General features: G+C 37.6%; 2 protein-coding genes, 1 long non-coding RNA gene and 2 other non-coding genes across 8 annotated transcripts; 4 read left to right on the top strand and 1 right to left on the bottom strand.

Annotated features, from left to right (window-relative positions):
• The first annotated feature begins 4,412 nt into the window (after positions 1–4,412).
• Positions 4,413–22,408, top strand: LOC104106958 (zinc finger CCCH domain-containing protein 44). Of its 4 annotated transcripts, none has more exons than XM_009615626.3 (11): positions 4,413–5,063; positions 5,308–5,387; positions 7,731–7,918; positions 8,298–9,315; positions 9,407–9,534; positions 17,456–17,515; positions 17,601–17,651; positions 18,451–18,521; positions 19,436–19,590; positions 19,697–19,768; positions 19,850–22,408. In XM_009615626.3, exons 1-11 carry the CDS (start codon positions 4,747–4,749, stop codon positions 21,682–21,684), a joined length of 3,975 nt encoding a protein of 1,324 aa, XP_009613921.1. In that variant the 5' UTR covers positions 4,413–4,746; the 3' UTR covers positions 21,685–22,408. The 4 variants fall into 4 exon arrangements, with proteins under 4 accessions (XP_009613921.1, XP_009613920.1, XP_009613923.1 ...); XM_009615625.3 differs by having other exon boundaries at positions 8,280–9,315; XM_009615628.2 differs by lacking the exons at positions 4,413–5,063; positions 7,731–7,918.
• LOC138906702 (uncharacterized) lies at positions 9,541–16,190 on the top strand. The gene is made up of 2 exons (XR_011414271.1): positions 9,541–10,659; positions 11,477–16,190. It is a non-coding gene; the product is annotated as an uncharacterized lncRNA (long non-coding RNA).
• A 1,554-nt stretch (positions 22,409–23,962) lies between the features above and the next one.
• Positions 23,963–25,063, top strand: LOC104106957 (transcription termination factor MTERF5, chloroplastic-like). The gene has a single exon (XM_009615624.4). It carries the CDS (start codon positions 23,963–23,965, stop codon positions 25,061–25,063), a length of 1,101 nt encoding a protein of 366 aa, XP_009613919.1.
• A 1,052-nt stretch (positions 25,064–26,115) lies between these two features.
• Positions 26,116–26,188, top strand: TRNAK-CUU (transfer RNA lysine (anticodon CUU)). Its single transcript has one exon. It is a non-coding gene; the product is annotated as a tRNA-Lys (tRNA).
• A 52-nt stretch (positions 26,189–26,240) lies between these two features.
• On the bottom strand, positions 26,241–26,311 carry TRNAG-GCC (transfer RNA glycine (anticodon GCC)). Its single transcript has one exon. It is a non-coding gene; the product is annotated as a tRNA-Gly (tRNA).
• Positions 26,312–60,948: the final 34,637 nt, after the last annotated feature.

Raw genomic sequence — 60,948 nt, 5'->3', positions numbered from 1 at the left:
CAAAACTTTCAATGGTGGTTTTTTTTTTTTCAAATTTGTGAACACAAGTGTTATTCTTCCACTTTTAAACTCCAATATGATTTTCCACTCGATTTCAATATGATATTCTTCCCTTTATTAGTAACTCTACCGTACTAAAAACTCACCATTTCTTGTGAGTATTAGATGGTGTATTTTATGTGCTTGGCTAGTGGATCGTACCCGTAAGCTTAATCCAATGAAACTCATGATGGGAGAGCCTATTATTGTTTCAATATTTGCAAATAGGTCTTTCTCTAAGCTTATTATAAAAGGCATTTTGTTTTCTCTCATACACAACCATATGTTTTGGGAGTGACATATAATTGTGAGGTAGATGTCTCATTTACGCGGCTATTTTGAGCAAAGAATAATAAAGAGGAAGACCTAGTCTTGTGCTACGATCGGGTATGACTCAACTATTTACATCAATTTTCTTACTAATTTATATTTATTTTGTGTCTTATCCATGTTTAATTTGGGATTTGTTATGTTAAAATGCTAAGAACGTTTCTTCGAACACGACGACATATAACGCTAAAGTCACTTTTCTTGTGTAGAGAAACAAGTCACTAAAGAGCAAAATGAAAGTTGTGAACATACAACATTTAATTTGCGAAATTAATAAGTGCAACAATGCAAGTGTCCTTAATAGCTTATTTGGATGGTTTTTATATATCGCTTCATAATGTATCTTATCGTATCGTATCATATTGTATTATATTGTACTGTATCGTTTGATGTATATAATATTTGAATATGTTGTATTATTTGCCGTCATTTTATGATGTCATGGACTAACAATATAAAGAATAAACTTGCAATATTACAATGAAAAAGTGAAGTACGATGTATAATTATTATATAAAAAAGTATCATGATAAAGAATAAAATAAAATTATTTAATAATATAGAAATGCAAGATGGGAGAAAAAAAAGGTAAACGATGCAATCACACCAAATCGCTCATTACATAAAGTGACACTTTTTGTCGTTACGTAACGATGGATTTAACGATACGATATAGTAAAATTTAAGTGACAATCAAAACAAACATTATTTTTAAAGCAACAATACGATACAATATAAGTAACAAATAACAAGTCTCCAAAGAAGGTGTAAGTATGAGAGATGGACTATCATTGATGAAAGCACGAGTTGCTGGCAACAACATATACAACAAGAATAAATTCTTTTTCAATTACTGGCTTACACTGACACTCTTGTTTGGTCCAGCGTTCGATTTATTTATATCTTTCTTTTCGTACAAAAAAAGAGAGAAAAGGAACACAATGCTAGGATCATTCACCCACCAGCTCTTCCTTTATGTCTAAAAGTAGAAGATTCTTTTTCAAGTGGATTATTGTTCAAAATATAATATATTAGAAATAAAAAAGATTATTATTACAAGCTCGCGTAAATAAACAACAAAATTTGACAGATAAAAAAGATTATTATTACAAGCTCGCGTAAATAAACAACAAAATTTGACAGATAATTTTGTCGATCTTTAAAAACTTATTTTTAGTTTTATGACTCTGTTTTTTTTTTTTAACACATAAATTTTACTTTTAAGCAAAGAGACCAAAAAAAATGAAGACCCATTTCCTCCTGTGACCAAGAGGAGAAGAGTGATGTATTTATTTTCAACAGCGAGTATATGGGTACACTTACTAAAACATTGTTCCTCGACTTCCTTCTAATTCTATATGACTCTATTCGATCAAATATAGAGTTAATGTTTTAATTCGACGTGTATGTACTAGAGTGGTAATAGTACATACTACAAAATATAAAGACAATGAAAATCGATTTATTAGAACAAATATTTAATGAAAGGTTAAATTATGAATACTAAAGTGAAGTTGAATCTTTAAAACTAAAATAAAGTTTATAAGATGACATCTAATATTTTGGAAACATTCCAAAATGTAAAGTGTTATATTGTTTGAGACCAAGTGAATATATAAATGGGAACAATTAAAAAAATTAGTATAAAATATATAAGTTTATTATATTATTTAGAAAGAATTACAAGAAAATACATGTGACTTCACACCATAACAAAAAATAGCCTATGTTTTTAAATTTTACTCGGCCTAGCCCATATTGTACATATTTTAAAAGTACTAGCAAATTCAAAATCTATGTTCTTACAACCATTGCTTCTAAAAGTTATGAAGTTAAATATGTGTGCTCACAACCATTGATTTCATTCTCTCTCTTCTTCTCACATATTGTGCATATGCTTCAAGGGCCCATGTATTTTCTGCTTCCTTTGTTGTGTCACCTAGTTGCAATGTAAGAAAATTGAAGAGTAGAAGTCCACCATTGAAGGCCATTCAAAGCTTTGCTTTCGAAAATATGATTTTTTGAGTTTGTTAGTTGTTTGGATTTGAGTGTTGTTCCAATTGATTGAAAATATCAAAAGGAGTTCAAAATTTAAATTTGAAGTGATTTAAACTGACTTCATCTTCTTCTTTGCATCTTTTCTGAAATTTAACTCAAATATTGCTCAAATTATGTATAATCTTGTATAATAGTGTATATGAGTGTATAAATACATTTTATACACTATTATACACTTTTATACACTTATATACAAATGTCTTTAGACGAACTTCTTCCACGATTTTCAGTTGCATTTCTTGTTCAAAACCAGTCCAAATCTCCATTAAATGACTTCAAATTTTATATACAACCTCCTTATACTATTTCTAACAAGTCTAAATAGCACCCACTCCAAATTTCTCACAAAATCAAATTCGAAATTTAAACCCACATATTTAAACTTGTTAAAAATCTAATTTTCACCACCCAAATGGATTTGGTTTGTTGAACTAATATTTGAGTCACAATTACTGATTTGAAAATTAACTTAAAAGCTTGAGCAATCTTTTTTAAAAATTAAATAGTAATTTCGAGAACCTATTGGAGTTGGATGTTGAATCTTAACCTATTATTTTTGGGCTAGTTGGTTGTAAATTGAAATGTGGGCTATAAAATTTAAAAAGTAGGGAGCCCAGTTGTTCTTATGTGAAATTTTTTCTCATATTTATGATAATTGACATAAATTGGTAGTAAGTCACTCCTACCGAAGTTAATGTTCTAAGGGGACGTTTGGTTGCTAGTTAGAGTTATGCAGGTATTAGTAATGTAGGAATTAGTTATGCAAGGATTAGTTAGTGGCGGAACCAAAATTTTCGTTAAGGGGTGTCACAATATATAAAAGTAAACATACCAGGAGATTAAGGGGAGTCAATACATAGTAAATATACATATATATTTTTTTTACCTACCTACACAGTGTATTTTTTCCGCGAAGGGGTGTCAAAGGTATTTGACACCCCTTCCTACAAGGTGGCTCCGCCGCTGGGATTAGTTATGTAATAATTAGTTATACATGGTTTAATATTTTATTTTTTATCCAGCATAAAATAGTACATAAATTGACTGATAACTTTTTATTTTTATTTTTTTTATTTGTGAATTGTAAAATGATAATCAAGCAACGTACCTGTTGTGCTGACTTTTATAGCGAAACAACTAAAAGTCTAAAACATAGTATAAGCTATACTAAATTTAATATATAACTAACTCTCTTTCTGACCACGAACCAAACGACCCCTAAGTCCATCTGGGTGGGGGAATGTCTTCCTTTTCAATGCGAGTAGAAAATTTCCCTTGCAATTACTTGCAAATAGATAATCGTCAACTAGTAGAAGCATCTATCTTCTCTTACGTAAACTTTGTCTTTTTCCAAACCGCAAATTGACTGGCACACTTAATTAAATTGATGAAAATTGCATGCTATAGGAGGAGGAGTTAGGCCGTCCTCGAGTAGAGAGTCAAAGCCATGATTTGAAGCTAATGAGTTCGGAATTTTATTTATTTTGAGTTAATGGATTATAGATTAATAATTTGTACATATTCAATAAATTTTTTAAAATAAATATAAAATTTGGACTGAAACTACTGGATTCGACCGAACCCGCGTCCGAAACTGTAGCTCCGCCTGTGTTCAGAGTGTTGTCTTTTTTGGGCGACTCACTTGGTGACCAACCTAACTATTTTGACTCTTATTTCCACTTCTTAAAAGCCAAGAGTTGCAAGACCAAGAGAAATTGAGAACCCACTCATCCCAAAAAGAACCACGGATCCACAAAAGTAAAAAGGTACCTTAAATAAAGATAATACTCATTCGAGTATCTGTACTGAACTAAGCAATTTAATTATCGAAATTATAATGACATATTTTGATAATAATACCTTAAAAACACCATATATCAAGCAAGCAGACATACCTTGAATGCCTTGAATATAGACTAAAAAAGAAATGGAGGGAGTAACAATATTTATACCCACTATTTTCACATTAAATCAGGCTTTGCTCGAGGAGCCTGCGCCTCTTCGCATGTGTATTCACAAGTCATGTTTTGCCAAAAGATTCAGCCCCACCAAATTCTCTTTTTCCTATTTCTCTCTCTCTCGCGCGCACACATTTTACACACACTTGACTCGGCCAATAGGGGGGGCAACCACCGTCCCCTATCCCCTCCTCTATCTTTCTCCCTTTCCGTCTCAGGAATTTCCACCTACTCTAACAACGAACGTCGCATGGTCAATGATCACCGTCCTCACTTCTCCGATCATTGCTCCGCCGTCTAAACAATCCGCCCAATTCACCAACCTAGCTTTATATAACACTCTCTCTGAGCTCAATTCTCCATGGACGGTGATAATTCAGTGGAGCTCTGCACTTCAATTCAGGATATGGACGACTCGCAGCTAGTCCGAGCTCCCGTAGCGGTGTCTACGGATGCTGACGTTGCTCTTGGGAATTCTCCGGCTACTACGTTGGCTTTGCAGGTGAAGACTTCTGTGACGATGATCGGCTCCGCGGAGAAGCGGAAGCGAGGACGGCCGCCACGTGGAGCTGCGGCGAAAGCTCAGCCAACAAAGAGACAGCTAGAGGAGGATGAGGAGGGGGAAGATGTTTGCTTCATTTGTTTCGATGGTGGTTCTCTTGTCCTATGCGATCGCAAGTGAGTAAACCACGCGCTTTTCGGTATTCACATAAATTAAGTTTCTAAATTTTGCCTTCTTTCTATTTTGAATCGTTTTGTTGAAGTTTACTTCAGTTTCAGCTAAAACATTTGATGTAGTAGTACTTCATAAATGGTAAATGTAAAGGTATTTTTTCTAATTTATTCCAAATTGCTTTCGTAATGGTTTGAGATTGAGAAGTCGCTAATTGATTGTATTGATGATTGTTTCCTTAACTTTTAGGGGGTGTCCGAAGGCATACCATCCATCTTGTATAAAACGAGACGAGGCATTTTTCCGATCCGACGCTAAATGGACCTGCGGTATGTCCCTCTGCTTCTACGATTGTTGTTCCCATCTCTATTTTTTTTAATCTTGTTTTAATGTTATGAGATTTTTCCTGATCTTTTATTGCACAACAATTGTGAATTTTGTTGTGATTCCGCAATTGCTGGTTTAGTTCATTCACAAGAGTGGCTTAAATATCAGGCAAGGTCATATAGATTTATGTTTGTTGGTAGATCTAATCTCGGAGAGGGTGCATTATAGGCTATAATTTCATATCACTACTGCATCTGGCATTTGTTTCAGTTATATGGATAATTACCATATAAAGTTTCACCTTGTGGATAAAGGTGACCATGCTATTGGCCTATCGCAGTGTTACCAGAAACACATAGATAAAGGCGCAGTTAAATTTCATGGCAGGTGATTGTACACAATAATAAAAATTATAAAAGACACTCAATTGTACCGCTATCTCATAGAATCTCTAAGGAGTGTGATGCTGAATACTTCATACTACCTCTGCTTCTTAACTCATCATAAGTTGGCTACACCGAACTGCATTACATCAATCATTTAGGCAAAAGATCATATATTCCATTGTAAATAACATTAAAATTAGTACTTATTTGTTACTTCTCTTTAAATGAACGCAATCTTTAAATGATGGTGTATAAGTTTTTAGACGATATATAACGATAAACACAATCTTTATCCTTAAAATCTTAAAGTTAATTGATAGCCATTTTTTTAATTTTGCTATAGATGTAACAATTATTTTTCCATGGCGTTCTGAAAAGTCTTGGATGTCTATTTCATAGTGTCTTTCACTGGATAAGATATTGGAGTTATCAATTGATTACTGGACAAAAGTTGGTTAGCTGAATAGTAGTAGGTATTAAATATGGAAAGTTATAGTGTAGTATCCTGATACAATGAGAATTATTACTATTACTACTACTACTACTACTACTACTACTACTACTACTACTACTACTACTGTTGTTGTTGTTGTCTGTACATAATCGAAGAGAATCTCGAAAAGATCTCTTCCTCTGTGGTATTCTCGAAAAATTTCTCTTCTTGTTTGATGAGAATTGCAAATCGGAAGAAAAAAAAAACTAAAGTCCTACAAAAACAAGGATGGGATATTTGTTAACACTAAACGTTACACAATCAAACTAAATGGTACCTGAAAAAAAAACTAAACATCCATGACCTAGAGAAACAAAGATGGGATCATTTGATTACACTGAATGTTGAACAATAAAAATAAACGGTACCGTAAGGAAATGATAAATGAACTATGTCTAAGCTGGGAACTACATTGAACAGAGTCATCTTTTGGGTTGCTCAAAAGAAGCCTTGGTTTCCAGAAAAAAAAAAAGAATCCTTGATGTTACTTACCAGATTAGGCCGACTCTTAGTTTTCATCATCGTAATGTTAGAATAAGCTGCAAAGAATCTATAGGTCTAATCTCTAAAGTGGATAAAGGTTGGTTTTAAAATATTTTTAGTATGTCATCAGTAATATGATCGAGGACAAGTGTATTTGGTACTTGTACTGGTGTGAGAATGCAGGCAATCTTAAAAGAGAAAAGAGCTAAAAAAAATGGCATGGTCTATGGGGCTTGAAGCGAAAAACAAGTCACTGGTAATATGGTAAAATAAAAAGTCACCTGCATGCTTCTTTGTAATGAGATGCAATTTTTTTGAAAAACTAACAAATTTCAAACATATATTAATTGAGTACTATAATAATTGAATGTTTGTTAACTATTTCAACATACCAATAAACAATAGAATCAACCGCTTCTCGTTGTTGTCATTTTTAAAGCATAATCACCCATTAAGTGATAAGCCTTTGCTTCTTGTCGCTTTAAGTGACAAAAGAATGGATTTTAATAACCAAGAATGCAGGTATCCAATAGAATAGTTGAGATGCATGCAAGCTGTCCTGATACCCCACATATATAAATGTATATATTCGGAGAATCTGTTTTCATAGTAGAGGTGCAACCACAAACAAATAAAAACATCAAACTTTATTAAAATTAAACACCAAATATACATGGGAATGTTAATGACTGCCACGTGTGGTGCTGAACATTTTTGCATCCCATTTCCATTTAGTACATTTTTTTTTAACTTCAGAAGATTTGGTCTGTTATGTTTGATTTTGGCGACAATGTTCATGAATGATAAGTTAATAATAAAAAAATAAGAAAAAGATTCTTACTTATAGGCTGTAAGTCCTGTAGTCAGTTTCTTAAAGATAACCAAATAAGATACGGTAATAGGTGCATATGCTGTTTATATTGGTTATCACATCACCACCCCCTGAGGCTTGCATGACATCCTCAAATTATCTTCGTTTTCAGGTTGGCATATTTGTAGTGTATGCCAAAAGGCTTCCCAATATATGTGCTATACTTGTACATATTCAGTGTGCAAAGGATGTACAAGAAATGCTGATTACCTCCGTATTCGAGGAAACAAAGGCTTTTGCTCAACATGCATGAGAATGATCATGCTGATTGAGAATATAGACCAAGGGAACAAGGAGATGGTATGCTGTGCCCCATAATCTCATTACAGATTGTTGATTTGGCGTTTGATGAGTTCATCAAGTCTTTTCGATTTTGAGTAAGATACATTCTTCTGAGAATGATTAATGCCTTGTGGTTAAATAAAAAATGGCACATTCTCCAGGAACTGATCTGATCATCAGTTCCAATTGGCAATTACTAAATTTGTCCAAACATTTTTCCAATCATGCCTTGCTAGATTTGTAAATAATAAAAACAAGAACGAAATTGTTTGTTTAAAATTTTGTTCATGGATAGTATTAGGGTATACCTTTTATTTTCTTTTATTTCTGCGGTATGTTTGGTTTTGATACTTCTTTGCGATTTGTATTTGGCTTTAAGTGCCTGAAATCCTTTCAGGTTCAAGTAGATTTTGATGACAACAGCAGCTGGGAGTTTCTTTTCAAGGTATACTGGATGTACGTAAAAGAAAAGCTATCATTAACATTAGGTGAACTAATTCAAGCTAAAAATCCATGCAAAGAATCAGATGCAATTGCTAAGAGACAGCGACTACCTTTTGGTTATCGTGTTGCCCTCGATGGAAAAGGTACTATGGGCAACTCTTTTGACAATTTGGAGCTGAAGAAACCCAAACAATCGCTAGAGCCACCTTGCAAGGATCCTCCAAGCACTGAAAACCGAACAATTGCTGAGCCTGAAAGTTTAAGTGTTGCTGGCGGTACTCCACAGTTGGAGCTAACACAGCCCATAGAACTAGAGTTACAGAGTAAAGATTCTTCGGAGACAGAAGAAGCAGGCACCAGCATGGGGATATCTTTGACTGGACGCATGGAATGGGCATCCAAAGAGCTTTTGGAGCTTGTTGCACACATAAAAAATGGTGATACTTCTGCTTTATCTCATTCTGATGTGCAGGCATTATTACTAGAGTACATTAAGAGAAATAATCTTCGAGATCCTCGCCAGAAAAGTCAAATAATTTGTGATTCGAGGCTCAAAAGTCTTTTTGGAAAACCTCGTGTTGGCCACATAGAAATGCTAAAGCTTCTTGAGTTTCACTTTCTGATAAAGGAGGGTTCGCAGAAGAGTGCTTTTATACCGGCTGGAATTGTTGGAACTGTTACTAGCCATGTGGAAGCTGATGACAATATTGATAGCTCATTCTTGAAAAATAAAACTAAGAAACGTAAATCTCGTAGAAACTCTGAAGAAAAATTGGTGCAGATTAATCTAGATGAATATGGTGCAATTGATGCTCACAATATCAATCTCATATATTTGCGGCGTAATTTGATGGAGAGTCTCATTGAAGATATGGAAATGTTCCACGGCAGAGTTATTGGCTCAGTTGTCCGTATAAGAATATCTAGTAACAATCAGAAGCAAGAAATGTACAGGCTTGTCCCTGTTATAGGTACGGATCTTTCTTAAAAGCTTTTCTTAACTAATGATGATGTAAATAAGATTTTGCCCTAATTTCCAGAGCCATGATATCTTCAATGCAGGTACAAGCAAGGCACTTATTCCATACAAGATTGGGGATAAGACAGCTGATGTACTTCTTGTAGTATTAAACTTAAACAAGAAAGAGGCTCTAGCTATTGAGTCTATTTCAAATCAAAATTTCTCTGAGGTAACTAGATACAAGCAATTGTTCCTTGTTCACTACTTTGAATTGCATCCTTTTTTGGTCACAATTGTTAAGAGCTCTGCTTACAGGTAGATATTGCAGGAGGTAAGTGGAATATTCATATTTTCTGTTCTTTGTTGTAGCACAATATTTTTTTCTCTGTCTTTTTTTTTTTGTTGCATTTTTTCCTAATTAGGCTATGACATCACATTTACCTCAAATAAGGTAGCAACAACACCTCTGTATTATATGTAGTTTTGTATAGTAAGTAAATCTAGAGATGATGATAGAGAGACTTCTTGTTCGGGAAAGAAATTCATTTGGTAGATGGGAGAAAGAGTACTATCCCCTATTCAATTGTCCTCTCTTAATACTAACCGCTAACACCCAATTTTGTCCCTCCTTTCTCTAAATAATAATTCTCTTTGGCCCTAACAATTAAAACAAAGAGAGATTAGTGTCCCAATTTTGGCCCTTCTTTCTCTAAATAATAATTCTCTTTGGCCCTAACAATTAAAACAAAGAGAGATTAGTGTCCCATCTATTGTGAGGATTCATCATAAATTGACCTACAATCTCTTGGAATTCACGCAGACCTAGCAAAAACAGGGCACAATGGAAGAAAAAGTTCTGTGATACCTATTAGTTAGGACTCTGTGCAGTGTACGGAACAATTCTTTTAGATATTGGGGAATGTTAGAGAAATGAAGAAACTAGCTTTCTTTACCTCATGTGCAGTATAGGTACAAACTTCTTTTTCTTAATAATAGTGATGTTCGAGTCAGCTTACGTGCACCTCGACTGTTCTACTGGATTTTTCTATCCTCCCAACAGTGCAATATACAATCTTAATTGAAAAATCTTTGGAAGAGGAGATGGATCATTGTAGTTCGGTGCTGCTTGTGGAAGGAGTCTAGAGAGGACACAGATCACCTTTTATTGAATTGCAGACTTGTATGTTATAATCAAAAACTGTGGGTTTCTGTTCAATATCTCATGGGTGTTACTGATAAAGGTGGAAGAATTTTTGAGATTGGCAAGGGAAGAAGGCAACTTGAAAGAACAACCATGTTTATTTTTTTGCTTATTTGGAGTGAGGAATTGGAGAGTTTTCCATAATAGGAAGCAGTGTTGTGAAGAGCGTGAAGCGAGGAAAAGCGATAACCCCCTTTTCGCTTAAAGCGAGAAGCGAAACGCTCGCTTTTTTGAAGTGAAGCGGAATTTAAAAAAAAAATATTAAAATAAATACTGCATAGACAACATTCAATACTTCAATGTAAAAACTAAAGAGTAGCATCAATTAAAGCACAAAATGAGCATCCTATTCTTCTACAAGATTGTCAAATTCTTGTATTCCACTATCATTATTATATTGCTCGTCATATTCTTCAACTTCTTCTTCTTCATCAACTAATAAGAACTAAGAATAAAGGATAAAAAAATAAGAGGAAGGGCAGTATACCATTCCAATAAAAAATGGGCAGCATTTCAAACGAAAAAACAGTGCAAGAAAATGAAGAAGAAGAATGAGAAAGAAGAACTGAAGGGAAAAAAAAAATTCGCCAGCATTTCGCTGCTATTTGGATGCTGAAACAGTGAAAGAAAAAGAAAAAGAAGAAGGAGGAGGAAGAAGAAGAAATCACATACCTGGACTTAAAAGGTGTAGAAAACTTGAACCCTAGTCGCCTCTTTCTTTCTCTGTTGCTGCTGGTCGATATGTTTTTAAAAAAGGAACATCCTTTTTAATTAAATAGGTGGGCAGCCCTTTAAAACAGAGAAGCGCACGCTTCTTACGCATCGCTTCGCCTCCTCGTTTCTCGCTTTTTAGTAGGAAGCGAGCGCTTTTGAATACCTGCTACGCTTCAGATAGCAGAAGCGCTCGATGGGTCGCCTCACTTCGCTTCTCGCTTTAAGCGCCCGCTTTTCACCATACTGATAGGAAGAGTGATTTTAGGAGTCTTAGAAAATCATTCTTCTTGCATTTATTGTTGTTGCTTTATTAAGCCGAGGGTCATCCAGAAACAACTCCTCTACTTTCACAAGGTAAGGGTAAGGTTTGCGTACATATTACCCTCCCCAAATCCCACTTGTGGGAAAACACTAGGTATGTTGTTGTTTCCATGGTAGCAGGAGTGATGTTATTTGGAGTGGTGTTGTTGTGTTCAAGGATTGGCAAGGGAAGATGGTAATTGGAGGAACAACCATGTCTATTTAGGCAACTTGGAGGAACAATCATGTCTTTGTTTGGTTTATTTGGAGTGAGGAATAGGTGGTGTTGTTGGTATTGGTGTTGTTGTTGTTGGTGTTGTGTTCAGAGGATTGGCAATGGAAGAAGGCAAGTTGGAGGAACAACCATGTCTATTTTTTGGCTTATTTGGAGTGCGGAATATGAGATTGTTCCATAATAGCAAGGGTGATGTTTGGAGTTTTAGAAAATCATTCTTGTTAGCAAGAGTGTCGTTTCTGTAATAGCAAGGAAAGAAAGCAACTTGGAGGACAACTGTCAGGGGGCGATTTTTGTCAGCCCAAAGTCACACCTGCGTGGCAGTCAAGTTATGCACTTGACTCAGCCTTCCCAACACTTAGCCAAATTTTCAGCAAGTTTGTACTTAGTTCAATTTTAGGCAGCAAAGTAAAGAGAACACAATCAAATACGGAAAAATCCAACCTTTGTATTAATTCGAAAACTTACAAAGAAAACCCTCACTTGACTATGATCACAAGTCGATCACAACCCCACTTTGACAAAGAACACAAGTCGTTCTTTAGCCAACACTAAGACCTGCGCAATGTCTAGCCTTAGTCCCTTTTGAAATACTTAGAAACCCTCATGTTTCACTCTTGTTTCCCTTTTGAATTTCACACGAAATTCCACACACCAATCTGACTAAGTCCAAACTCCAAAGGCACCTATTTATAGCACATAGGCAGCCTTTGGCACTTGACAACACATTGACACTTGTTGTCTACAGCTTTTGCCACTTGGCGAGCTAATGCTAAATCTATTCCTATCTTGTAGTTGACATCCCCAACTACATAGGCCATAATCTACACGAAATCTTAGTGGATACAAGCATAAAGCAAACATGGGTACAAGTAGTTACAAAAAGGTAACCACTAACTACTTTGGCATGTGCACTGCGTGTGCTCTTTAACTTGGTCAGTTGCTGCACGCCCAAGGCTAGCATTGCGCCCAGCCTTGGCTCTTTTGACATTGCTCCGCACCAATGTCTTGTCCGCAACCTGCCGCCCATGACTTTGCCGCACACGCCCGACGCCACTGCTGCGTGCACATGCCTTGGCCAAGTTTCTGCCTTGCCTATGTCAACCTTGTTTCCCCCATGCCATTGTTTGTATTTTGCTTCACATAGACTTGCCTTAGCTATCTAAAGCCTTTGCCATCATCCCGCACTGCTTTTCCTTAGCTTAGCCCGCACTTGGCATTGCCACAACCCAAAGTGCCCGTGCCACTAACTTTGGCGCGCATGCCATGCCATGCCGCCCCAACTTGCCCACACTGCCTTGTCAAGCCTTTGTCAAGCATGTCTTGCCTGCCCCAAGACCTTGGCCAATTCTTGCCCACAACAACCCTCATGACAATGTCTTGCCCGGCCCATTTCCCGCATGATCGTTTTGCCCGCACATAGGCCAATGGCAAGGCCATCACGCCCAATCCTTGCCACAACCGCGCCATGCTCGATGTCAAAGAGTCAGGTCCTAACAAACCACCTGCACCCTTTGAAATCGACGTCCTCGTCGAGCCAACTCAGTTTATCAGCCCCAAGGGGTTGTTGACATACAACGCCCCTGTTGCTCCATTCACATCTGCCACAATGGCATTTGCCTCCGCCACTTGCTCCTGTTTTTCCGCAGCCAACATAGCATTTACCCTGGCCTGTACCGGACAGTCCTTCTTCAAGTGCGGTCCACCACAAGTAAAACCACCTTTGAATTCGCCACTTTTCTGTTTGCCATTGAAAGTCTACGCCTGCCTTCCATTCTTGGCATACCCTTCATATTCGGCAGCTTGGCCCTTCCCGCTTTTCTTCCATTCCCTTGCCTTTTCCTTCCTTGCATCGGACTTTGAATGCGAAGATTCAGCCGGGTCATCACCTAAATTGAAATTAGTCAACACATCTGCCGCTGCAATAGCAGTAGAGAGGCTTTGAACATTCTGCCTTCTCAACTCTAATTGCGCCCAACCCTTCAATCCGCTTATGAAGTAATACAGCTTGTCTTCTTCTGCCATTTTACTTACATTCAGCATCAAGGATGAGAATTCCTTGACATACTCCCTCACCGTGCCACTTTGTTTCAAGCGATGCAGTCCATCTCTTGCAATCCATGACGAGTTGCTCGGAAGGAATTGAGATTTTAATTCCTTCTTCAGCATCTCCCAAGTTTCAATCTTGGGCAGTCCAACACTTTCCACTTCCACAGCTCGTGTACGCTACCATACCTTTGCATCATCAGTCAAATACATAGGAGTGATGGTCACCTTTTCCTCATTCAGCACACGAGCAACCTGGAAATACTGCTCCATATACAGAAATTTTCCAACTCTTTGGCACTTCTTGCACCACCATAAGCCTTTGGTGCCGGAATCTTCTCTTTGGTGCCATCATCACTTCTTGGGACAATATTTTGCAAAGCTCTTCGAAGTAGAAACACTTTCTCACGCAGTTTTTCCTTTTCCTTGTGTACCAAGGCCATTTCTGCCAGCGTAGTCTCATGTCTCGCCGCATAATCTGCCTCCAACAGTGCCATTCTTGCAAGAACAGAAGAATCAACGCCTATTTCAAGGGCCTGCCCAACGAGTGCTTCCAACGGTTCCACCCTTTGGCGAAGTTTAGCATTTGTGCCACCAGCCATGTTCCAAAACAATATCCCAAAATCTGCTACTGGCCGTCTTGCCACCGCCACGAACCTGTTCTGCTCTGATACCAGTTGTCACGGGGCGATTTTTGTCAGCCCAAAGTCACACCCGTGCGGCAGTCAAGTTGTGCACTTGACTCAGCCTTCCCAACACTTAGCCAAATTTTCAGCAAGTTTGTACTTAGTTCAATTTTAGGCAGCAAAGTAAAGAGAACACAATCAAATGCGGGAAAATCCCAACCTTTGTATTAATTCGAAAACTTACAAAGGAAACCCTCACTTGACTATGATCACAAGTCGATCACATCCCCACTTTGACAAAGAACACAAGTTGTTCTTTAGCCAACACTAAGACCTGCCTAATGCCTAGCCTTAGTCCTTTTTGAAACACTTAGAAACCCTCTCGTTTCACTCTTGTTTCCCTTTTGAATTTCACACGAAATTCCACACACCAATCTGACTAAGTCCAAACTGCAAAGGCACCTATTTATAACACATAGGCAGCCTTTGGCACTTGGCATCACATTGACACTTGTTGTCTACAGCTTTTGCCACTTGGCGGGCTAATGCTAAATCTGTTCATATCTTGTAGTTGACATCCTCAACTACATAGGCCATGATCTACACGAAATGATAATGGATACAAGCATAAAGCAGACATGGGTACAAGTAGTTACAAAAAGGTAACCGCCAACTACTTTGGCATGTGCACTGCATGTGCTCTTTGACTTGGTTAGTTGTTGCATGCCCAAGGTTGGCATTGCGCCCAGCCTTGGCTCTTTTGACATTGCTCCGCACCAATGCCTTGTCCGCAATCTGCCGCCTATGACTTTGCCGCACACCCTCGACGACACTGCCGCCTGCACACACCTTGGCCGAGTTTCTGCCTTGCCCATGTCAACCCTTGTTTCACCGGTGCCATTGCTTGTATTTTTCTTCACATAGCCTTGCCTTAGCTAGCTAAAACCTTTGCCATCATCCCGCACTGCTTTGCCTTAGCTTAACCCGCACTTGACATTTTCACAACCCAAAGTGCCCGTGCTACTAACTTTGGCGCGCATGCCATGCCATGTCGCCCCAACTTGCCCACACTGCCTTGTCAAGCCTGCCACAAGACCTTGACCAATACTTGCCCACAACAGTCTTCATGACAGTGTCTTGCCCATTGCCCGCACATAGGCCAATGGCAAGGCCATCACGCCCAATCCTTGCCACAGCCGCGCCACACCCGATGTCAAAGAGTCATGCCCCTAACAACAACCATCTGTAGGAGTCTTAGAACATCATTCTTGCTGTAATGAAATTTAGCTTAATTTATCCCAGAAAAGGTAGCAGCCTAAGCTTTATTCACATCCCCTAAGGGAATTATACATCACCGAAATTGAGGCTAAAGTAACATTTTATTTTGTGTGTGCTGTCTTGGAGTTGGCTTGCATATCAATTTATAATATTTTATCAATTTGGTGGCATTGTAATATCTCCATGTTAGGGGGCGATTGCAGTATCCACGAATAGGAATTGGGTTGTTATTGAGGGGATTGGGAGTAGAGTTGGATGATTTTATTCTGTGGGTTATTCTGGATACGGGGCCCTGATTGCAGTTCGGATTAATATTTTTTTATTTACTTTATCATAATAGCAGTAATTCAACTTTAGAAGTGGATGATTTTTGGTTGCTGCAGGGAGGGAATGAGGGTTGGGATCAGCGGTGGTTGTTTTGGTGGACGGTGGTGGGAAGATAAACTTGGGTCTAAGTGTGCACTGTTAGCTATTCCCCCCCCCCCCCCCCAAAAAAAAAACCCCAACCTGCCCCCAAACAAAAGAAAAAATAGGAACTATTTTATCTCAGTAAGATGGGAAAATTTAGTTTGGACAACACTCCCCAACCTGCCATTTTTATGTGAACCAAATGACCCCTTATATCATTTCATACTCTGTTAACCATTGCAACCTGAAAGTTGGACTTTACCAAATTGTCCTTTTTGGTACTGACGATCACTCTTATGATGTTAGTGGTCTAGTGGTTTATGAAATCTACTTCTCAATGTATCATGTGCGCCTTTGTTTTTTGTCCTTCCCTATCTTGTGCTGTTTACAAACTGTGAAAGGCCTGAATCCTTTTTCTTGGGTACTCCCTTGTTTTGTTGCTTTGAAGGGTCTACAATTTCTATACATTCTAAAGCAGCTTCAAAGCGAGGAAAATTAGGCTTTTTTTGTCCACTGGTATTTGGTTGTATGGCATGCTGAATTGACCATGTCATGTATAGAATCAAAATTTAGCATAAATCAGGTGCATTTTGGGAAAAACGGATTGCAACATTGTTGCATTATTAATAAATAGCTTCATTTGCCTGTCTAGAAATGGTACATCAACGTCTTTTTGTTCTTACTTTATGTTAAGAAAAATAGAACGTGAACCTAATTCAACTCCAAAAACTAGTTGATGAGGTGAGATTGTCCAAGATCATATAAAGAACAAACTACAGTCCATACCCTCAACCTATCTGAGACTCTAGCACCCTTCTATACGCTCAGGGTTGGAGGGTTGGACATCTGTAGCATGAATAACATAATATGGGGACCATAGCCCAATATCAGGGCTGAGTTTGGCTATGATATGTTAAAGGAATGCGGACCTTGGATCTAAATCTACTTCAAAAGATAGCTCATGAGGTAAACATTGTTTAAAAAGACTACCACCAAATCATGGGGCCTAGTGGTATCAGGGGAGTTTACCACACTATAGGTTCGGGTTCAATTCCTTTTATCCTCCTTTCCTTTCTCCAGTCCCCTAGTTAATGATAATTTTTCTTTTAAAAAAAGAGACTACAATTCATACCCTCAACAATGTGATTCTAATAATTTCGGCTGCTCTGTTACCTTAGTATGTTGTCCTTGTAAAGGGTATGTAGCAATTTCAGTATGTTGTCCTTGTAAAGGGTATGTAGCAATTTCAGTATGTTGTCCTTGTAAAGGGTATGTAGCAATTTCAGCAGGTGACTGTTGTTGATTCGTGTGATATTTTGATCATTCATAGTTATTTCTTCAGGATGAATGCAGAAGATTACGTCAGATTATAAAATGTGGGCTTGTAAAGCGGCTGACGATAGTAAGTGTCGAAACTGATGATACTTTTAAGTTTTGCTTTAAGATACTACGACATCTGACTTATTGATGCTTATTCTTTTACATAGGGTGAGATACAGAAGAAAGCAATGGAACTCCGCGCTGTAAAACTCAATGATGTATGCCAGTTGCTTTCTATGTGATCGCACCTTATTTATTATTCATTGCTATTTGCTCTTCTTTCCTTTAAATTATCTTAATCTTACCTACTTTGTTCAATATATTGCTCAGCATTTCTGGGTGATATCCTGTCTCATGGTTGATTTACTTAATATTTGGAGCAAAAGTATTACAAAATTCCTTAAATTTGCCCCTGGGCCATATGCAGTGAGATTAATTGCGAAGATGGAGAAGCAATTTAGTATATGATGCAACACTTTGCTTTGTTAGATATTCATATAAATTTCCCTTCGTCAAGTAAATTTAATTGGAATGGAGACGGTCAAGTAAGGTGGGATTGAAGGAGCTTAAATTAAGTCTTTAAAATGTTTTAGAAGGGTTTCCTTTCTTCTCTGTTTCTTTTGTGCTTTATAATTGGGCTAAAGCACAAAGAAGCTGCTGCTGAAAGAAGGAAATGGTAGCTAATCTACACATTTCGTTGCTCCACATTCCAAAGTAAGTAGCTGTTCTAACTCAAAAACAAAAGTAGGCAAATTGTTGTGGCTGCTCTCATGGAACTTAAAATTTTTGTATTAAAAAAAAAAGGGCAGCCCGGTGCACAAAGCTTCCGCTATGCACGGGGTCCGGGGAAGGGCCGCACCACAAGGGTCTATTGTACGCAGTCTTACCCTGCATTTCTATAAATGTTATAAATGTTGTGTTGTGATATTTCTAAAAGAAAAAAAGCTGTGTTTTGATATTTCAAAAAAAAAATGCTGTGTTGTGATATGCTGTTGCTTCTTTATTTGAAAAATACAGTCTCTGGAAGAAGAGGTACTGCGGCTCATCCATCTTCGTGATCGAGCAAGTGAGAATGGGCGTAAAAAAGAATATCCTTTTCTATGTTGAAACTGTTTTACCTTAATACTTTTGTTATCTTTAAATCAGATTGATGACGCCTCCAATTGAAATAGCTGATGCACCATACTCAAAAACTTTTGTGCTTTTTTTCTTACCTTTTTCTCTTGCTACCGTCTCTTTTCTGACAGTTCCATATGTTTCTGTCTGATTACCTTAGCAAATGAAAAAAAAAATTGGTTTATAGCATGAGGGGAAAAAAGCAGTCAGAGGACAGAGGTTGGTTCTGAACAGGGAAAAGGACTAATTTTATTACAACGAGAAGCTTGGTCCTAAACAGGAACATAACTAATTTGAATTACATTTTAATTAGGTTGAACACTTTTTAAAAGTAAAACTTAACCTGAGTACAGATGGACGTCCTTTATTTCTTTTCATCATTATAAGAAGATGGATGAATTTACTTGGTATAAGCTGGAGTGCTTTACAAATATGTTTTAACAATAATTATTTTGATAAGGTTCTGACTACATTGTGCTTGTCTGGATCTTCACATGCATTAGTGGATTGACCATTTCAAAAACTAACACATTTTAAAAGAATGGGTTCACTCAGAATTGCTTTTTCTTTTTGCAAGTCACCTCTTATAAATAACACAAATGAAATGTGTTACATACAAATTACTTAAGCTATAGAAATATAATCTAAATCTTTTAATCATGAGATTACTGCTGGAAGCATATAGTGCTGTTGTTACATCACAATTTTCAGTTCAACATCTAAATGAATTGGGAGATTTATAAGATTTCAATATGAAAGTTTGATCTCGACATTCTTCTTCAAAAAAGAGAAACTTTGATTTCAATATCTATGGATGTCATTTTTTGTACTTGTTAATTGGAGAAGACATTGACCATGGGTATGAGGACTTCCTTGACACTTTTACGCTCAGAGAATGTGTAGAGAAATTAGAGCTTCTGAAGACGCCTGAGGAGCGCCGGAGGAGGCTACTCGCAATTCCAGAAGTGCGTGCTGATCCAAATATGGATCCTAATTACGAATCTGAAGAAGATGCTGGTGCATCCGACTTCAAGAAACAAGGTGTACAGCATTGTGTTTTCAGTCGCTCTTTTCCAACTTATTGCTAATTCTTTTTTATTGTGCACATTCCGAAAGATTGCTTACTGCTGATGGTTATGTAATGCAGTTGAATATGAGGGGCCAAGATACACTAGATTTAATAGAAGCCAAGACAAGCTTGTTTCTTCACGGAGGAAAGGTGAGATAGTAATTGTACTAGCAGGTCTTTCAAAAGTTGATTTTTCATGAGCTAAATAAAATATTTGTTTTGTTTATCCAGCTAAAGAGGGATCTATGCCATGTAAAATGAGTGAGAAAAGAGAGGCCCATGGAAATAATATCTTGAAGAAGCTAGGAAATCAAGATACTGCATGTCTGGCTGTGGATAGGTCTGCATCTGAAACTTCAATTGCGAGCCTCTCTACAGTGAACTCAACATCCACTAACATTAGTGAAACAGACAATCTTTGGCATTACCGTGACCCTAGTGGTAGAAAACAAGGACCATTTTCAGTGATGCAGTTGAGGAAGTGGAATAAGTCGGGGCTTTTCCCACCTGATATGAGGATATGGACAGATGATGAGCATGATGACTCAGTATTTTTAACTAATGCACTAAAGGGGCTGTTCCATAAAGCCCCTCGGCCGCATGATGAGATATCACACCAGTCTCAGGAGCTTGGTGCTGCTTCTGTAAGCAGTAGTGCTGGTGCGTGTAAAAGTGCAACTGGAACAGGGAGAGAATGTGGAGAGAGGGAGGTACCTTGGCACCTCCGTATTATAAATAACCATTCTAATGGTAACACCGGCACTACAAGGATGGATGGATTATCCTCATCTGTTCCAAAATCTTTGGATTTGAATAACTCTTATTCTTACAAACCCCGACCATCCAGTCCAGTCCCTTCATCCAGTCATGGGAACGTGCATGGAGATCCTCCACATGGGAAAAGATGCCATGAAATTTTTCAGTCCAGTACCGGTCATATGGTCCAGGACTCAAGTGGAAGCACAATATCCCAAATATCTGATGGCCGCAACCATAGTATGCTATTCAACAGTCAGAGGAATTTAGGACAGTCGTCTGGACAGAACTGGGGATCCTTAACCAGTAATAGAAGTTCGGTTAACATAGATTCTGGATATAGTTTTGCTTCAGTTACTGAGTCAAGTGATTCATTGGAACAGAAAGGTATCAAGAATTATCCAGATCTGCCCAGTCCTACCCCACAAACAAGCTATGCCGATGTTGAAGCTCAGGCTGCTGAAAATCTGCTTTCTTTTAGTTCGGTTGTTCCAGTTTGTGCTTCAAATGTCCAGGATTTACCAAGTCCTACTCCAAAATTGAAAGACGAAGCTCCAGTTGGGCAGGCAGCAGCGGACAAAGAATCTTTTCCTTCTAGTTTTACTGTTCAGCATTCAGGCCCTAGCTGGAGCAGTGCTTCTAGTTTAGTGATCAGTGGGGCCCAGCTTCCTGAAATAGCTAATGGATGGGGTGGATGTTCACCAGCTGTGAGACCATCTGTGGACTCTGATCTTGTATCTGATTCTTCGCTGAAACCAGCTCAAGCAGTGTGTGATCGTGTCGACGCACCTATTTCTGATGCCAACCAACTCGATCGTAATTCCTCATCTCATCCAATCTCAAACTGTTCCGATTGGCGAGCATCCTTTGACGAGCCAATTGAGTTCAGCACTTTAGATGAGGAATCAGTGTCAGATCTATTAGCTGAAGTCGATGCAATGGAATCTCAAAATCAAAGTGGTATGGCTTCACCAACCTCAGCCATGAGGTGCAGTGAGGAGATGATACCTGTGTGCACTAGTGACTGGTTCAGCTCTATTGAGGAGCTGACTCGCACGCCTGATCCCGCAAAAAGTGATGCCTTGAGCTTCACTGAAGATATTCAATTACCTTGTCAATCCTCTCTGACAGATGAACTAGCGGGGGCATCACAGGCTGTTGTATTTGATCCTTTAAAGAGGTCTAACGGGAGTTCATCTTCTAGCAGCGAGGGAGAAACAAAGTCGGCTGATGTTTCCTTTTCCCAGGGAGAAGCTGGGTCCAACGTACCTAACCCTCTACCACGAGCCAAGAAACTGCAGCTTCAGTGATGAGTCAGAGTACTGTACTGGAAGCTATGACCTCTGATTGTTGGGCAGCATCTGGAAACAGGATTTCGGGTGTACCGATTCAGGGATTTGCGAATGGTAGTCAGGATAGCTGCATGGGAACTGCACGGGGAAATTCACGCATGAATCGTGCCACTTTTACTGGGAATCCAGCATTTGGAACACAGTATATATACACGGGAGAGGTCTAGTTGTCCAAGAGATTGGGTTGTTCCAGTAGGGGACTTTGGATTTGGTAGGGATAGGTCATTCAGCAGACAGCCATTTGGTGCTGAGGGTTACTCTAGGCCTCCTACCAAAGGACAGAGTTTGTAAATTTTATGAGAGTGGGTGTTGCTGGAAGGGAGATTCATGCGACTATCTCCACCCGTGAAGGTGAGAAGTTAAAGGCGAGTTCACGGCAATTGCTTTAATTTTTCTTTTGTACAACCAAAATCTTTTACAGTAAGATGTAGTTAAACTCTCATAATTCAACCGAAAGAATGCCAGTAAAAATGGCAGGGTACAAAATTATTTTTCCCACAGAACCATAATGTTAACCTGGTAGAAACTAGTGCAGTAAAGCAGGCAAAAACAATTGTATTTGTGTATTATCCTTGTATTTGATCCTGAAAATATTGCTAATGTACAAGCTGCAGCAGTGAATTGATGAAAGTCACGAATTCTGTACGTATACATTTGGAGAAAAGAGGTTCTGCTCTTCTGAGATTGGTTATTATTATCCTCAATCTTGTTGCCATTTCTACCAGTGAAACATAACATTTTAGCTTCTGCTCTAAGGAAGTCTGAATAGATGTACTGGTTGGTTCAATTTTTGATAAGTTAAAGATGAGTCGAGTTAATGAATGTATTGTAACCAATTGCTTGGTCAAAGTAGATTCAACAATAACTATAACCAAACCCCTGTAGCTCAAGACTTGTGTTTTTTTTTTTTTTCATTTTTAGGAATTTGTCCCATTATGGGGCGTTACACACGATGTTGTGTTTATTTAGTTGTGTTGATCTTCATTTATTTATAAAATAAAAAAGTAGAAATAACATTAACTGATTTATTAAAATATATGAATCAAATTAAACTAAACATTGAACAACTCTATCAATCTTCTTATTTTTTTCAACTTTTATTGATTATAAATCATCAAAATAAATGTACCCGTTTTCTAAATACTTGACTAATGTCTTGTGCAGTTCTAGTTAAGTCTCTAGACTTGATTTTGGACGCCTGCTATCAACTAGCTAGTTCCTTCTAGTTATGATTGTTCATTAACCTGTCTACAATTGACTGATAATAGTGCTTCTCTGATTCTTAATTAGGGTTGGGCGGTGTGATTGGTGGGTTTAAAGTCTATGCGGGTGGGCCAAGAAAACAAAAACTTCAATTTCAGTTATAATAGCACGGGCTAGCCAGTTTTTGGACTGATAATTGAAAAATAGCCAGCGTTTACAAAGTCATTGAAAAATAGCCACTATTTTACTGCAACACGAAAAGTTCCAGCATAATATACTGGAGATTGGAGCACCTGTGTATGAACTTTTAGCATAATATGCTGGAACTCCAGCACACAAAAAGTTCTCACATATAATATACTGGAGATTGGAGCACCTGTATATGAATTTCCAACATATTATGTTGGAACTCTAGCACACGGAAAGTTCCAGCATAATATACTGGAGATTGGAACATATGTGTATGAACTTCCAGCATATTATATTGGAACTCGAGCACATTATGAAATTCCAGCATGTTATGCTGGAAGTTCACATGTACAAAATTCGAACTCCAGCATATTATGAGCATATTATGCTGGAATATTTTCTGAATTTTGAACAATGTTTTTGTTTAGATTTATCTTTACATAAAAAGTGGCTAAATTTCGATTACTTTTGAAATTGTGGTTATTTTTCAATTATCACTTATAAATCTGACTATTTTTGAATTTCACCCTCAAATCCAAGATAGTATTCTGGATTTCAATTGTCCTGTTATAGTGTTTTCGCATTCAAGTTCAAGGTAACTACGTTTTAATGAACTTTCAGACATTGGTTATTTTTCAAAAGATGGTCTGAATAGTGGCTAGCACGTGCAATTTTTAGCAGTGGGAGTGTGGTGCAAGTTGAGACAATTTTTTTGAAAAAAAATCAGAACGGGCTGGGCGGTTGCAGATTAAGACCCATTTCTTTCGAACTAAATATCTAAACAGTTAAACCCCTCAACTATTTTCTACTCTTGCAAAATCCTTTGCAGCAATAGCTAAACGATATGCTCGTCAGATTCAGAGGCAAAGCAGGAGCTGTATCTCAATATTTCTACTCAACAAGTGCAACCCCAGCTCCTGCCCCGACACATTTCTTGGTGAAATACCTGGTTAATTCTCTAGGATTCTCCAAAGAAGAAGCAACCTCTACATCTTCCAAGGTAACTTCATGGAAAACCTTAAAAAATCCCGATTTAGTCCTCAATTTCTTGAAACAATCCGGTTTGGACGATACCCAGATGAAAAAATTAGTTTCTAGAGCACCCAAATTGCTATTCTATGATTTTCCCAAAACCCTAAAACCCAAATTCGAGTGCCTTATTGACCTCGGGCTATCCGGGTCGGACCTGGTGAATGTCATCACTAAAGATACAACAATTGTTGAAAGAGGTTTAGTTACTCATTTGAGACCTACTATTGACTGTCTTAGGAGAACTTTGGGCACTAATGAAAATGTAGTTAAGGCTATAAAGAGAACTCCGTGGTTGCTTTCTTTTGGTGCTTATCATATTATGGAGTCTAATGTATTGTTGTTGAGAAACTGTGGTGTTTCTGATGTGAAAATAAAAACACTTGTGCTTAGGAATCCTAGGTACATTACACAAAAGACTGAGTGGGTTAAGGATTTATTGCTTAGGGTGGAGAAGGATTTTGGGCTTCCGCTTAACTCCCCTATTTTTCCTTATGGATTTCATACGTTAGCCTCGCAAAAGAAGTCTAGGTTGGAAAAGAAGATTGAAATTTTCAAGAGTTTTGGATGGTCTGATGATGATATACTCGTGATGTTCAGGAAATTACCTTATTGTGTAGCACTCTCAGAGGTTAAGATTAAGAAAGCATTGAATATGTACATGAAGGAGCTCGGTTTTGAACCTGCTTACTTGTCTTCTCATCCTTCAATTTTGGTCTATAGTTTGGAAAAAAGGGTGGTACCTCGGGTGCAAGTCTTGAAAATTTTGGATGAAATGAAGGTTGAGAGGAGAAAGTTGGATCTCTATTATGTTCTGAGCTTAACAGAGTCGAAGTTCATTGAGTATTTTGTGCTGCCCTACAAGGATCAGATACCTGAATTGTATGAATCACACAACAAAACTGTGGCTCCTTAAAATTTTCAGTTGTAGTGCAATACAATTTTTGCTTTTCTTTTTTCAGTTTGTATTCTGAAAAATATAGTCAGTGTTTCCAAAAATCATTTCTGTCCTGATAAAGCAAAAATATCATGCCTTATTGTTTGTCATTTCCAACTTATTTTGCTTCCTGGAAACCTACATGTTAAAGCAAAAATATATTGTTTAAAGAAGAAGTTTGCAATTTTCAGGAGTTAACCAGGATATAATAACCATGGTTAGAATGATTATCAAAAAATGATTACCATTGTTCAGAATGTACCTTGTTGTTTAACTTTCTCAGAGGCTGCAATCAAGAGGGACTTGGACTTTCTTATGAGGAAATTGGGATTAAAACAAGAGATCTTCGCTTCTGCTTCCCTTATATCATATACCCTAAAGAAAAGTGTCCCGTCACAGATGAGAAGTTGCGTATGAGAGAGCATAACTAATATCAAGTTCTCTGGCTCAGTGAATCGAAGTTTGTAGAGCAATTTGTGCTGCCTTAAACAGGGCTGAGATTCTCAATTTGTAGAGTACTTTTGAGGAACATATTTTTGCTATTAGGTGCAAAAATTTATATCTTAAATCTTTCACATTCCCTTTGGCTGCAATTCATCTCTTCAGTAGTGAAGAATGCATATATGTAGTCAAGAGATTGATGCAAAATCATTTTCACATGAAAATCAACGTTTTCCTTGAGTTTGAGTTTTTGTTATACATATCATATATTTTAACAAAATCAGTTAATGATATTTCGTTTTATAAATAAATGAAAATCAACTCAACATCGTGCGTAATGCCCCATGGTGGAACAAGTTCCTAAAATGGAAACAAGAGAAGCAAATGAAAAACAAGTTTTGAGCTACATGGGTTTCGTTATTATTATTGACAAGCAATCTTTGGACGCTTGATTGCAATAGATTTGAACCAATCAGTACTTTTATTCACAGTTTCTTAAGAGTAGAAGGCTAAAAATCTTATGTTTTCTTTAGATATCAAGATTTAAACACTCTGTCAAATAAGTGCTGTTACAGAATTGTAAACAAGAAGCCCGTCTAGCTCAGTTGGTAGAGCGCAAGGCTCTTAACCTTGTGGTCGTGGGTTCGAGCCCCACGGTGGGCGCTTTTTTTTTCTTCTTTCTCCATTATATGGAGACAACCAAAACAAAAAGCAATGCACCAGCCGGGAATCGAACCCGGGTCTGTACCGTGGCAGGGTACTATTCTACCACTAGACCACTGGTGCTTTATTGTTATTTATTAGCACTGATATATATATACTAATATTTGGTAAGAGTAAGCAGTGGCATATCATTCTTGGTGATATGTTAGGGGCTATTTGGTTTTCATGCATAAAAGCTTAAGTATTCAAATTCCATGCATATGTGACAAGTGAGGCTTGCTCAGTTGGTAAAAGCATCTCCACCCACGACCGTTAGGTCCTGGGTTCGAGTCACGTTGGAGGGAAAGTGTGAAAACACTATAGATCCTCCTTATTTGGGAGGGTTTTAAAAAAAAAAAATCCAGAAAGAACTGACGGTCTCCGAAAGGAAAAGGTAAATTCGAATTTGTAATAAAAATGAATCAAAGGTTTGCCTCAATACAAGGTTTGCCTCAATACATATAGCAATTACGTAGTAGCGATCTCATTATTTTGTAATCGTAATTAATGGCAGAGGCTTTTCCATAATTAAATTTTAAATTGGCAGAATAGCCGGACAAATACATCTACTTATTCGGTTTTGACATCCCGATCCCCTACTCCACATAGTTTTAACCAGGCACTTGAACTTATATAAAACATTAGTTTTAAACACCTCCGATATCGTGTGTTGTTTGCTCGCGCTGATATAAATGACACATCATATCCACCTCAGATAAATTAATGCCACATCATTTTTTATTTTTACAAAAAATACTTTTTAATAAAAATATCAAACCCATCCCTTTCTTCTCCAAGAAAATCCAAACCTTCCTCCTCTCTATCCACCATTCCATCTCTGTCTCTTCCCCTCGCCACCGCCATTACCACACACCGCCACCCTTCCTCTTCCATTTGAAAACACTCAATCAAACCTACTTCATTTTTGTGTCCTAATTTTTCTCCATTACTCCAATCCATTTTAATCAGCCATGGTGTTCCTGCTGCCACTATCATCGGCAACCACTCCAAAACCACTATTATCTCTCCTCTTCTATTCACATTCATGTCATCCTTTAATAGCCCAGACATCGAACGGATTTAAGAAAATCTATCCTTAAATTTTCTTTCAAGCCAAACACCCAAGAAGCAACACCAAAAAAATTAAAAAAGAAAGAGAAAAATATTTCACTTAGTATTTCCTCCCTCAAAATCCTTATTGACCCTCCAGCTATAGCCGGAAAAATTTATAAAACTAACAAAATCAAGGTTCGTCATCGTCAGCAGTCGATGGCGACCCAATATTTGGCTTGGAGTGCTATTTTCAAGCTTCACCGTCTCTTAATTCTCCGGCGTCTTCATCGTCTTCTTCAGTTATTTTGAGAAAAATAAGAATTAAACAACTTTGTTCCTTGACTAGGTGTTCTGCTAAGCTCTATCAGTCTGGTCTTGTCATGTGTTATACTACTAATATTTTTATCATAGCTCCAACTGATTGCTAAAATTGGAGGAAAAATAATATAATAGCGTTTGAGAAAACTCTTCATGAGAAACAAAATTTAATATTAGAGGGTGTGGAGCCGTGCCAATTTCAATGGCATTTTTTAGGGATTTTGGGGTAAGAAGAAGCGGATGGGATGGAGATGAGCGAGATAATGGCTAGCATTGTTTTTTTTTAAAATTATTTTCTAATCAAATTTTGTATAGTTACTCGCTTTTAGGAGCGCACAATCACTTATTTTGTTTGATAAAACAAAACAAAGGCCACATAAACTTGGTCAATGGTCAGAGGGGTTTCCTTTGTGCAAAGAAGTCACACAATACAAACTTGAAATGTTGGATTTTTTCTTCTTTAATAAAAATGAAAAAACAAATCAACAGAGAGCCTGGTTTTGTGCAATTAGATTTGTAGAGAAACAGGGTTAATCATAGCCAATATTAATATTCAATGATATATCTAGCACTTTTACGGCGGGTATTTAATGTATAATAATAAATAAGATAACTTGAGATAATAATGGAGCAATAAAGACTTAGAAGTATAAAGGAGAGCAATAAATGATAATAAATGACTTTCAAATAGTAAATGAGACGACAAAGATAACCCGATAAGGATGAAATCTTCAGATGTGTTTTCTGACAATGATAGAAGATAATAAGCGATCGTGTATTCCGATTCTTCTTGGATCGGGAGAGATGGATAAAAGAAAGGAAGTGTAAAGTCAAGTTTTGTTTCTATTCAATAAAGTGAGCATCTTGATGAAATTCTTTACAAAAGGTCCAATTCCGTTTCTGATCTACCTCTCTTTCTATTTATAAGAACACATGGTCCACGAAACCTTAGATAGTACAACATAAGGGAATATCCATTAGAATATTCTCTAGGAAATCTAAATCCTAAGACTGGTCATCACTTCGTACTGAAGATGGATGCTCGTCCTCGTCCTTGTCTTCTGCGAAGCCATTCCGACCTCGATACCACTTTGTCTTTCATATCTGACCTCGACCTTTTGGACTCATGTTGACACGTTACTGCCATCAAAGTCTTTATTACCGTTGACTAAGTCAAACACATAAAATGAAGTTTTCACCCATACACTTAGTGCGGACGAAGCATGAGTGACAAAAATTAGCTAACTGCTAGCTTATAATTGGGCTCATACAAGCAGAACCATAAATATGGAATTTTAATAAAAAGCAAGAAAAACTACCAGCTATGTCCATTTATAAGTAGCTTATTATAAAAATTAGCCAATTCATAAAATATTACTAATATTAGTCAAATATTACCAATATTAGCTAATTAGCTATTTGTAGCCAAAAAAGGTCAAATTGTTGCTTTCTTTTGAGTGAGTATTATTAGAATAGATTGGGTACATCTTAAGGAGCTTGAATATCAGTTTTGGGATGATTAGGTGGAGTTTTGAGGTGGTTTGAATTGAAAATTCGAAGTAGAAGATGAACATGAAAAAAATAATATGTGTATCACACAGTGTATCAATTGTGTATCATATATGTATCATATTTGTATCAAATACGTATCACATGTATATCCATGTAAACTTGTGTGTGTGATACATGCATAATACATGTTTGATATATGTGTCGCAGAACTACATATTTTTTGATACCAAATCAGTCAAAATCACCTCCAATCTTCCTTAAATTTTGTATATTGACTCATCTATATGTTTTCATTGAATTGCAACCATACCCATTGAAAATAATCCCCTTTTGCTTAGATTTTTGGAATCTTGTATATATATAATTTTTTTTTTTGTATTTCATCACCTTATTTGCTACCTCATCCATGAATTTTTTTTTTTTCGTCTTGCATCTAATATTGCTAATCATGCTTAAAAATATGGAAGGAGATCTTTGGGAGTGGTTCTTGGAGAGAAAGAACCTTATATATTTGAGTTTTTAATTTTTATATGTGCTAGGCTAGTTTTGATAAGTTTATGATTAATGACTAGATGTTGGTAAGTTAGGATTTATTTAGGACATTTGTGTAAGATTCCCGATTTTAGATAACATTAATAGTAGCCCGCGTGATTGACGATCATAAAATGAAAAATATACTAATTTTAGCAGGAAAAAAGTCACGTGATGGGAAATGCAGGGCGTGAGACTGCTCATTTTGTTCCATAAGTTACTAACAACAATAGTGTACTGTGACTAATATAACAATTTGTTTGATTCTTTCCTGCACATTGTTTTAGTCCAGATATGATACCCATCAAATCCTTTTCTTTTATTCACGAGTCAAATTATTCATCAATTCCTTTTCTTTTATTCACGAGTCAAATTATTCTGCCTTTTGCGAGAGGACAAAGGCCTTACATTATGCTTTACAGAATATAACTGACACTTGAGAAATTAGCTTTAAGACCATCTATGATAATCGTCAATGACTCCACCAGACCCAGACTGACTAGTGCAAATGTTTAGGTTAGTCTAATTTTTGTGTATTGACAGCGTAAAAGAATTTTTATATTCTTTAGCTTTGACTCCATGAAAAAAGGAAACAAAAGACAGCACAAATTGATTGAGAAATTGGAGATATTCTTTGTCCTATCTAGTTGAAATTCTGTCTCCGTATTCATGTAATCATTGGAACATATTCTGTAATGACCTGGCCGGTCGTTTTGAGAGTATTAGCCCCGAAACCCTATTTATTGCTCCCTCTATTTTATTTTGTGGTTACGTAACTTGCCGGGAGGATTTGTTTTTGGTTTCGGAGTGAAATGAGACACATAGTCCCTAAAATGGAAGTTTAAGTCGTAGGAATTGACCGTAGTTTGAATTATATAAGGACGGCTTCGGAATGGAGTTTCGTCAGTTCCAATAGCTCAGTAGGGTGATTTTGGTCTTAGGAGCATGTTCGGATGTCAAATCGGAGGTCCGTAGGTCATTTTATCGTCAATTGACAAAAGTTGAAAAATAGGAGGATTTTTGGGAAGTTTGACCGGGAGTGGACCTTTTGATATCGGGGTCAGATTCTGATTCCGAAATTTGGAGTAGGTCCGTAATGTCAATTATGACTTGTGTGCAAAATTTTAGGTCAATCGGATTTGATTTGATAGGTTTCGGCCATGGATGTAAAGGTTTGAAGTTTTAAAGTTCATTAGGCTTGAATCGATGCGCGATTCGTATTTTTAGAGTTGTTTGATGTGATTTAAAGGTTTAACTAAGTTCAGTATGATATTTTAGGACTGGTTGGTATATTTGGTTGAGGTCCCGGGGGCCTCGGGTGAGATTCGGATGGTTAACGAATCATTTTTGGACTTAGAAGATTTCTGGTGCTAGGCTGGTTCTGATGCCATCGCACCTGCGGTGGGTTTGGCCGCATGTGCGGTCTCGCATAAGTGAGCTTTGAGTCACAGATGTGGGGGCGAGGAGAATGGCCAGTGGTCGCAGATGCGACAGGAAGACCACAAAAGCGAGCTTTGCACGCAGGTGCGGAACCTGGGGTTTAAGTGAACTCCGCAGATGCAGAGACTTCACCGCAGAAGCGGATTTCGGACCGCAAAAGAGGAAATATTGGACTAAACGCTTAAAAGCAAGGCTTCATGATTTTTATCATTATTGGACATTTTGAGATCGAGTTTGAAGATTTTTGAGAGAATTTTCGAGGGATTTATTGAGGTAAGTCCCTTGTGCTTATGTTTGATCAACAATCTTGTTTCTCCATTGATTTTCCCACCTAGATTGTATGTATTTAAGGTGGAATTTAGGTGTTTGAGGCTAGAGAATTGGAGAGTTTAATTTGAGGATTTCAGTGGTGACTTGTTGTCGGATTTTTATAATTTTGGTATGGGTGAACTCGATATCGAATGGGTGTTCGTATTTTGTAACTTTTACCCGATTCCAAGACGTGGACCCGGGTAGACCTTTTGAGGTAATTTTTCGATTCTTTGCTAAAGTCGTAGATTTATGATTTAAATTAGTTTCTTGTAGTTGTATTCATGATATGTAATTGATTTTGGCTAGATTTGGGCCATTCGGAGTCGGAAAATCGAGGGAAAGGCATCCTTATCGATTGATTGAGCGAGATTTGAGGTAAGTGACTTGTCTAACTTTGTGTGGGGAAAATCCCCTTAGGCTTTCGTACTGTTGTAACAATATGTGATACGTGAGCGCCGTGTACGCGAGGTGACGAGTATGTACACGGGCTAATTATGGAAATTTCGGTGCTTGCTAAGTTGTCTTCTTTTAAATTCCTTAACTAAGTTACCTTAGCATATGTAGTGATCATGTTTAGCCTACTATTGCATGTCTACGTGCCATAACTCTTACTTGCAATTTGTGCATCATGCTTAGTTGAATTTCCTACTTCCTTTGATTTGAATTAAATCTTTAACTGTAAGATTCTTGCCGTAAATTCGTTGTTCCTTCGGCTATGTCACGACCCAAATCGATGGGCCGCGACGGGCACCCGGTACCTTATTCAACCGAGTACTAACGTAACGTATATTTCTTATTACATAATCATATACACGTGACGTACGGGCCTAATAGGCCAACATCATCATTTATAAACTCAAAACATGGGCCGGCAAGGCCGTACAATCTTTCACGTACACGACATATGTCTACAAGCCTCTAAGAGTACATAAATATCATAAAGGTCGGGACAGGGCCCCGCCATACTAATCAGTACATGTCCTAATCATACTGACCACATAAGTAACTCCGGAACAAATGAAGTGTACCAACATCTTCCGCTGAGCTGATCGCCTACTTGGAGGACTCTCGATCTGTCTATCGATACCTGCGGGCATGAAACACAGCGTCCCCAGGCAAAAGGGACGTCAGTACAAATAATGTACCAAGTATGTAAGGAATGAAAATCAGTAAATAATAGACATGAGAGAAACATGTAGTAAAAGACTCGACATGTACGTCTGCATAGCTCTGTGAATCATTTCATTTTTATAACGTCATGCATATGCGTATAAATGTCATACCATGCATAGGTATATGTGTTCATAACATCATCAAGCCTCTGAGAGCATCCCATCATATCATTTCGGCCACTGTGGGCAAATTATCAACGTATACCAGCTGATCAGGTGGTGGTGCGTATATAACGCCATAACCTTTTTCCCATATCCCATATACATATAATATACGCGTATATAACGCCATCTGGTCATGTGTCAATGTATATGTATAAATGCATGAAATGCATAAGATATACGTTAATAAGATTTTCTCGGAATGTCATAAAAATAACGGCGAAGGGCCAAATATACCCCTGTACTTTTGAAAATGGTCTAAAAATACCCCTCGTTATACTATTGGGCTATATATACCCTTCCTGTCATACTTTGGAATAAATATACCCTTATTTTGGATGGAGTGCCACGTGTCAGCACCAGATGAAAACGACCCATTTTTTTTTACCTGATCCGTTTTAAAAAACCCATCACCCGACCCGTTTTAAAATTCAGTTTTTTTAAAACATATATTTTGTAAAAACTGAAATTTTGTTTTGTAAAAACTGAATTTTTTTTTTTTGCATAATATATATTTTTACGTCTTTTCAGTTTTTTTAAAGTATTTTTTTTGTAAAAACTGAAGATTTTTTTTTTAAAAATACTTTAAAAACTGAAAAATATATATTCTGTAAAAACTGAAAAAAGGAATTTGAAAAATATATATTTTTAAATCTTTTTAGTTTTTTTAAAGTATCTTTTTTGTGAAAATTGAAAAAAAAATATTTTTTTAAAAAACTGGAAAAAAGACTCTCCTAAACTGGTAAAATTTCAGTTTTTACAAAATATATGCTTTAAAAAAATAAAAATATTTTTTAAAATCTTTTTTTTTCAGTTTTTACAAAAAATATACTTTAAAAAACTGAAAAATATATATTTTGTAAATTTCTTTTTTTTTTTCCCAGTTTTTACAGAATATATATATTTCAGTTTTTAAAGCATTTTTAAATTTGTTTTTTCAGTTTTTACAAAATAAATACTTTAAAAAAACTGAAAAGACTTAAAAATATATTTTGCAAATTATTTTTTTCCCCAGTTTTTACAAAAATAAATTCTAGTTTTTACAAAATATATGCTTTTAAAAAACTGAATTTTAAAACGGGTCGGGTGATGGGTTTTTTAAAAACGGATCGGGTAAAAAAAAGAAATGGGTCGTTTTTATCTGGTGCTGACACGTGGCACTCCATCCAAAATAAGGGTATATTTATTCCAAAGTGTGACGGGAAGGGTATATATAGCCCAATAGTATAATGAGAGATATTTTTAGACCATTTTCGAAAGTATAGGGGTATATTTGGCCCTTCGCCGTAAAAATAATATGCCTGTCGGATATATTTTATCAAATACTTATTTTTCTGAGACCCATGAACAAAAGATATAATAATAATTCACATGGGGAATCAAGAATATAGACACCCCTAATATTTCTATGAATAGTCATTTATGGAAATTGTGCATTTGCTCGTTTCGTTCGTATCGTATAGATCATGCCAAAAAGAAAGAAGGGATAGCCTTAACATACCTGAGTCGATTCTCTTGACACTCCTCTAACACACGTTAATTGCGACAAAACACGAAACACATTGTATGAAAAGCTCGTTGGTTATGCAAAGATTATCTTGGCCGAACCTTTTCTTGAGTAACTATGAGAAGCTTGAATTAAGCTCTTTAGAACATGACGTTAAAAGGTATGGAAAGTTTTGTTAAACTTTGAAGAGATTAAGATGGTCATTCCTAACAAAAGCTTTAAGAGAAATTACATTAATGAAGTTATGGAAAGTGTTTGTGAGAATTCTTTCAAAAGACATTGTAGTTATTATTCAACTCTTTTTAGGTGGCCCCACGATTAAGCTTGGTATCACACTTCCTTCTCAAAGTGTGACACCTTACAATCTTTAATGCTTAGTCATTTAAGTGTAAAGGATGATTGCCACGTTGGGGGGGTTAAATCTTATCCCACTTTTTAATTAATTACCCAATAATTAATCAATTACCCACATAATTAAAAATTATCTCAACTTAATTAAAATACTACTCACTTTTAATACACTTTACGTATCCTACTATCGTGGTCGTGGGGGTACCTTGTATGGTATTAGTCTATAAATACCGGGTATTTTAGTCCGAGCCGTATTTTATCCCAACATAACAAACTTCGACGAAAATTTATTTTTTTCAATTTGCTTACCCTCTCAGCTTCATGAATTTGCTCATCACTTGTTTGAAATAGCATAAGGCTTATAATCTCAAAATATTCTCATTCCCGAACTTACGTCGATTAACTTACGACGAAACTTTAACATACGAAAACATGGGGTGTAACATGCTAACTACTGCATATTTACTTTGAGACTACGAGGCGGTTCCTCGGGAGATCCCCCTGTACTGCATATTTACTTTGGGACTACGAGGCGGTTACTTGGGAGATCCCCCTGTCTTGCAAATTTACTTTGGGACTACGAGGCAGTACCTCGGAAGATCCCCCCTGTCGTGCATATTTACATTTGGGACCACGAGGTGGTACTTCGGGAGTGCCCCTGTTGTTTACCTCTATTTGCTGAGCTGTTATTTTCTAAAGTTTCTCGTTGTTAAATTTTAAGTCTTATTTCAAATATTATTACATCTTCTGCCTTACTCTTCTTTTAAATCAGTAGGGCCCTGACTTGACCTCGTCACTACTCTACCGAGGTTAGGCTTGGTACTTATTGGGTACCGTTTTAGTGTACTCATATTACACTTCTGCACATCTTTTTGTGCAGGTCCAGGTGCTTCCTACCAGACCAGATACCAGTGAGCTGGACTATACGTGAAGACTTCAAGGTATATCTGCCAGTGTCCGCAGACTTTGGAGTCCCCCTCTACCCTTATTATGTTGTTCCCTTATTCTCTTTAGACTTGATATATAAAGACACTTAGTATTTTCTCTTAGAGGCTTGTGACTTATTCCTACTGGGTTTTGAGAGTTGTAATTATTGATTTGCAGTTTTTTTTTATTTTATGTGTTGAGAATTGGGCTTCAGTTTTATATTATGTTATTTCGTAATTTATTAGGCTTACCTTATCTTAGAGACTAGGTACCGTCACGACATCCTACGGAGGGTGAATTGGGGTCGTGACAAGTTGATATCAGATCACTAGGTTCATAGGTGTTATGGGTCACAAGCAGGTTTAGTAGAGTCTTCGGGAGGCTATGGAACTGTTAGGAAAAGCTTCACTTCTTTGATTCCTTATCGTGCGATATTTTGAGTTCGGATTCTAAAATTCTGTCTTTCTATTCTCTCATAGATGGTGAGGACACGTACAACTGGATCAGATGACCAGACACCCGCGCCTTCTGCTAGAGCCACGAGAGGCCGTTGACGGGGTAGAGGCCGAGGACGTCCATGTGGTACAGCCCGAGCACCCGCACGAGCTGCTACTAAGGATCCACCAGTAACTCCAGTTGGAGGACAGACACCTGATACGTCTGTTACTGCACCAGCCCTCCAGGAGACTCTAGCCCAGTTTCTAAGCTTGTTCAGCACATTGGCTCAGGCAGGATTGATACCTCTTGCTCCTGCCACATCTCAGGCCGATAGAGGAGTACAGACTCCCGTCGCCGGTAACCCAGAGCAGCGAGTTCGGGTAGATCGAGATCCAGATATCGTACCAATGCAGCCAGTAGCTCCAGTTCAGCCCGAGTTAGGGCAGCAGCTTCTGAGATGGAGCAGCTCAGGCTCGAGAGGTAAAAGAAGTACCACCCTCCTACTTTCAGTAGTTTGGCGTTAGAGGATGCCCCGGGTTTTCTTGAGGAGTTCCACCGTATCCTCCATACTATGGGTGTTACGAAGACTAGTGGGGTTTCTTTCACTACGTTCCAACTTAGAGGAATGACCTATCAGTGGTGGCGCGCATACGAGTTGGATAGTCAGGCTGAGGAAGCCTCACTCACTTGGACTCTGTTTTCAGACATATTCTTGAGGAAGTATGTTCCCCAGAGTCATAGAGATGCTTGACGCGCAGAGTTTGAGCAGTTACACCAGGGTGCTATAACCGTGTCAGAGTATGGGGTCCGATTCAGTGATTTGACTAGGCATACACCAGCCTTGGTTGCTACTGTTTGAGAGCGGGTTCGTCGGTTTATTGAGGGGCTCAACACCAGTATCAGATTGAGCATGGACTGAGAGTTGGAGATGGATATTTCGTATCAGCAGGTAGTGGGGATTGCTAGGAGGTTAGAGGGCATGCTGACTCGGGATAGAGAGGAGAGAGAGGACAAGAGGTCTCAAGAGTCTGGCACTTACAATGGTACTCGTGCCCCATTGGAAGCTCGTCAGGGCAGGGGTTATATGGATCGCCCTGTTCATTCAGCACTTCCAGTTGCCAGCGATTCTCTGGCCACTCCTGGGCCCCAGGATCCTTATTATGCACTGCCAGTGTCTAGTGTGCCTCCTGTACGAGGTGCTTCCAGTGGGTAGTCCAGTCGATCAGGCCCGAGCCAGTCGCAGCAACTACTTCCTCCGAGAGCTTATTTTGAGTGTGAAGACACTCATTATTTGGTGAGGGATTGCCCCAGATTCAGGAGGGGTGCACCTCCATAGATTTATCAGGCACCGCGTGCTCCACCCAGGTCCTCAGGCTATGGTTACAGCACCAACTAACACCCTACCTGCACAGCTAGCTAGAGGTGGAGGTCGGACAGGTAGAGGTCGCCCTAGAGGAGGAGGCCAGGCCAGATATTATGCCCTTCCTGCTAGGACAGAGGCAGTTGCATCAGATTCTGTTATCACAGGTATTGTTCTAGTCTGTCATAGAGATGCATCAGTCTTATTTGATCCAGGCTCCACTTATTCCTATGTGTCATCTTATTTTGCTTCATATTTGGGTGTATTCTGCGATTCTCTGAGTTCACCTTTTTATGTATCTGCACCCGTGGGTTATTCTATTGTTGTTGACCGTGTGTATCAGTCGTGTTTGATTGTTCTTAGTGGTTTTGAGACAAGAGCCGATTATTATTGCTCAGTATAGTGGATTTCGTTGTTATTTTAGGCATGGACTGGTTGTCGCCCTATCACGCTATCCTTTGTTGTCATTCCAAGATGGTGACGCTGGCTATGCCAGGTCTACCATGGCTAGAGCGGAGAGGTACCTTGGATCATGTTCCTAGTAGGGTTGTCTCATTTCTTAAGGTTCAGCGAATAGTTGAGAAAGGATGTGATGAGTATCTGACCTATGTGAGAGATGTTAGTGTTGATACTCCTACCGTTGAGTCAGTTCCGGTAGTGAGGGATTTTACAGATGTATTTCCAGCATATCTTACGAGCATGCCGCCCGACATGGATATTGAATTTGGCATTGATTTGTTACCGGGCACTCAACTCATTTCTATCCCACCTTATCGTATGGCCCCAGCAGAGTTGAAGGAGTTAAAGGAACAATTGCAAAAATTGCTTGATAAAGGCTTCATTCGGCCTAGTGTGTCGCCTCAGGGATGCTCCTGTCTTCTTTTTAAAGAAGAAGGATGGTTCTATGCGAATGTGTATTGATTATCGCAGTTGAACAAAGTTACCGTGAAGAACATGCATTCATTACCACGTATTGACGACCTATTTGATCAACTTCAGGGTGCTAGAGTGTTCTCTAAGATCGACTTGCGTTCAGGCTATCATCAGTTGAAGATTCGGGAGCCAGATATCCCGAAGACTGCTTTCAGGACTCGGTATGGTTATTATGAGTTCCTTGTGATGTCTTTTGGGCTGACCAATGCCCCAACAACATTCATGTACTTGATGATCAGTGTATTCCAACCCTATCTTGACTCTTTCATCATTGTGTTTATTGACTACATTCTGGTGTACTCCCGGAGTCGAGAGGATCATGAGCAGCACCCGAGGATTGTGCTTCAGACCTTGAGGGAGAAGAATTTATATGCAATTTTTTTTAAGTGTGAATTATGGCTCGATTCCGTGGCATTTTTGGGTCATGTAGTATCGAGTGAGGGGATCAAGGTAGACCCGAAGAAGATTGAAGCAGTGCAGAGTTGGCCCAGACCATACTCAGCTACGAAGATCCGGAGTTTTCTTGGCTTGGTAGGGTATTACCGTCGATTTGTAGAGGGTTTCTCGTTTGTTGCACCACCTATGACCAGATTGACCCAGAAGTGTGCTCTGTTCATGTGGACCGAGGATTGTGAGGAGAGCTTTCAAAAGCTCAAGACTGCTTTGACTACAGCCCTAGTATTTGTGTTTCCTACTAGTTCGGGGTCCTATACGGTGTACTGCGATGCATCGCTCATTGGCCTCGATGCGGTGTTGATGCAGGACGATAGGGTGATTACCTACGCGTCTAGACTGTTGAAGGTGCATGAGAAGAACTATCCTGTCCACGACCTTGAGTTAGCAACTGTTGTTCATGCATTGAAGATCTGGCAGTACTATTTGTATGGTGTTCCTTGTGAGGTTTTCACTGATCACCGGAGTCTACAACATCTGTTTAAACAAAAGGACCTTAACTTGCGGCAAAGGAGATGGTTGGAGTTGCTTAAGGATTATGACATCACCATTCTATATCATCCCGGGAAGGCCAATGTGGTGGCCGATGCCTTGAGTCACAAGGCAGAGAGTTTGGGCAGTTTAGCATATCTACCAGTAGCAGAGAGGTCTTTAGCCTTGGATGTTCAGCTCTTGGCCAACCAGTTTATTAGATTGGATATTTCTGAGCAGAGCCGAGTTTTGGCTTGTGTGGTTTCTCAGTCGTCTCTTTATGATCGTATCAGGGAGCGTCAATATGATGACCCCAATCTGCTTGTCCTTAAGGACTTGGTTTAGCATAGTGATGCTAAGGAAGTCACTATTGGAGATGATGGTGTATTACGGATGCATGGCAGGCTATGTGTGCCTAATGCAGATGGTTTGCATGAGTTGATTCTCTAGGAGGCTCACAGTCACGATATTCCATTCATCTAGGTGCCGCGAAGATGTATCAGGATTTGAGGGAACACTATTGGTGGAGGCGAATGAAGAAGGACATAGTTGAATATGTAGTTCGTTGCTTAAATTATCAGCAGGTGAAGTATGAGAATCAGCGACCGGGTGAATTGCTTCAGAAGTTAGAGATTCCAGAGTGAAAATGGGAGAAGATCACTATGAATTTCGTTGTTGGGCTCCCACAGACTCAGAGAAAGTTAGATGCAGTTTGGGTGATTGTGGATAGATTGACCAAGTCAGCTCATTTCATTCCTGTGGTTACTACTTATTATTCAGAGTAGCTGGCTCAGGTTTACATCCGCGAGATTATCCAACTTCATGGCGTACCAGTATCCATCATCTCTGACAAAGGTACGCAGTTTACATCACAGTTATGGAGAGCCGTACTGCGTGAGTTGGGTACTCGTGTGGAGTTGAGTACAACATTTCACCTTCAGTCGGACGGTCAGTCCGAGCATACTATTCAGATATTGGAGGATATTCTTCGTACGTGTGTGATTGATTTTGGGGGTGCTTAGGATCAGTTCTTTCCATTTGCGGAGTTTTCCTACAACAACGGTTATCAGTCGAGTATTCAGATGGCGCAGTATGAGGATTTGTATGGTAGACGGTGCCGGTCTCCAGTGGGTTGGTTTGAGAGGGGCGAGGCTAGACTATTAGGTATAGATTTGGTTCAGGATGCTTTGGAAAAGGTTAAAGTGATTCAGGATCGACTTCGTACAGCCCAGTCCAGACAGAAGAGTTATGCGGATTGGAAAGTTTGCGACGTTGCATTCATGGTTGGGGAGAGGGTTTTGCTCCGGGTTTCGCCCATGAAGGGTGTTATGAGATTCGGGAAGAAGGGCAAGTTGAGCCCTAGGTACATTGGGCCTTTTGAGATTCTTGAGAGGGTTGGAGAGGTGTCTTACAGACTTGCACTACCACCTAGTCTTTCTGCAGTTCATCCAGTATTCCATGTATCCATGCTCCGGAAGTATCACGATGATCCGTCTCATATGTTAGACTTCAGCTCAGTCCAGTTAGACAATGATCTATCTTATGTTGAGGAGCCGGTGGCCATTTTGGACAGGCAGGTTCTGAAGTTAAGGTCAAAGAACATTACTTAAGTGAAGATTCAGTGGAGGGGTTATGCGGTCGAGGAGGAGACTTGGGAGACCAAGCATGATATGCGCAACCGTTATCCTCATCTTTTCACCACTCCAGGTATGTCTCTATACTCGTTCTAGGACGAACGTTTGTTTTAAGAGAGGGAGGATGTAACGGTCTGTCCGGTCGTTTTGAGAGTATTAACCCGGAACCCCTATGTATTTCTCCCTCTATTTCATTTTGTGGTTACGTAACTTCCCGGGAGGATTTGTTGTTGGTTTCAGAATGAAATAGGACACAAAGTCTCTAAAATGGAAGTTTAAGTCGTAGGAATTGACTGTAGTTTGAATTGTGTGAAGACAAATCCGGAATGGAGTTTCATTAGTTCCAATAGCTCCGTAGGGTGATTTTGGTCCTAGGAGCATGTTTAGATGTCGAATTGGAGGTCCGTAGGTCATTTTAGCGTCAATTGGCGAAAGTTAGAAAATAGGAGGGTTTTTGAGAAGTTTGACCGGGAGTGAACTTTTTGATATTGGGGTCGGATTTCGATTCCGGAAGTTAGAGTAGGTCCATATTTTTAATTATGACTTGAGTTCAAAATTTGAGGTCAATCGGACTTGATTTGATAAGTTTCGGCCTCAGATGTAGAGGTTTGAAGTTTTAAAGTTTATTAGGCTTGAATCGATGTGCGATTCCTGTTTTAACATTGCTTGATGTGATTCAAAATCTCTACTAAGTTCGTATGATGCTTTAGGACTGGTTGGTATATTTGGTTGAGGTCCCGGGAGCCTCGGGTGAGTTTCGGATGGTTAACAGATCATTTTTGGACTTAGAAGATTTCTGGTGCTGGGCTAGTTCTGGTGTCATCGCACCTGCGGTGGGTTTGGCCGCAGGTGCGGTCTTGCATAAGAGAGATTTTAGTCGTAGATGCGGTCGCGAGGAGGATGGCCAGTGGTCGAAGATACGACAAGAAGACCGCAGAAGCGAAGCCGCTTCTGCGGAAGAGTGATCAGAAAAGCGGAGTGAGTGAGGGCACTGAGGAGGCCAAGGCTTACACAGAAGCGGACGAGGGACCGCAGAAGTGCATCCGCAGATATGGAGATTTGCACGTAGGTGCGAAACCTGGGGTTTAAGTGAACTCCACAGATGCGGAGACTTCATCGCAGAAGCGGATTTTGGACCGCAAAAGAGGAAATGCTAGATAGAACACTTAAAAGCTAGGGTTCGTGATTTTTATCATTATTGGACATTTTGAGCTCGGGTTTGACGATTTTTGAGAGCATTTTCGAGGGATTTCTTGAGGTAAGTCCCATGTGCTTATTTTTGATCAAAAATCTTGTTTCTGTATTGATTTTCCCACCTAGATTGTGTGTGTTTAAGGTGAAATTTGGGAGTTTGAGACCAGGGATTTTGAGAGTTTAATTTGAGGATTTGAGTGGTGACTTGGTGTCGGATTTTAGTAATTTTGGTATGGGTGAACTCGATATCGAATGGGTGTTCGTATTTTGTAACTTTTACCCGATTCTGAGATGTGGACCCGGGTTGACCTTTTGGGGTAATTTTTCGATTCTTTGCTAAAGTCGTAGATTTATGATTTAAATAAGTTTCTTGTAGTTGTATTCATGATATGTAATTACTTTTGGTTAGATTTGGGCCATTCAGAGTCGGAAAATCGAGGGAAAGGCATCCTTTATCGATTGATTGAGCGAGATTTGCGGTGAGTGAATTGTCTAACTTTGTGTGGGGGAAATCCCCTTAGGATTTCGCACCGTTGTAACAATATGTGATATGTGAGTGTCGTGTACGCGAGGTGACGAGTACAACACGGGCTAATTGTGGAAAGTTCGGTGCTTGCTGAGTTGTCTTCTTTTAAATTCCTTAACTGAGGTGCCTTGGCATATGTAGTGATCATTTTTAGCCTAGTATCACATATCTACATGCCTTAACTCTTACTTGCAATTTGTGTATCATGCTTAGTTGAATTTCCTACTTCCTTTGATTTGAATTAAGTCTTTAATTGTAAGATTCTTGCTGTAAATTCGTTGTTCCTTCGGTTATCTGCTGCATATTTACTTTGAGATTATGAGGCGGTTCCTCGAGAGATCCCCCTGTACTGCATATTTACTTTGGGACTACGAGGCGGTTCCTCGGGAGATCCCCTGTACTGCATATTTACTTTGGGACTACGAGGCGTTTACTCTGGAGATCCCCCTGTCTTACATATTTACTTTGAGACTACGAGGCGGTACCTCGGGAGATCCCCCTGCCGTGTATATTTATATTTGGAACTACGAGGCGGTACCTCAGGAGTGCCCCTGTTGTTTATCTCTATTTGCTGAGCTGTTATTTTTTAAGTTTCTCGTTGTTAAATTTTAAGTCGTTTCAAATATTATTACATCTTCTGCCCTACTTTTCTTTTAAACCAGTAGGGCTCTGACCTGACCTCGTCACTACTCTATTGAGGTTAGGCTTGTCACTTACTCGGTACCATTGTGGTGTACTCATGCTACACTTCTGCACATCTTTTTGTGCAGATCCAGGTGCTTCCTACCAGATCAGATACCAGTGAGTTGGACTATACATGGAGACTTCAAGGTATATCTGCTAGCGTCCGCAGATCTCGGAGTCCTCCTCTACCCTTATTATGTTGTTCCCTTATTCTCTTTAGACTTGATGTATAGAGACACTTGGTATTTTCTCTTAGAAGCTTGTGACTTATTCCTACCGGGTTTTGGGAATTATAATTATTGATTTGCAGTTTTATATTTATTTCATGTGTTGAGAATTGGGTTTCAGTTTTATATTATGTTATTCCGCAATATGTTAGACTTACCTAATATTAAAGATTGGGTGCTATCACGACATCCTACAGAGGGTGAATTGGGGTCGTGACATATTCCCTTTATGCTAAAGGACATACACGCATGCAAAAAATGCCATTGAGAGATTGATATAGTGTATTAAGATTGTCCAACAAATTAAGAAGCCAAGTTGCCTAATTAAGTTAACAAGAGAATCAGTTTTCTATTCTAAGATTGGCTATATACCTCGCATCATCTGATTTTAATCTCGTAGATTCGATCGCTGGCCTCTAGGGTGGACATGCTAAGGTAGAAAGATCACTTCTTAAGTATACTGTCATTAGTAAAACAACTTATAAATTGCTTGATGATCATAATTACCTCACTTTAGAACTAAATTACTTTTCCTTTGTTTGATGAACTCTGATTTTATGATTACAGTCAATCATTTCATATTTTTTTTTCTCCGAATTTCTTTAGAGTTGAGAGAGCTTGCAATTGATTTCGTATATTTTTCCATCATTTGACAGGCAGTACCATTCCAATTTAGAGTAGTCAGAAAATAATGGTTCGATAATACTGTAGGAGAAAGAAGATTGTCCATTCACAAAAAGTTCTAGTGAATCTGACTACAGGAGTCGTCAAAATACAGTGTTAACACTTCTTTTTCTTTGTTGTAAAATGGGAGTTTTTCCAACGTATAATATAATAGAAACTTATTTATCTATTTTCTCTGGGTTTTGTAGTTTTCAAAAAGTATCTAGATTTTTTTTACAAATTGTATGTATTTCCCCTTAAAAAGCTCTCACCCCATTATTAGCACATTCAATTAAGGGATTGAATTATATCATTTCCTTTTTTCTCTACTCCCCTCTCTCCCTTTTCTTCTACGCAGAACTGAGAGCAACTTCTTCTTCCAATATTATTTCACCAAATTTTTTCTTCCAATTTCTCGAAAACTCTATACAAGATACTCGCTTATGGTATAAGAAGCCACAAGAAAAATACAAATGGACAAAAATAGTCCTGAACCAAAAAAGAAGCCATACTCACCATAGAAATGGAACCAAAGAAATGGTTATTTTTTGTACGGTAACATTTTCGATCCTATACAATTTTGAAGATCCATCACAGTAATTATAAGAAATCTGAAAAGTTTCTACCTATACACGTTGCTACTCAAAAAACTAATATAATTCTGACACAAGATTGTATTGTACTTGTATCAGTGTTGTATCAAGCATTCTTTCATGTATTGATGCATCAAATACAATTCAGATACAAATTCGATACAATCCTTAAAGAATTCTTACACAATTCTGATACAATTACGATACAACTTAAAACTAACTCTAAACTTAAACTGATACAATATCGTATTATACTTGTATTAGTATTGTATCATGTATTCTTTTAGGTATAAATTGTGATACAATTATGATACAATCGTGATACAATTTTTAATTATGATACAATTTTGATCTTCATCTTTTTCAAGTTTCAATCTAAAACATCCACCTAGAACTAACTCTAAACTTAAATTATGATACAATATTGTATTATAATAGTATTAGTATTGTATCATAATTGTCTTAGGTATTGATGTATCAAATACAATTTAGATACAATTATGATACATTTATCATAAAATCGTAACACAATTTCGAAACTTCTTCTTCCTCGAGTTTCAATCTGAAGTTCTACCTAAAACCAACTTTAAACTTAACCAATCTCCCTTAAAATTGAGATATGAACCCTAAAGGATATTTTCAATCGTTTTCAAGAACACCAAATCCAAAGAAATCACAAATTCATAAAATTCGAATATCTAATTCAAAGTTTCGAAACTTTTTAATGGTATGTCAATGGCAGACCCCTCTACCTGCAATTTCAGAGATAATGTCGATGGATTTGTCAATAGTTGAAAATTTTTAATGGTTATTGGTGGAATTGATTCAGAGAAATAGATGATGCTACAATTTTAGAGAGATAATAGTTTGATTTGTATGAAAGAGAGAGAGATTGGTTGATTTGTATGAAAGAGAGAATGACTTTAAAATCTTTTGAAATTGGGAAGAAAATCGTGATTGTAGGAGGCTAATTAAGCTGATAGATGGGGATGTGGGAATACAGTTACAAATTAATCCCTATATTTAAGGGATCCGTCTTTTATCATGATTTTATACATAAATAGTAAATATAGATATACAATATAATTTTTAAGGAACATAAAGAAAAGTAGTTAATAAGTTTCTAATATAGTATAGCTAGGTAAAAATCCCTTGTAAAATGCATTGGGGTAGAGGCATACATGGGCCGACCAAAACATTTTTGGGCTTTTAAAACATTGCCGGTCGACCCAATAACTTACAGCTACTAGCCAAATATAATATATATATATATATATTATATTTACATTTGTATACAATATACAAAAAAATTACATTTTCTAGCTATTATTACGGGGAGGCTATATTGTGTAAAAAAATCCAAATAATTTGACTATTTAGAATTAGAATATGAAACAGGGGGTTTGAGAGATTATTCAGCACACTTGAAGAATTTTTTAATCTATTGGGTCGGGGGATGGTCTGCGTAGTAAATTGGAAAAATTTGGAAAAAATATTAGTATGATTTTTTGGTCTTAAAGGAAAACATATTTTGTCTTTCAAATTTTTCGTTTGGTGTACTCGGGGTGTATGATTTATCCATATTGCAGGTTAGTTTTCACTTGCACTGATCTCTTCTACTTGGAAGTACATAAAAAATGCAAGCAGTTTCACATTTTGCACTAAATGGTCAAACAAAAAAAGATATCTTGTCAAAAAGAGCCCAAAAGCTTATATCTTAATTTCCATTAATATGAGGATGACTCGCAGCTTAATCTCTTAATTTCCATTCAGGCCCGTGATACCACATGCTAGCATAAACTTTAATTGCATACCAGGATCTTGAACATGATAATCTTACATAAAATCGTTACAGTAAACATACCTGAATCGTAAGCCATCATCGTGAGGCGGAAGCGTTAATTCAAATTGATTTCTCGCCCCTTGCCCTAGCTTTCGTTACCGCCGACTTTAGTGATGGAAGAGAGAAAATAAAATACGGTAACCCTCATGGGTGGGGAGAGGACCAGTTTATAGAGGTTTTCATTTAATCCGGTACGTCCATCAAGTAACCGAATAGACAGATGAGATTTGCTCATTAATTAAATATTAATTATGGGCCTTAAAGTTATTGGGCCACCAAAACGTAAGAAAATCTTACATTCTCCCACTTGGCCCAATAATCACATAATATTAATATTTAATATAAGAACATTAGTTGCGCATAAAATAAATCTCTTCTATAATATCCACCATAGATACCACAATACGATAAACTAGTAAATGTGAATTATGGCGATTATATATAATTTGTCTACATACTCTCTTCCATATATTACAACATTAGTAATTTATCGTATCAGGTTCATAAGCTATAAAATATTATGGTCCACAATAATGTCTCAATGAGACTTATCCTGCAACATCTCAAAACAATAATGTGTACACCATTATGAGAAACAGGAAATCATTAATGTATATCAGAAACACATAAATGAGCTAAGAGTGTCAAAAATCATAAATACATCAATCATAAATATAGCCAAGACCCATTCTATGTACATGTTCCTTAAATGTCTTTGGCCTAAACTTTTCGTTAACGGATCTGTAGTCATGAGATCAGTTCTAATATGCTCATGTGACACTCTTTGTTTCTGAACTTCCTCCTTGACGGTAAAGTACTTTAATTCTATATGCTTGGCACCTTTGGAGTACTTATCATTCTTGGAGAAGAATATTGCTGCAGAATTATCACAGTAAATTTTCAGCGGCTTGGTAATGGTATCGACAACCCCAAGTCCTGAAATAAAGTTTCGCTGCCATAATGCATGAATTGTGGCTTCAAAATATGCCACAAATTCTACTTCCATCGTGGATGTAACAATGACAGACTATTTGGTACTCTTCCACGATATTGCTCCTTAAGCTAATTGGAAAAAATAACCAAACATAGATTTTCTAGTGTCAATACATCCAGCGAAATTTGAATCCGAGTATCCAACAACTTCCAAATGCTTGGATCTCCTATACATGAGCATGTAATCCTTCGTTCCTTTCAGGTACTTCAAAACTTTCTTTGCAGCTTTTCAGTGATCAATTCCTTGGTTACTCTGATATCTTCCTAGCATTTCGACCGCAAAACTAATATCTGGTCTTGTGCAAGTCTAAGCATACATCTGTAACGATCTGACTTGTCGTTTTAAGTATTTACGCCCCGTTCAGTGATTTAAGGATTCGAGCAGTCTCGTAATATGTATTATGACCTGCATGTGTGGTCGAGTTTGAATTACGGATGATTCGGAGTGATTTGGGACACTTAGTTCCTAAAGAGGGAGCTTAAGTCTTAGGATTTTAACCGTAGTTGGAACTGTATGAAGACGACTCCGGAATGGAGTTTTGTCAGTTCTGTTAGCTCCGTATGATAATTTTGGACTTAGGAGCGTGTCCGAAAAATTATTTAGAGGTCCGTAGTGGAATTAAACTTGAAATGGCGAAACTCAAAATTTTGGAAAGTTTGACCGGGGGGTTGACTTTTTGATATTGGAGTCGGAATGTGATTTCGAGAGTTGGAACAACTCCATTATGTTATTTGGGACTTGTTCTGCAAAATTTGACGTCATTCCGGGTTGGTTTGATAGGTTTCGGCACGAGTTTTAGAAGTTGGAAGTTTTGGAAGTTCATAAGTCGATTCGTGGTGCGATTTGTATTTTCGGCATTATTTGATGTGATTTGAGACCTCGAGCGAGTCCGTGTTAGGTTGTGGAACTTGATGGTATGTTTAGAAGGGGTCCTGGGGGCCTCGGGTGTGTTTCGGATGGGCTACAGACCATTTCCTTCTATTTTTGAACTGCTATTTCTTTTTTCTGGTGTTCTTCTTCGTGTTCGCGAAGGTTTGTCTTTTCCTCCATCGCGTTCGCGATTAGACACTCGCGTTCACGAAGAGCATCTCGCGTTCGCGAAGGTTTCCTGTTTTTATTCTTCGCGTTCGCGGCCCTTTGCTCGCGTTCGCGTAAGTCAGTCGTGGGCCTTTAGATTTTTCCTCTCCGCCTTCGTGAACAACCCATCGCGTTCGCGAAGCACAACTAGGCAGTTTATTTTTCTTCTTCGTGAACGCGATCCTTTCTCTGCGTTCGTGATGCACAATCACCTGGGCAAAATATAAGATTTCCAAATCGAGGGTTAGGCCATTTTTAATCACATTTTGACTTATAGAGCTCGGTTTTGAGCGATTCCTTGTGGGGTTTTCAAGAAAATCGATTGGGTAAGTGTTCTTCACCTAGAATCTATTTATTTCCATGATTCTATCTTTATGTTTATCATTTAAATTGTGTTTTGAGTTGAGGAAAAAGGTGGTTTTTGAAAAAAATATTTCAAAATGAAAAATCACGATTTGAGGGACGAAATGGGATCGGAATTTGATGAAATTGGTATGGTTGAACTCGTATCGGAATGGGTGTTCGGATTTCATAAAAATTACGTCGGGTTTTGAGAGGCGGGTCCCGCATTGACTTTTGTTGACTTTTTGGAATAATTTTTTAAGTCGACATATTATTATCCAGAATTGTTCCCGATGAATTTTAATGGAGTTATACAATTAATTTGGATAGATTTGAGCTGTCCGGAGGTCAATTCAAGCAAGAAGGCAATTTTGGAATATCGGCATAACTTCAAAGAGGTAAGTGTCTTGCTTAACCTCGAGTGGGGGAAATTTCTCTTACGCATTGAGTCTTATGTGCAACTTGGGTAATTGAAAACCATGTACGCGAGGTGACGAGTACGTACTTGATTTATATGTGCAAATTTTATGGAGTTAAAGTCTTGAACATATTGTGTAGTAAATTGAATAATGATTGGCATATATTTAATCATCTACTTGTTGTGCCTAAACCCTTATTGTTGACTCTTTTGTTATATGACAATGTGATGTGATTGTTATTTGATTATTTATGAAATTTCGTGAATTTGCTGGCTTGATAATTATTGGAATTTAATTCCATTTTGGATTTTTTCTCTGTAAATAATTAATTAAATGAGCTTAAGAAGAGGTGTTTATATAATTATTAAAAATTTGATCTTTTATGAAGACTTTGCTTTATGTTGAGTAATTTCTATCTCTATTGATTATTTTTGTGTGTTGTACACATTGTGTGAATCATTAGGCTATTTGCTGTGAAATTAATTGACTTGGTTGTAGCTTTGAAATTCGGTTGTGGCCATTGGAAAAATTGTGATATGAATTAATTTTTGTTATGTTGTGATAATTTTCCGTGTAAATTGTTGTGTTGTGTGAGTTGCTATTTTGGGGTGATAAGGGTGGCATTTCACCGTTGATGTTATGTGGTTATAAAGGTGATATTTCACTGTTGTATTTGTTGGCTATTGATATTGTCTGGGCGGAGCGATAAGGGTGGCTATAGGAGCGATAAGGGTGGCAATAGGAGTGATAAGGGTGGCTATTGATATTGTCTGGGCGGAGCAATAAGGGTGGCTATAAGAGCGATAAGGGTGGCAATAAGAGCGATAAGGATGGCTATGGTCAAGGACGATATGTATGTGGGGTTGTGATGTTGACAATTTTCATGTGATGTTGCAATTTTCTTGTGTTTATTTTTATACCTTGTGCAACTTGTCTTGTTGTTAGTAAATTAATAATAATCTGATTTATGTTGAAATTGAGATCGTGTGGCTATTGTCAGGCGGTTTATAAAATAAAATGTGGGCACGGGGTGCCGTAAATTGTGATATGAAATGGGGATATTGGCACGTGAATTATCTGTGCAGTTATAATATAAAATATGGGCACGAGGTGCTGTGATGAAATGATAATGATATTTGGCACGCGAATTGTCCGTGCAGTTGTGATATGAAATGGTGCCGGAAAAATATGATGAATTAATTATGGGCACGAGGTGCCGTGGAAATATGAAAATGGGTTGAGACCCGTATTTATGAAAAATATGAAAATGGGCTGAGACCCGTATTTTGATGATTTTTAAATGAGGTGTCACATGGTGACTTTTCAATTGAAATAATTATATTCAAAATATTTATTTGGAAGGATTTTTACTTAGAAAGTATTATAGAAAAGAATTGTATTTTGAGAGATATTTATTTGAGGAAATTGTATTTGGAAAGATTTATTGAAAGAATTATATTTGAAAAAAATAATTATTTGAGAAAATTATATTTGAAAGAGAGTTATCTCGAAGAACTATGTGAAATACATTTATTTGAAGGGCTTGATTTAATTGGGTGTAATTGTGTTTATTAACTTTTGAGTGATATTAATGGTATTCTTGTTATCTGTTGTGCATATCACTGGTTGTTTTATCCTGCCTTTATTATTATTATTTGTTTCCTATTATTTTGTATATTATATTGCACATATTATTAGACTAGTGAGTGTCTTGACTGTACCTCGTCTCTACTCCATTGAGGTTAGTGTTGATACTTATTGGGCACCGCTATGGTGTGCTCACTCTATACTTCTACACATTTTGTGCAGAGCCAGGTATCAGAGTTATTGGACTTGAGAAGAATTAAAGCGGGATCGTAAGGATTCAAGGTAGAGCTGCTTGGTCGTCGGAGTCCCTTGGAGTCTTTCCATTTCATTGTACTGTTAATTTTTAATCAAATAGTATTGTATATTCGGTCTTCGTGATCATTCTATGTATTCAGTTAGAGTTCGTGACTCAGTACTACCAGTCTTGGGAGGTTGTATATTATAATTATTTTCGCTGTTAGTTTTGGTTACTTATTTATTTATTTATTTAAAAATATGGCTTAAAAAATGCAATGGAAATCGGCTTACCTAGTCTTAGAGATTAGGTGCCATCACGACTCCTGTGGTGGGATTTTGGGTCGTGATAAGTGGTATCAGAGCTCTAGGTTCATAGGTTCTACGAGTCACGAATGAGTCTAGTAGAGTCTTGCGGATCGGTTAGGAGACGTCTGTACTTATCTTCGTAAGGCTACAGAACAGTTAGGAAATTTCCATTTCTTTCATTCCTGTCGTGCGAAATTTGTTGAATTTGGAATTTGAGCCTTTGTATCTCTATTCTCTCACAGATGGTGAGGACACGTGCTACCGGGTTAGCTGAACAGGCATCCGCACATTCTGCTAGGGCTGCAAGAGGTCGGGGCTGAGGAAGGGAACGTGCTACGACTAGAGCACCTGTCAGAACAACAGTTGGGGAGCCACTAGTAGCTCCAGTTGGGGGACAGGTACCAAAAGCACCTGTTGTTACCCCCGGACTTCAGGAGACCTTAGCACAGTTCCTGAGTATGTTTGGTACATTAACTCAGGCAGGATTGATCTCTGTTGCACCAAATATTTCGCAAATTGGGGGAGTAACTCAGACTTTTACCACCACTCTAGAGCAACAGGTTCATATTGGTCAGGTTCCGGGTGTAGTACCAGTACAACCTGTTATTCCGGTTCGACCTGAGGTCAGGCCCGAGGCATCAGAAGAAGAACAAAAGAGACTTGAAAGGTTTAAGAGGTATAGTCCACCTACTTTCAGTGTTACAACTACAGAGGATGCCTAAAGGATTTCTGGAAAATTGTCACCGTATTCTCCGCACCATGGGTATTGTGGAAGTGAGCAGAGTTTTCTTTACTACATTTCAACTGTCAGGCGCAGCGTATCAGTGGTGGCAAATCTTTGAAGAAGGTAGACCAGCCGATGCCACACCACTAACTTGGGCTCAATTTTTGGAAATGTTCTTGAAAACATTTATTCCCCAGACTCTCAGAGATGCGTGGCGCACAGAGTTTGAACGGTTGCGTCAGGGCACTATGACAGTGTCAGAATATGCTATCAGGTTCAGTGAGTTAGCCCGTCATGAACCTATATTGGTTCCTACAATCAGAGAATGGGTCCGCAGATTCATTGAGGGGCTCGATTATGATATTAAAATATGTATGGCTCGAGAGTTGCAAACTGATGCTCCATTTCAACAAGTAGTGGAGATTGCAAGGAAGATTGAGGGTGTTTTAGGTGAGGAAAGGGAGTCTAAGGAGGCCAAAAGATCTTGAAGATCTGGAGGGTTCAATGGATTTTACTCTTCAGCTAGAACCCATTATAGCAGAGGCTCGAGCAGTCGGTCAGCTCAGTCCGCACATCAGAATACTCGGAGTGCTCCAGTTTACAGTGCACCACCGACACGAGATTCATACAGTGGTTATTCCAGTTATCCGACACAGACTCAGTACGAGCAGCCGCAACCTCAGAGAGGTTGTTATGAGTGTGGTGATACTACGCATATCATGAGAGATTGTCCCAGACTTGGGATTGGTGGATTTTATCAGAACACTCCAGCTACAAGCTTTATTCCAATTGATACTCTACATGCACAGTCAGCTAGAGGTGGAGGACAGGCGGGTAGTGGGCGCTTAAGAGGTGGAGGCCCGACCCGTTGATTTAATCACTATGATTTGGCTGAGGCCAATACTCCAAATGGTGTCGTTACAAGTACGATCCTGATTTTTATTATAAAAGAATATTTTCCTTAATTTGATTCGGTTGTGAATATTGAGGTGAGTCCTCCTATTATGCTCCACTTATGGTGAGCTTCATAAATTTGTGACCCACTTATATGTGTATCCCTGTTGGGAGATTTAAAGATGTGAGCTTGTGTCTGTTACTTTAGTTTTGGGCATCATTGAGGGCTATAAGTCCAAAAGGCAAAATTATTATTCAATATATTGGGTTTAATGTGTTTTGGAATAATTGATTCCAATTTTTATGAATTATACGCCCTACCGGTATGAGGGTTCATTATATGTTGTGAAAATTGTTTATGAAATATATTGAAAAGAAGAAAGAAAGGAAAGTTGAAATTTCAGTTGGCACAATGTGCCACATAATTGTGATTCTGATTTGAGGACGAGATCCTCACATTTTTACATGATGTGAAATATTTAAACCGGGCTGCAAGCCGCGATGGAAGTTATATAAGGACGAGGTCCTTGTGGTGAAATATTTATGAGTTTAAAATTCTTTCTTGTAAAATTTAATTTGTGCAATAATATTAATATGGAGTCATGCCTGTTAGGCTTATTTGATAATGCTTGTATATTTTCTGTTCATATTCATCCATTTTTGTGCTATAAATATTGAGTTTTAGCCTATGAGGAGAGTGCCCAAGTGGCGTTAAATGTGACTCATTAACCCGAGTAAGTAATCATGAGGTCTTCATGCCTCACATTCTGTTGTCAGTATTGTAAAAATTCAAAACGAGGTGATGGCTAATACGAGATTAATTGATGATGTTGGAATTAATTATGAACAGCTTTTAAGACCATAGATATAGTGATGAGCATACATATGATGTGCTTCATGTCCTGATATCATTATGATCAGGCAATGCTGAGATTAATGTTATTGATATATACCCTGTGGTATTTTGTTGGGTTGTGGATATGTTGTTAGGAGTTGTTTGGTGTTACTCTGGCAGGTGAATAGGCCTAATTACATGGGAGACTCTGCTGAAATTTCTGAAAAATTTGGGAGTTAGTAAAATTTGGGAGATTGAGATTTTCAAAGGAAGAGATAAATTATGTTATGTGTTTGAGGGCGAATGATCCTAAGTGGGGAATAATGTAGCACCCCAGAGAAAGTTTTGAATTATTTCAACACTATTAAAAAAATTTATATGTGCATAGGCACGGGTTGCTATAGCTAGTTGAGACTAATACTGTGCGTTGTTGTGAGAATTCAGGCATTTTTGAAAATGATTGGAAAGTTAGGGATTTTACTTTAAAGCTTATAAGAATGGAAAAAAGAAATAATCTCAATTGAGATGGTGTTGTCGGACCCGTGTTAAATTGCGGAAATATAAAATCACTCACAAGTATATGTGCAAGAATATACTCAGTAATTTAAAGTCCTCAGAAATATTCTTAGCACGTTCTAGGACGAACGTTTGTTTAAGAGGTGGAGAATGTAACGACCCGACTTGTCGTTTTAAGAATTTACGCCCCGTTCAGTGACTTAAGATTTCGAGCAGCCTCGCAATATGTATTATGACCCGCGTGTGTGGTCGAGTTTGAATTACGGATGATTCGAAGTAATTTGGGACACTTAGTTCCTAAAGAGGGAGCTTTAGTCTTAGGATTTTGACCGTAGTCGGAACTGTATGAAGACGACTCCGGAATGGAGTTTCGTCAGTTCTGTTAGCTCCGTATGATAATTTTGGACTTAGGAGCATGTCCGAAAAATTATTTGGAGGTCCGTAGTGGAATTAATCTTGAGATGGCGAAACTCAAAATTTTAGAAAGTTTGATCGGGGGTTGGCTTTTTGATATCGGGATGCCATCACGACTCCTGTGGCATGATTTTGGGTTGTGATAACATCAGACTACCAACAATTGAAGAGTAAGGAAGTGATACCATTTCCTTTCGTTCTACATCATTCTTAGGGCATTGCATGAGACTAAATTTGTCCCCTTTTTTAATTGGAACAATTCCTGCTGAATAATTATTCATATTAAATCTCTCTAGAATTCTTTCGATATAGCCTTTCTGAGACAATCCCAATAATCCTTGTGATCTATCACGGAATATTTCTATTCCTATCACATAGGATGCCTCACTCATATCTTTCATTTCAAAATTCTTAGAGAGAAAATCTTTAGTCTCACGCAATATGCCTAAATCATTAGCAGCAAGTAGAATATCATCAACATATATGACTAAAAATATAAACTTGCTTCCAATGATCTTTTGGTATATACACCGATCATTGGGAATTTTTCACAAATCCAAAAGATGTTATGGTATCATTAAACTTTATATACCATTGTCGTGAGGCTTGTTTAAGTCCATATATTGACTTCTTCAGTTTACACACCATTTGACCTTTTCCTTTAGTTTTGAAACCCTCTGGTTGGTCCATATAAACTTCCTACTCGAGGTCTCCATTAAGAAAGGCAGTTTTCACATCCATTTGGTGTAACGCTAAATCATAATGAGCCACCAAATCCATAATAATTCTTAACGAGTCTTTCTTTGAGACCGGTGAAAAGGTCTCTTTATAATCAATGCCTCCTTTTTGAGTATAACCCTTGGCAACAAGTCTGGCTTTGTATCGTTCAATATTGCCATTTGAATCACGTTTGGTCTTAAAGACCCATCTACACCCGATTCTTTTAGAACTTTCTAGCAATTCAACGAGATCCCAGACTTTATTGTATTCCATGGATTTTAGCTGTTCCTTCATGGCATCAATCTATTTTTCAGACTCATTACTTTCTATGGCTTGTGAAAATAAAACTGGATCCTTATTAAGACCAATGTCAAAATCTTACTCTTGCAAATAAACCACGTAATTATCCGAAATAGCCGATTTTCTAACTCTTTGAGATTTTCTTAATGGCATTTCTTGTGGTTCATTTGTGTCAGATATTTGTGAGTCAGTTTCTTCATGAAGTGTTTCATCCAAATATTGCTCGGTGTTGTTAAAGTGTTCTTCAACAACTGGAATAATATTTGGTATTTGTGTGGAAGTAGACACATTCGTGGGTAATAGAATATTGACCTTCACCTCTTTTATTTCCACACTTTGCTTTTCAACACTCCCACTAACTTCACCATTCTCAATGAATCTTGCATTACTGTTTTCAACAATTCTCGAACTATGGTTTGGACAATAAAACACATACTCTTTAGATTTCTCTGGGTAACCAATAAAGTAACTACTTACTGTTCGAGAATCTAATTTCTTTTCTTGTGGATTATAAACTCTAGCTTCCGCGGGGCAACCCCAAAAGGGGTCTTTGGAACTGCCTTACTAGGAACCCTGTTTAATAAATATACAGTAGTTTTAAGAGCATACATACACAATGATTTGGGTAATGAGGAATTACTCATCATGCTCCTAACCATATCCATAAGTGTTCGATTATGCCTTTCTGCAACACCATTTTGTTGAGGTGTTCCTGGCATAGTATACTGTGCACATATGCCATGTTCCTCGAGGAACTTCGCAAATGGACCTGGACATTGTCCTATTTCATAATATTTTTCATAATATTCACCGCATCTATCTGACCTAATGATTTTCACCTTTGTATCTAATGGCCTTTCAACCTCATTAACAAACACTTTGAGAGCATCTGTTGCTTGAGATTTTTCTTTCAGCAAATAAATGTATCCATAACGTGAAAAGTCATCGATAAAAGTGATAAAATATATTTCTCCACCAAATGATGGAACATCAAAGGGTCCACAAATATCGGTGTGTATAATTTCAAGAAGCTGGGTACTTCTTGTGGCACCTTTCTTGCTTTGCTTGGTTTTCTTTCCCTTAATGCAATCCAAACATATAGTAAGATCAGTAAAATTTAGATTCGGGAGAATCTCATTCTTTACTAATCATTTTAACCTTTCTTTGGATAATTGACCCAAGCGTCTATGCCACAAGTAAGCAAAACTTTTATCTAGTGAACTACGTTTAATTCCAACATTATGTTGAACATTAAGAAGGGATTCAGAAAAACCAATATCGAGTTTCGATTTATATAAGCCATCACTAAGAAAACCAGAACCATAAAAAATAACATTCTTATATAAATTAAATCATCCATTTCCAAACTTTAAATCAAATCCAAAAACATCAAGTCTTGAAAGAGAAATTAAATTCCTAAAAACTGAAGGTACATAAAGACTCTGTAATAGATCAAGGTGATGTCCAGTCTCCCTGATCAAACGATAAGTCCCTATGCCTTCAATTAGAGCCTTCATACGATTTTCCATGAACAAGAAATCCTTATTTGGATTTATAGTTTGGATCGTAAGGAATCCCTGCAACGTAGTAGATACATGAGCAGTTGCACCAGAATCAAGCCACCAAGTATTATTAGGAACTTCTATTAAATTTGATTCGAAACATACAAAAGCACTAATTGTACCTTTCTTTTCGAACCAAGCTTTACGTTTCAGGCAATCTTTCTGATAGTGTCCTTCCTTGTTACAGAAACGACACGTATCTGCCTTATGTTCCTTCTTAGCATTCCGTGGAGCTTTAGCAGGTGCTTTCTTCTTCTTGAACTTGTTGGGCTTCACTTTAAGTCCTTTACTAGCTCCTTGACCCATGCAGTTAATTGAATGACTCCCTTGTTTCTTAAGTCTTGACTCCTCATGAGTAAGCATACTGGACAATTCACTAATATTCCACTTATCCTTAATTATGTTATAGTTAATTTGAAAAGGTCCATACTCGGGAGGCAACATGTTCAGAATAAACTGAACCAAGAAGGAATCATCCAATTTCATCCCCAAGGTCTGAAGTCTTGCTGCAATGTTAGTCATCTCGATGATATGGTTTTGCATACTACGCGACCCATCAAATTTCATGGTCGTGAGGTCAGCCATTAGTGTACCATCGAGAGACTTATCTGCAGAACGAAAACGTTCATCCACAAACTTCAGGTATTCCCTGGCACTTTCTGTTTGTGGAATAGTACTCTTAGTGTTGTTGGCAATATTCATTCGCATAAACATAAGGCTTAGCCTGTTAGAGCGTTCCCATGCTTTATGGAAAGACTTCTCATCCGCACTGCTCGAATCGGTAATGGCAGTGGGCTTATCATTCAGCAGAGCCAAGTCAAGATCCATCACACCTAAGTGGAACTTGACTTGTTCACGCCATTCAGAGAAGTTCAATCCGTTGAACACAGTAAGAGACGAAGCATGCGAATGAAGAGGAATAGCTACAAAATAGATAATACATGCTCACAAATCAATATGGATTCAACAAAACAGTTAAAGCATATCACAATTCTCCTTTGGGTAAATACTACGACACACTATCATAATTTAAATGCCATTTAGTCTTTAATAGGTAATTAATTATTTTTAACCAAATATATATGCCATCTTTGGACAAACAATATATATTTGACTAAAGAATATTAATTTTACCTCATCATATTCACTATTCATAGAATAATTGATTCACCTTTGGGTAAATCCTTAAGTTCTAGCAATAGTAAAAATTAATTTATCCACTAATTTTTTTTAATTATAGGTATTTCATGGATAAACTATAATTTTATGTATGCATATTTCCGTAAACAAACTAGTTTGACCACTTTGATGACTAACAAACTATATAACATAAGTGCACACACAAAATAGAGATCATAAGATTTTATGCATGTGAATACTTTAAACGGTCTAGTTTGATCACTTTGGTGATTAAAAAACTATATGAATATTAGTACATGCATAAAATATAATTATGTATGTGTATATATATATTTTTTTTTGTAAAACATTTCAGCTCTTTGGTGGCTAACTAACTACGTAACATAGAACACATGCATAAAATTAAATGCAATCATTAAACAAGTAATCAAAATTATGGTCCAAAATATTAAGATAAAACTTTACTACCTTCACTGTAAACATAAAGGGCGACTTAAGATAAACCAAACACCTTTACAAATTTAAACATTATATATAGTTTTATGTAACTAGAAGTGTTTGCCTTAGTGGCCGTAAAAGGTTAAATCAAACGACCTTGAAAGGATTTGAACATATTCTGGGATTTTTTGTTTTTAATACATAAAATAATTTAGAACTTAGTTTCCACGTCTCTAGGGTAAGTACAAAACCAAAAGGCTGCCGTTCTCGAAAAGCAGAGACGAAATTCTTCATAATTTCTATCATTTTTTTCCTTTTTCTAATCTTTATAATCTTAAAAGCAATTAAAGGATTAGAGTTCAATATTGTATTCTACAAACAAAATATAAAGATCATTATAATATATTTAAACCATGATTCATAATTGCCGAAGGCAGTACATGATTTCTAAACAACAACGCATTGATAGATAGTTGTTCTTTAATGAAGATTAACCGTTCAAACAATCCAGGCCCGTGATATCACATGCTAGTATAAACTTTAATTGCATACCAGAATCTTGAACATGATAATCTTACACAAAATCGTTACAGAAAACATATCTGAATCGTAAGCCATCATCGTGAAGCGGAAGCGTTAATTCAAATTGGTTTCTCGCCCTTTGCCCTAGTTTTCGTTACCGCCGACTTTAGTGATGGAAGAGAGAAAATAAAATACGGTAATCCTAATGGGTGGGGAGAAGACCAATTTATAGAGGTTTTCATTTAATCCGGTACGTCCATCAAGTAACCGATCAGACGGAGGAGATTTGCTCATTAATTAAATATTAATTATGAACCTTAAACTTATTAGGCCATCAAAACGTAAGAAAATCTTATAGAAAATACCTGTAGTACTACTCGGACACGGTTCCAGGTGTGCCTTTTCCATATATATATATATATATATATATATATATATATATATATATATATAAATGGCAGTATTACCATGACGAGGGGCAACAACAACTTAGTTGTTCTGGCAGCTCTAGTTCCAGTTCTGTAAGTTTTTTCTCTATAATCCCAAGGTCTCTTTCATATGGACTATTTGTTTCTTTTACTCCATTTATTTGACAGATTTAACTTATATACGCGTGTAAGAATTTTTTTTCCACTACTGACACTCTATTTAATTTATTGTACTAGCTAACACTATACTTTTCTATTATTCCACTTTTATTGAATAATTATCTCTAATTATCTTTTTTAAGCTAGTGTTAACCTGATAATATACATAAAATATATTTTACACTAAATTCAAATTGATCTTATTTGACAGGAATTGTTTTATGACGATGCAGTCGGATCGGAGGATGATGGGGAAGGCGGGAGAAGGAAGAAGAAGGGCATAAAGGAGACATTAACTCAGTGACGGATCTAGGATTTGAAGTTAATGGATGCTCGATTGCCTTTAGCGTATATCTAACACTAGTCACAAAATCATAGTCTAGATATATTTCGGAGTAATTCGGTCTAGTTAATTCAATTTTCTGTTCATAATCATCAAATCAAAATGAGTTCAATTTAGTTTTTGACAAGGTTAAATATTCTATATACACCATAAAAATAGAGAAAGGGGATTGATACGGATCTTTGAATATTTTAGCACGTCAAAAATTGGATCTAAGCTACGAGACTCGTCAATTTTCATTGATAGTAATACTTTCTAACTTTATATAATAATATAATATCCAAATTCACGAGATGCTTTAATATCTCGGTATATTATCTCAACTATTAGCTTTCTAAGTTTTTTAATAAAAGCTTGAAGTAAAGTAATTGGAGTGTATTAATCAATTCAGAATAAAAGGTTTTAAAATTTATTTTAAGGACAAATTGGCATAACTATTAACCTACTAGTCAAAGGAATT

The sequence above is a fragment of the Nicotiana tomentosiformis genome, chromosome 2 (assembly GCF_000390325.3).
Source record: "Nicotiana tomentosiformis chromosome 2, ASM39032v3, whole genome shotgun sequence".
Lineage (NCBI taxonomy): Eukaryota > Viridiplantae > Streptophyta > Magnoliopsida > Solanales > Solanaceae > Nicotiana > Nicotiana tomentosiformis.
Note: the sequence above shows the minus strand (reverse complement) of the source record. Positions and strands in the feature narration are given on the sequence as shown.

What these genes read in the sequence shown, in the direction of transcription:
- LOC104106958 (XM_009615625.3), top strand. Translation starts at nt 4,747, where the DNA reads ATGGACGGTGATAATTCAGTGGAGCTCTGCACTTCAATTCAGGATATG. An exon ending in ACCAAGGGAACAAGGAGATG is followed by an intron (nt 7,919 to 8,279) that starts GTATGCTGTGCC and finishes TTTGGCTTTAAG; the next exon opens with TGCCTGAAATCCTTTCAGGT. An exon ending in CAAATCAAAATTTCTCTGAG is followed by an intron (nt 9,535 to 17,455) that starts GTAACTAGATAC and finishes TTATTTCTTCAG; the next exon opens with GATGAATGCAGAAGATTACG.
- LOC104106957 (XM_009615624.4), top strand. Translation starts at nt 23,963, where the DNA reads ATGCTCGTCAGATTCAGAGGCAAAGCAGGAGCTGTATCTCAATATTTC.